The sequence below is a fragment of the Cicer arietinum genome, chromosome 4, assembly GCF_000331145.2.
Source record: "Cicer arietinum cultivar CDC Frontier isolate Library 1 chromosome 4, Cicar.CDCFrontier_v2.0, whole genome shotgun sequence".
NCBI classification, from domain to species: Eukaryota; Viridiplantae; Streptophyta; class Magnoliopsida; order Fabales; family Fabaceae; genus Cicer; species Cicer arietinum.
The window spans coordinates 3,536,036-3,608,124 of NC_021163.2; the positions used below are offsets into that span (position 1 = coordinate 3,536,036).

The 72,089-nt window shown below is 29.2% G+C and overlaps 5 protein-coding genes and 1 long non-coding RNA gene across 8 annotated transcripts; all 6 read left to right on the forward strand.

Moving 5' to 3' along the window:
* The first annotated feature begins 2,351 nt into the window (after positions 1-2,351).
* On the forward strand, positions 2,352-7,947 carry LOC101492967 (protein YLS7-like). The gene is made up of 4 exons (XM_004495366.4): positions 2,352-2,632; positions 2,865-3,732; positions 6,170-6,444; positions 6,749-7,947. Exons 2-4 carry the CDS (start codon positions 3,015-3,017, stop codon positions 7,550-7,552), a joined length of 1,797 nt encoding a protein of 598 aa, XP_004495423.1. The 5' UTR covers positions 2,352-2,632; positions 2,865-3,014; the 3' UTR covers positions 7,553-7,947.
* A 2,053-nt stretch (positions 7,948-10,000) lies between these two features.
* LOC101493506 (65-kDa microtubule-associated protein 3-like) lies at positions 10,001-15,373 on the forward strand. 3 transcript variants are annotated; one of them, XM_004495368.3, is made up of 13 exons: positions 10,001-10,207; positions 10,890-10,980; positions 11,105-11,311; positions 11,826-12,071; positions 12,193-12,402; positions 12,503-12,658; positions 12,742-12,901; positions 12,997-13,148; positions 13,244-13,331; positions 13,728-13,801; positions 13,942-14,016; positions 14,211-14,484; positions 14,580-15,373. In XM_004495368.3, the coding sequence occupies exons 2-13, from the start codon at positions 10,909-10,911 to the stop codon at positions 15,044-15,046; spliced, it is 2,181 nt and encodes a 726-aa protein (XP_004495425.1). In that variant the 5' UTR covers positions 10,001-10,207; positions 10,890-10,908; the 3' UTR covers positions 15,047-15,373. The 3 variants fall into 3 exon arrangements, with proteins under 3 accessions (XP_004495425.1, XP_012569851.1, XP_027188966.1); XM_012714397.2 differs by having other exon boundaries at positions 10,893-10,980; XM_027333165.1 differs by lacking the exon at positions 10,001-10,207 and having other exon boundaries at positions 10,874-10,980.
* A 2,066-nt stretch (positions 15,374-17,439) lies between these two features.
* LOC101493820 (AT-hook motif nuclear-localized protein 7-like) lies at positions 17,440-23,269 on the forward strand. The gene is made up of 5 exons (XM_004495369.4): positions 17,440-18,218; positions 20,894-20,967; positions 21,390-21,518; positions 21,880-22,041; positions 22,533-23,269. The coding sequence occupies exons 1-5, from the start codon at positions 17,873-17,875 to the stop codon at positions 22,878-22,880; spliced, it is 1,059 nt and encodes a 352-aa protein (XP_004495426.1). The 5' UTR covers positions 17,440-17,872; the 3' UTR covers positions 22,881-23,269.
* A 1,422-nt stretch (positions 23,270-24,691) lies between these two features.
* LOC101494363 (damage-control phosphatase At2g17340-like) lies at positions 24,692-29,389 on the forward strand. The gene is made up of 13 exons (XM_004495371.4): positions 24,692-25,006; positions 25,457-25,643; positions 25,763-25,828; positions 26,075-26,141; positions 26,276-26,344; positions 26,778-26,918; positions 27,260-27,388; positions 27,503-27,589; positions 28,012-28,086; positions 28,205-28,282; positions 28,430-28,507; positions 28,952-29,014; positions 29,113-29,389. Exons 1-13 carry the CDS (start codon positions 24,823-24,825, stop codon positions 29,185-29,187), a joined length of 1,299 nt encoding a protein of 432 aa, XP_004495428.1. The 5' UTR covers positions 24,692-24,822; the 3' UTR covers positions 29,188-29,389.
* A 4,458-nt stretch (positions 29,390-33,847) lies between these two features.
* Positions 33,848-37,967, forward strand: LOC101494672 (damage-control phosphatase At2g17340-like). The gene is made up of 12 exons (XM_004495372.4): positions 33,848-34,085; positions 34,185-34,250; positions 34,803-34,869; positions 34,987-35,055; positions 35,355-35,495; positions 35,875-36,003; positions 36,112-36,198; positions 36,703-36,777; positions 36,852-36,929; positions 37,078-37,155; positions 37,530-37,592; positions 37,687-37,967. Exons 1-12 carry the CDS (start codon positions 33,874-33,876, stop codon positions 37,759-37,761), a joined length of 1,140 nt encoding a protein of 379 aa, XP_004495429.2. The 5' UTR covers positions 33,848-33,873; the 3' UTR covers positions 37,762-37,967.
* A 1,160-nt stretch (positions 37,968-39,127) lies between these two features.
* Positions 39,128-48,726, forward strand: LOC113786321 (uncharacterized). The gene is made up of 2 exons (XR_012162774.1): positions 39,128-45,346; positions 45,638-48,726. It is a non-coding gene; the product is annotated as an uncharacterized lncRNA (long non-coding RNA).
* Positions 48,727-72,089: the final 23,363 nt, after the last annotated feature.

Sequence of the window (72,089 nt, forward strand, 5' to 3'; positions counted from 1 at the left end):
TTTCTTTTTACTATTTGAAACTAAAAGGAGTCATTTTTTTAATAAAGAGAAAAAATAACAACAAAAACTAAGGAATTAATCGAGGAAGAGTGATTCTTCTACAACCATCACCTAGTAACAATTTAATAGAAGGATGCTTAAGACTTTAACGATAAATTCGTGCTTTCTAGAAATAGAAGTTTATAGTCTTCTTTAATCTTACTATTGATACCGTTAATTTCAAAATACTAAAAAATAAATAAATAAATAAATAAATATATGTGTTTTAAAACTCAACTAACTCAACTCATGTTAGTTTTGATTTTGTTTTAGAAAAAAGACAAAAATAATGTTAATTTCATATTCTAAAATGCACCATCCACCATCTTTAGAAGTTCAATAATTAATAGTGCAATTAACATGTACAATTTTACTAAATTATCTTTATTTTTTTCTTTCAAATTTATTCTTTATTTAAACTATTTTATCTTTAATTATTTGACAATTTATTTTTTTACATATAATTGCTTATAACATTTCATTAATAATAATGTCTTTAATAAAGGAGGAATTTTAATAAAGATATGATGACTAGTTAACGATGTGGTCAGTCATATAAGAGTATAAGCTACTTTATTGATTTGTCTTCGAATAAACTCTACAATTGAATTTTGAAATAAAAAATCAAAAATAAAATGACAATAAGATAAAATAGCACCAAACTTTGAAAATCAACTTGAACTTGATTGAACTTATTACACATTTGGAGTCCAACTCGTAATAAAATGAATTTATCTGAAGACCTTGCACCGATTGCAAATTTACGAAAAAATCCATAAACTTTAGAAATGTCTAACTTAACAGCAACTTCTCCTATTCGACCATAAGTTTGTGTTTTCATGTGATGGACTAACTCAATTGCTGCCATATCATTATCTAAAATTGACCTAACAAGAACAAAAGCAAATTGATTGTCTTAAATGCATTTATGTTGGACTTTTTTCAATATGTTGGCAAGCAAATACCTTAGCCAAAATCTTGTACATGACATTACAAAGTGCTATAGGATGCCAATCCTTCATGAGCACCTGAACATCACCTTTGGGAATCAAAACTATATTTGTCTTATTGAAAGCAGAAGGAAAATACCCTAAACAGAGCCAATCACAACAACTTTGAAAAATTTCAATACCACATGGATTCCAAAAATGTTGAATTTTTTTTGGATTTAATCCATCAGGACCAACACTCTTATCAACCTTAATAGAGAACACAACTTCGGTAAATTCAACAATCTCAAAGGAAGCAGTCAACAAAGTATTACCAGCATAAGATATGATTGGAGGTAAACCATTGAAATAGGTTGTGAAAATAATGTGTTGCCACATGGTTTACCTTTCGTCTACAAGTACCTACATATATTACGTTTTTTTGGAAATACATATTTACATACAAAAGCATACCATATTTTGACATACTTTTTGTCATTGTTATCATTCATTTATACTTTTTTATTTATAATTTTATCTTTCCTTATTTATCAAATAACTTAACTTTTTTTGTCATTGTTAGAACAATTGTACAATTTTCTTCATCTATTTTTATTATCAGTTAATTAATAAAAACTATTAATGTAAAAAAAATTTATATTGTCGCTCAATTAAAAATATTAAATTATTAAAAATATTTAAGTTTTACTGTAATTACCTTGAAATTCACATTTATAAATAATTATTATTTATTGACAGTATAAATTTTTTAATTTGAAAGTGTACACAACAAATTAAACTCACAATTACATTAAAAAAAAAAATACACACAATTATCTCTCCATAGTGTTATTAATAATAACAAATATATTTAAAAAATAACAAAATTTAATAATTTGTATTTGAAGTTTATATTTAAGGAAAAAAAGTTATTAATTAGTATATGAGATAATCTTTTAAGAGACTTTTAAAAGAGTTTATACTCTACACTTGCAAATTAAAAAATTAATTGATCAATCATTGAATGACATGATTTTAACAAATCAGTGTGATTAAGTTATAGATTTAACACCAACAAAATTTTATATTTTAAATTTTTTTAATATGATATAATTAAAAAATTAAAAAATAATTTATATAATTATTTAAAACTAAAACTAATAAATAAATACACAAAAGTTTTAATATATAATATATAAATGCTGATATTAATGAAGATTTGATAGTACGTAAACTCTTTTCTTCTTCTTTAATACCGTAAAATTATATTCTTTTTAAATATTTGTCTAGGATAAGGGTGTAGTAGAACTCTAGAAGAAGTCACCTTCTTTAGAAAGAAGCATATTTACCGTTAAAAAAAAAAAAAACAAGAAGCATATTTTTCCACAAAACAAATGTTTTTATTTTTCTCAAGAAAATAAAAGATGTTCGTGAATTTGTGGTGAGCTTCTTCTTCACACATAAACACAATCTCTCTTTCTTCTCTCTCTCTATCTCTCTCTCTCTCATCACGCCACGCTTCATTCCTTGCAGAACCGACAAGCATCAGAAACAAACAGAAGCACAATTCATTTTCATTCCATCCAAATTCCGCGTCGCATTGGAACATACTATTGCCTACTTCACAAATTTTGATTCGTTCCCTCTTCAGTACGCTCACAAAGGTTTCTTCTTTTCATTCATTCCGTGATCCAAATCGCTTTTTCAATTAATTTCATTTTCTGGGTTTTTCAATTTTTCCTGATGGGTATCTGAATTTCGTAGTTTACGAATCTTCAAGTTATTCGGTCACCAAAAAAAGTGTTATTTTTATTTAACTTTAATTTTTGAAATTTTAACTCATAATAATTTGTTACATTGTATTGATTATTACTTTTATATTATTTAATGTAACAGGGTTGATCTCATCTCAGGCACCAGTTACTTGAATCTCCTACGTGGTTTTCATCACTGAAAGCTGTGTTTTATAATTGACATTTAGATGATTTCTATGTTATTTGAAAGCTTTGATGGTTCAGTGTTGAATGTAGAGGTTAATTGAATGACATGACTTGGGGTACACCAAAAGGTTCTCCCAAAATGTCTTACCATCCAAGGTCTCTTTCTTGGATTGTTGTTTTACTAGGAGCACTTGCAATTTTCTTAATTTATGCTTCTTGTGTTCTTGTGTCATCCCCAGTTGGTTCCACAGTTCATGGATATTTTTATGGTATAGATAGTTCAGAGAAGTTAGATATGTCTGATGCTTCTATTGATCCTCACTTGAGTAAAACTTTAGATCTTGCTGATGATAAATCTTCTTTTGATTCACAATCTTCCACTGGGATTAGTGATAGCACGGCAGAACAAACTGACACTAGTTCAACCCCACAAATAGACACCAGTAAGCCTTCTTCTGCGAAATTGCCAATGAGTGATGGTGTGAGTGAAGCTTCTGATGCAGAAGTTTCTAGGTCGCCTGAACTCGTGACTTCGTTTGGAAATAGCGTAGGTGCGGCCAATACTAGCTTGCCTGATCAAACAATTTCACAAGTTGATTCAACTTCAAGTGCAACTAATCCTGTAGAGTTAGGTGCCGATTCTTCCAATTTGACAGGTAGTGTTAGAACCGAACCCTCTTTTGCGGTTTCGATCGATCAGTCCAGTGCTGTAATTACAACATCGAATGAAAAGTCCATGATTTCTGATAATTCCGCATCAACAGTTGTTCCAGCATCAGTAGAGAAGCCAGACAACGCATCCTTTGCCGATTCGGTTAATTCAGGTTACAGTTGCAATCTTTTCACCTACACTAGCTTGTTTTAAATGCATCATGGTATTTAGTGTTTACCATTCTTGTTATATATAATCAAGAATAACATAAAATTGTTTGTTTTTCTATACTGCACTCTCTTTTGGAAGCACATTATGTGACATAAAATAGTCTCGTTTTATTAATTTTAACTCATTACTTGTTAGGAGCATAGAGAAACTGAAATGAATGGAAGATAGAAAAAATGTAGAGAATAGAAGTGTATTATTGAAAACTGAACTGGAATTGAAGAATACAATTGAACCCAAAAGTTTTCCCTTCACAAAGGATCTCTCTTTTCACTTGTAAGTGCAACTATCAAATTGACATTGCTGTCCCTCCATTCCAATCTTCTATCTTAAGTCTTAACATTACTATTTTGTCTAACTTACCAGTGATCTAGTTAAAACACACATTTAGCTATTTGTCTGCGTAATATTTTCGAAGGAAAAAAATCGAGGGAGAGATAGATTTAGTCTTTTAACACGTGCATACATAGGTAGATTCACACATTTGAAAGATTCGAGTTTAGAGAGAGAGATAATATTTTACAGTGGACAATAATATAGCAAAAGTGATGCTGTTGTCCATATATTTCTGAGAACAGGAATGAAGGCCTGGAATGAGATTCATTGCATCCAGCACTTTAGCTTGATGTTAGTACAATTGTCGAGTAATCCCTCTTTTACTTTGTTCTTCATTTAAATTCTCAATTGGATTAATTAAGTGGCTTGTGAAAATTGTTAGAATTTCTTTTGTATGTTATACGAAGCATAAATCTGTTGTGCTGTGAGTTGGAATAAATGTCGCTATGCCTCAATTCTCAAATCACTGAAGATAGTCTGTATCATTGTATTATGGACCCAACTGTCAATGATATTACTGTAGTATATGATATCACCACTAGAACATTGATTTTTTCAACACAAGGTGATCATGAGGGCTTGTGGTCAAGTGCATCAGATGCAAAACATTAGATTCAACATAACTCATGCAAGCCCACAGAGATTTGTCATTCAGTTTCATCCCCAATTTTTACTTTTTATGGTTACATTGTCATTGTTCTATTTTGGGTGGATTTTCACGTCATTCACTACTTTTCTCCATTTTGAATGGCCTGTTATATATTGATTTTGATGAAAACAAAGAAGGCCAAACACTGGTAGTGGTGAAGTTTTGTATCTAAAGTTTTCACTTGTTATGTGAAAAGGGTCACATTTGTAGCTTTCCTTTTGGTGTGCTGTTCATGGTTGCTTCAAAGGAGTTTCCATGAAAATGGCACTTGATGTTTCACTTTGTGAAGAAAACTACAATTCTCCTATTCCAAAATTGCCTTTGGTCCGTACAAGTCAAGAGATGAAAAAAATTCAACCTATGACTGTTTATGTTCGATTTCCCTTTGACCTTGAATACCTCTTGACCACTAATTCTTGCATAGCTTTCTGGGTTGGGCAAGTAATCTATTGTTACACATGTTTAATTAGCACCAACTTCTCCACAAAAATAGGACTTGCTAAAATATTTCATGAAAAATGAAAGTAAGATCAACTGGAATTTTAGTGTTGTTTGTTTGGTAGTGTGTATGTTTGTTAAGTTTATAAATGTTCGAAGAGTTTTTTTATCAAAACATTACTTCTGTTCCTGTCTTCTGGGATAGATTGTACTTTTGAGTCTGCCGATCCTGTAATCACCATGGCAGGAGTAATGACATGTTAATGTTTAGTTGTTCACTTGTTCACTGTTTCTCGTTTTTTATATCTTTTTTATTTATTTATTTCACTCTCCCTTTTCTGCAATATCTATTTCACATTATTAGAGTTTATTTCATTAATGTGAGCACTGACCACTGGCTATGATAAATTATACTCTATATCATAAAGTACACAAATGTTAACAAAAAAAAAAAATTGCTAAGAACATAATTGAGCTGTTACTAGCAACTAAATCTATGAATTTTAATTTTGTTTTCATACTTCTGAATGGTTTTTAAAGAATTGTACTGGAAATATCTTCATCATAGTAAATACAAAATGAATAAATTGAAATGTGAAACCAATTATTCAAATTTTAAACAAGTTGAATTTAGTAGTTTTAGCTATATGGTCTACTAATTACATATTTGATGTTTAATTAAAATTTATCTTTCTGAAACATACTACAATTTAAGCCCTCCACAATTGAATTTAGTTGGCAAATATGACACAGACGCGCGCACACTGACATGCTCACAAACATGTGTTGCTACATATGTTTGGAAAATTCTCCAAACATATTAAAATTATTAGTAGCTGTATCTTGTTACTAAAAAATTCTTACTGTAAAGAAGTGGCCTTTTTTTAATTATATTGCTTGAAATTACTCTGTATGTCTTACGAGTTTTTTAATTGGTATTTTCCATTCTGTTGTGTAGGCTGTGATCTGTACCATGGGAATTGGGTGCATGATCCATTGGGACCACTATACACAAACAATTCATGTCCTGTATTGACACAGATGCAGAATTGCCAGGGTAATGGAAGGCCTGACAAGGATTATGAGAATTGGCGATGGAAGCCATTTCAGTGTGACATCCCACGGTTTGATCCAAAGAAATTTTTGGAGCTGATGAGAGGGAAGACCTTGGCTTTCATTGGAGATTCAGTAGCTCGAAACCAGATGGAATCAATGCTGTGTATTCTGTGGCAGGTTAATTTTTTTGATTCCCTTATTGATATGTTTTGCATGGAAATTAAAACTATTTCAAGATTATAGAAATATTAACTGTTTTTCTGTAGTCATTGTTGCTGATTATGAACTCCCTAGAAATAGGGCTTGAATTTAAATATTTGAACTTTGAATTATACTAGCTAAGATGTATGAGATCGTCAATTAGGTTATCCACGACATGCATAAGGGTTTTCCATATGCATGTTTGTGTGTGCATGGTGCATGTGATTGAGCATCCATTTTGTCATTGCTAGAGGCTTAACTAAAAATATGGTATTTTCAGGTAGAGGTACCGAAGAATCGTGGAAATCGTAATATGCAACGATATTATTTTAGGTCCACATCTGTAATGATAGTCCGGATATGGTCCTCATGGCTTGTCAAAGTAACATCCGAGCCATTTGATTATGCTCCCACGGGCGTGGATAAGCTCCATCTTGATGCCCCTGATGAGAAGTTAATGGAACACATCCCAAATTTCGACGTGGTTGTCCTTTCTTCCGGTCATTGGTTCGCTAAGCAGTCTGTGTATATCATGAACAATGAGATAGTGGGAGGACAGTTATGGTGGCCAGACAAGTCTAAGCATATGAAGGTCAACAATATTCAAGCATATGGAATATCGGTTGAAACAATTCTTACTGCACTTGCTACACATCCAACTTACAAAGGTCTTACAATTGTGAGATCCTATTCACCTGATCATTATGAGGGCGGAGCCTGGAACACTGGTGGGTCATGCACGGGGAAGGTTAAGCCTGTTGCACTTGGCAAACTCGTAGAAAACGGGCACACAAACACAATGCACGGGCAACAGGTTACAGGTTTTAACCGTGCTGTGGAAAGGGCTACGAATAAATCAAAGTTGAAGTTAATGGACATTACTGAAGCCTTTCAATACCGTCACGATGGTCATCCTGGGCCTTACAGGAGTCCTGACCCAAATAAGATTACGAAACGTGGCCCAGATGGAAGGCCGCCACCACAGGATTGCTTGCACTGGTGCATGCCGGGTCCTGTTGATACCTGGAATGAACTTGTGTTGGAAATCATCAAGAGTGAATATGAAGGTGGAAATGCATCATGAGATTGTTCATTTCAGGAGAAATTACACCCACCTCAGATATGCTTGAATAGCACAAACATCTTTTCAATGACACACCATTTATTTTATTTTACATATTAGATAGAAGGTGTGCGTAATTAAGGGAAGTTGAATGTCTTTCTACAATATAGAGGTGATGAATATGTCATTTAAGCAAAGCATACTTTAGAGGAGGTGGGGGGTGTAATAGTAATATCCTCTTTATTTAATTTGTTTATTTGACAATTAAGCTGCATGTTGTGCTTTGGCCCTCGTGACTCGTGAGGTTGACTTTTGTAGAAATTTGACTTTATATAGAGAGAGATAAAAAAAATAGGGCCCGGTTGTATCTTTTTTTCACAGAATAATAATATATTATAGAGAAATTGATTAATTTATTTTTAAAGATTGGGATGGTAATCTGCTAGCTTATCTAATGCGTTCATGAACAAGTTCGGGTTTTAAACATCATCTTCTTACATTGTGAACTTATGTTTCTTGTTTTTTAGTTGTTACTTTGCTGGTTGTAGTGGTTCTTTGTCACTTGTCACCAAGTAATTTATCATTGGAAGTGTTTCTTTGTCACTAAGGAATATATTGATAAAATTGAAATTTAATGCTGGTATATATGATTTTATAACGGAAACTATCGGATTGATTTTGATTGTCAAGTGATTTTAGTAAAAGCATAGATATGTTAACACTGCAGGATAAAATAAAATGAGAGGATGTTTTGTGTAATATTGATAATAAAGATAAACAAAGTAATTTAAAAATAATTTATTATATATAAAAAGAGATAAAATACCCAGAAATTCTATTATTCTACAATGGTGAACACTTGTCTATATAGTAGTTGAAATTAAAAATTAAAATTATAGTTTTTTTTCTTCTCTAGGAATGATAACCTGATAATTATGTGTTATGTGGCATGTTATTTCAGCGTACCGCATCACATAATTTAGATGGTAAAACGAGAACGGTGACTAAAAGAATAAGAATTTTAAATTACAAAAATACAATTTAAAAATAGTTTTCAAATAACTAAAAACACAAATATTACCATATTGATGTAACTTCTTGTCCTTTTGCACAAATTAGTTGCTGATTTGGTTTTCGTTCTAATGAGTTTCAAAATGAATTTTATTTATGAGTTTCAAATGAGTTTTTTTTGTGCGTTTTATAAGGATATTGATATTGTGTTTGAATGTGTTTTTAGAGATCAAGTTTTTGTCGTTGTGGGAAATTACAAGATAGATGATATGAAGGGAAATAATATAAAAGAAGACTATGGAGAGCTGACTCTTATATATTTAAACAAATCATAACTTAAAAAGTTAACATTCAAACAAAATATCACTACATGTAAAAAAATTAAATGAGAAATGAGTCAAATTTAAAAAATCACAGTGAGTTTTATTTTTTGAGTTAGAAAATTCTTAATAAATTTTATTTTTTAATAAAAGTTAATTACAATAAATTGTTTTTTTATTTTTATAATTTATCATTTGAATATTATTATATGCACGTCAGTGTTGTAAATCATAACTTAAGGTTTACATTGGAAAATGAATTATAACTTAAACACTATTGTAAATAAAATATAATTTAAATGACTAAATCATAAAAATAAACTTAAAAAAATGAAGTTGAAACTCATAACTTAGAGCATCTCTAACGGGAGGATTTACTACAATTATTAAGTCTAAAAACTTAATTTTTTTAGTTTTTTTATCATTGGAGTTTGTCATGATAAAACATAAGTTGTTTATGTAACGACGGTTCATCAATTTTTATTTTTTTATTTTAAAAATCGACAATTTAATCGATTCATAAAATTTTTTAAATTAAAAAATTATAAATTAACATATTTTAAATAATGTAGCATATAATTGTATGATATAAAATAATCTAAATACATTAATTATTCATATCTCATTGATTAAATTATAAAAAGAAAAATCTTTCGAAGTTAAAAGTTAATTTTTTAGAAGAGTTTATTTATGTTAATCATTCTACGACGTCATATCACATATTACGTTATTTAAAATATATTATATATTTATTTTTTAAATAAAAAATAATAATAAATATCAAAATTATCAAATTTAAAAATAAAAATATTAATTTCGTATATTAATAAAAAGAAATGATTAAATTTGTAATTAAAATAAAAGTATAATGTGGGAGTTGGTCATAAAAGACGACACATCTATGTCATGTTTGTTTTTTGTTTTAATTTAAACTCTTCCGCTGCCACCTCAGCCAAACGACTTGTTAAAATTTGAAATTTGAACAATGCATTCCAATGTGTCTATCTCATCTCACTCCTATCTTTTACAAATCCAAAGCCCACCATAGGTCCGCCCGTACATTAATTTTTATTATTTATATTTTCAAAAATTCACAGAGTTGAAATAATGAATTAATAATATTAAATCGAAATCAAAATCGAAATCAAATGCACGTAGAGCGCTCTTGAACCCCAACGGTCACCTTTTTGGTTGAAACGGCTACACTCTCTCATCAATTCAAACTTCAAAACGACACTCTCATCTTCTTGCCAAAATCAACTCGTTCTTTTTCTTCCTAACCTTAACAACACAAACCAATTCTCCGATCTCTCTTTCTCTCTCTCTCTCTCTCTCTGTTTTTCAGGTTAGTACTTCACTTTTTTCAATCTTGCTCCGACAAATCCCTAACTTGGAAATTTCAAATCTCTTTCTAACACCTTCAATTTAATTTCTATTCTTTTTCTACCGACTTTCCAATTTCCTCTTCTCATTCATGTAGCTTCTACCAGCTAAGATCTATATGCCGTTTTTCAGTTCCGATTTAATTCAGGGTTCAATTTATTTATTTTCCTAAACAATGTTTTTTTTTTCTTCTTCATTTAAACATCTGAGAAAATGGCAATTTAGATAATTAATGTAGTATTTCTCTAAATAATCTTTTTTTCCCCAGATCTCATGCCCCCATCATTGTGATAAAGGTGTAGTTTTTTGCCTTTTAGGTTTCACCAGTGTTTGTTCAGTGAAGGAACCGAACAATAGTGACTTTGTATTTCGATATTTACTGTTTTTCTTTAACGAACTTTATCATTATACCACCGTTTCACTATTTGAGCCCTAAAATTACAGAAATGTTGGCCTTCATTTTTTCATTAGCTACGGATTTTACTTTTGGAACCCGATCAAAAGTAAAAAAGTTGCTACTTTTGAACAATTGTTAGTTTCTATGTCTATGATAAGTAAATTTTCCGATTGTAATAGAACGACAGTTTCTGTCATATAGGTTTAGCTTGTTTTATCATTCTGAATTTTGAAGATAATGTGTCCAGCAGATAACGGTACGACGAAATGTCTAGTCCTCAAAATGATCCCCTTTCTCAAGCAGAAACGACATGTGGGTCACTTCTCTATGAACTTCAGGTATCCATTAAGTTTTGCTGCAATTATCTTTTCTGCAATTCTCCATCCACCCACAGAAGGTGGATTGTAAGAGATTATGAAATGTCAGTGAATTTATCGTTGATTGCCTCAACTTATTTATTAGATAATTTGGGACGAAGTTGGGGAGGCTGAGCCTGACAGAGATAGAATGCTGCTTGAGCTTGAACAAGAGTGTCTTGCAGTGTACAGAAGGAAGGTAGATCAGGCAAATCGGTCTAGAGCTCAACTAAGACAGGCAATTGCTGATTGTGAAGCCGAACTTGCAGCTATCTGTTCCGCAATGGGAGAGCTGCCAGTGCACATTAGACAGGTTAGATATTTCAATAACAGCAACAATATGTTCATTTATTGTTTTAGTCTGTGTGTGTTTGCTACCTGAATACCGTGGTAGAAGAGCTTAATTTGAAGTGGTGAGATCAGCATTTATAAATAGCATCCTCAGTGGATTGCCAACTTATTCTAGATGGGGAACATCTTTGACAATCCCTGGAGAGATAACTCGCTAATAGATTGACGGATTTTTCATATGACTCATTCACATCCACATCATGAGTGTTTGGAATCTGTATTGTACAAGGAGACATTGCCCTTGCTAGTTCAAATTGAAAGTTGATATAAAATTGGTCTATTTCCGGCATTATATCCATAGACAGCACACTCATAGTAGTTATAAGCTCCATATCCACATCAAGATAACGGTTGATATAGACACCATCATCAATAGCATAATTTGCTATTTCTTCAGTCTTTTTGTGCCAAGAGAACTTGTTATCCAGTTAGACTATTAATAAGATTGGTACTCTGTCTTGTTCTCATTTTTCTAGTGTGATCAAAATGCTGGAAGCCTAAAGGAAGAGCATGCAAGAATTCTTCCACAGTTGGAAGAGATGAAAAACAAGAAGTTCGAGCGTAGAAATCAATTTATAGAAGTTCAAGAGCAGATTCAAAGCATCTCAATTGAGATTTATGGTCCCAAAGAGTATATTCCTGCCGTTGTAGATGAAACTGATTTATCCATGAGAAAACTTGAAGAATTGCACAGACAACTGAATGCACTGCAAAATGAGAAGGTCAATAATTTACTTCTACCCATATTTTTGTTGCTGTTTCATCAACTTAACAACATTTATTTTTGTGCTCTTTGTCACTATTACTACTTACTAATTATGGCCGTTTGTTCTTTTCATGCAGAGTGATCGCCTAAAGAAAATCCAGGAGCACCTGTATACTTTAAACTCTCTTTGTTTAGTGCTTGGTTTGGACTTTAAGCAGATAGTGCTTGGAATTCATCCCAGTTTAGGAGACTTAGAAGGACCTAAGAGTGTAAGTAATAATACCATCCAGCAACTGGCTGTTGCTATACAAGACCTGCGGGAAGTTAAATTACAAAGAATGCAGAAGGTAAACAATTTAAAAAAAATATATTTTACCACTTCATATTTTGAATTTTGTGTCCTTTCCTCTGGTTGATAGATGTAAATAATTTATTTATGTTTGGCAGCTCCAAGATCTTGCTACAACAATGTTGGAGCTCTGGAACTTGATGGACACTCCTATTGAAGAGCAACAGATGTTTCAAAATGTTACTTGTAATATAGCGGCCTCAGAACATGAAATAACTGAACCAAACACCTTGTCTGTGGACTTCATGAATTGTGTGAGTTACAAGTTACTTGAGGTGTACTATATTTTTTTTCTAATGCGGTTCATAGTTCATGGTGAAATACTAATGCCATGCAGGTGGAGGTGGAAGTATCTAGGTTAGAAGAGTTAAAATCCAGCAAAATGAAGGAGCTTGTACTAAAGAAGAGAACAGAGCTGGAGGAGATTTGTCGTAAGACTCATTTGGTCCCAGAAATAGATGGTGCAGTCGAATATGCAGTTGAAGCTATAGAATCTGGTAACTTTCTATCTATTTTGTTTGTTAGGTATATCAGGACATGATTGCAATTGTTTCTTTTGCACACTTCAAAGTCTGCCTGTTCCTTGATGCAGGAACTGTGGACCCTGCTTGTGTGCTAGAACAGATTGAGCGTCAGGTTGCACACGTTAAAGAGGAAGCTTTGAGCCGAAAAGAAATACTTGAAAAGGTTGAGAAATGGTTGGCTGCATGTGATGAAGAGTCTTGGCTTGAGGAATACAACAGGGTTAGTTGTTTGTATTCTCCTTTTGGCATTTGGGCGTCCATTTTTTCAATCATACTTGTAAAATCAGCTCCCAGTTCATTTTATTCATTTTCCAGGATGAAAATCGATACAATGCTGGGAGAGGCGCTCATCTTACACTCAAGCGCGCTGAGAAAGCTCGTGGCCTGGTTAACAAAATTCCAGGTATTCATAGATCTTAATTGTTACGCATGCATATGTCATGGCCCAATATACATACATCAAACTTAATCACGAATCTGCATGCACAATGTATCGTGTGTTTACATTATAGTGCAATGTGTGTCTGACTTAATTTTATATGGTGCTTCCGCAAAGGTGCCAATTTGTATGTGAAGTTATAATTCTTATATTAATATTCTGACTTTGCTTGTGAGTTCCAAGTATATGGAATAGTGAACAACAGTTTGGTTATTTCTATGAATGATATAATTTTTGTTCACTATAACTTCATTTCTATTTCTTTGCCAAGCTATCTGCTTGTGCTTCTTGCGCAAAACTTTCGTTTTTCTGTATCAATATTTGGTTGTGGTTGTAATATGTTTCCCTTTTTGTATATAGCAATGGTAGATGCCCTGACTTCGAAAACTGTAGCATGGGAAAAGGAAAATGGTGTTGGGTTCACATATGATGGTGTAAGTTCTCTCTCTACGAGGCCTTCTAAGTCTCGTAGTGAATGTTTGGACTTTTTTTTCTTATTAATTATTACTGTCTTTTAGTTGGTTGCTCAAGTAAATCTGCTTCAAAATGATTCGCCTGTTTTTTGGTATTTTAGATTCGTTTATTCTCAATGCTTGAAGAGTATACTATATTACGACAAGAGAAAGAGCAAGAACGCCGTAGGCAGCGGGTATGGTCTTCTTATTTCAATTTAATAGGCATTCCAAATGAATTCTGCTTACCAAACCCAAGTATTGTCTCTTACACTTTTTTTAAAAAAAAAAAAATCCAACCAACATTTTATTGATCTGTATATCCTTCAACAAATTGATGTTTTGTGCAATTTCTTCAAACGTGTTACACTGTTATTTTTCTGTTTTATAGGATCTGAAGAAGTTGCAAGGACAGATGATAGCAGAACAGGAGGCACTATATGGGTCAAAACCAAGCCCTTCAAAACCCCAAAGTGTAAAGAAGGGATCTAGGATGTCAACCGGAGGTGCAGCTAGTAGAAGAGTCTCTCTTGGTGGAGCAATGCTTCAGACTCCAAAACATGATTCAAAAGCTACTACTTCGCGTGCCATGAGAAAGACCGACAGAGTGCATCAAATTGATCAACTAAGTTACCTGGATGATGGTGTTTCCTGTTTATCATCAGGTATAACTCATACACACACATTCTCATATTCTCATGCACCATATGGATTTAGAACTCTAATGAGCGTTTTTTCTTCTTTTTTTCCCTATGTGCAGCTCGAAGAGGATTGGATATTGCTGGTATTCCTACAAAAAAACAATCATTTGGTGCTGCTAGTGCTCACGGCATAGAATCTCCTATGACAAGACAACCCTTTTCTCCCATCTCATCTAATGTATCATCAAAAGCAAATGTGGCAAATGGCGCAAATGAACTTGGTATACAGAGCGAGAAGTTGCAGAAAACAATGCCACTTACCAATGTGCCATTCACTTCTCCCTGCAAGGCAACAACTGTGGTTGATGAAGAGAATAGAACTCCCAAGGCAATGCCTATTCCTGTCCCTGCAACACCTTCAACCATATCAGTTCCAATGAATATGGTCTTGACTCCAGTTCCTTCATCAGTTTTGATGAATGTGAGCATGACTCCTGTTCCCTCTCCAGCTCCTTTTGGCCGCGACTTGGGCCAAGAGATTGAATATTCCTTTGAGGAAAGAAGACTCGCTTATATGTTAGCATGATTATGAAGTGTACCTGTGATGGATAATCATAAGTCAACTATAATTGGCTAAGAGATTATGTTTTTACCTGTGATGGATAATCATAAGTCAATTGTAATTGGCTTCCTGATTGTGTACATTACCAGAATTGAACTTAGATTAGGATGTGGAACAATCTTATTAATGAGATTTTGCGGTCTAATGCGATTTGTTTTTAATTTCTTTCCGATTACTTCATCTGGAAATGGTCCACTTTTTATGTATTGGATCCATCCATATGGATAATTATTGTTAGTATTTTGAATTTGAAATTTTTCATCAAGTATAAGCCTTTTATGATTGTAGTTATCCTCAAGTAACTTTTAAATCAACTCATCATTCTCTAGCTTTTTCTTTTTGTGCTGCCACTTTTCCGACATTATAATCCAAATTACTTATTGATTTCAAGGTTAAAATTACTCAAGTAATTTATGTTTGGTTAAAATTACTCTTACTTGTCATTAATTATAAGTGTGTATACTAGTAATATAACAAAAGCTATAACCACTAATTTTATGAAATTAGAGTTACTCTTCTTAATACCAAATATACACTCAACATGTATTGGAATTTATGATAACAAATAATTTCTTTAACCTAAGATATATTTATAGTGTGGAAGCTAGAGATAGCGATTTTTAATGAATGTGTAGGGTGTATTTTACTAAGGTGATATCAAATATTGTGATTCAGTTTCACTGATTTATTTTTTAAAATTTGATCCGATTTAACTAAATACGTCTTAGATTGGATCAATTTTTAATTAATCTAAATTACAATTTATTTTCTATTAAAAATACTCTTTTTATTTTCTATTAAAAAATATTATATTTATCTATTGTCTTATGTCTGTCTCCGTACCCTCTTTCTATTGTTTTATATCTGTCTCCCCTATCTCTCTGTTGTCTTGTGTCTCCTCTCTCTCTTATATCTCTCCCGTGTAGTCTCTTATGCCTCCCTCTCTCTTTTATTCTATATCCTCTCATCTCTCTCTCTATCTTGTCTCTCTGTTTCTCATCTCTTATGTGTATCTCTACTTTATCATGTTGTTTCTCATCTCTTATGTGTATCTCTACTTTATCATGTATATCTCCCTCTCACTCTCTTATCTTTCTATCTCCCTCTTATCTTTCTCTTTTCTCGTTACTACATATCTCGCTTTATATATATATATCTGAGATATTTTTGATAAACACAAAACTTAGTCATAACATTTAGACGTATTCACAAGAAAAAAAAAATAAATTATATATATTTTTAAATACTTTTTATTTGAGACCTTAAAAATACAAGTATTTCTCTCATTTTATCTACCATTTTTCATTTATCTATCTCTCGTATAAAATAAACAAAAACACACTAGTCACCTTACCACTTATTCCACCGTAAAGGTAGGGGTCCATTTCCGTCTAAATCCTTAGTAAAATGTCCAAATCCAATGGGCTCATTTTTTCTTGGTGTTTTTATCATTCATTTTTTCCAATTGGCTCAAACCTATTTTTTTTTCTCACCCAAATCAAACATGTTATCAGCAAAAAAAAAGCTTGGTAAGTGTCCATTGTGACATTATAAAGACACATAATAAAGCAAAGGTTTTGTGCATCATAATTAACTTGATGAATATAACAGGACTTGTTTGCTAAATTTCAACACAATTTTATGTGAACCATGATATCATCATCCTTTTTTTTCATGCGTTTTTATCATCCTGATTAATATTATTACATTTAAAAGTGTCTAGCTAAACAAAATTATTAAAAATTAAAAGGAAAAAAATAATATAAAAGTAAAATATCCAAAAAGTGGAGTTAGAAGAAAGCGAACAAAAAGAAAAACCACGCGTTTACATTAAAGTGGCATGTTCCGTAAATTCACGAAACCAAGAGGGCATATCTAATTTTAATATTTTTTCCTTAAAAATTAATCTATTTGAGTTTCTTGGTCAACTTTAATTTAATTTAACTGAAAAGACAAAGAAGTTGTCAGTAGTTGGGAAAATGTAATGGTTCCATTCTTAGCTAGCTTTACAGCTTTGAATATTTTTTTAAAAGAAAAACTTTAAATAAATAATAAATAAATGCCATTTATATTAAAATAATGCAATTTCTTTCCTTTTCAAAAATGCAACCTATTTTTTTAATGTATTCAAATTAAGTATCTGCATTCACAGTCATTTATTAAATCAACTTTATTAAATTTCCAAGACGGACGTGAACCATTTTCTTAACCAAAATTTATACTTTCAATTTTGGAATTAAAATAATAATTCATAATTAAAATCCGAATATTTAATTACTTTATTTTAATAATTATTTAATTTTCCAAATTTTTTTATCAACTTTATTTATTTACTCAACCTTTTCCAGCAAAACCCTAAATTCACAAATCATTTGTGAGATTTTCTGAACTAGTGTTTGTATTTTTTTTCTTTGTAATTGTAGAATTTTTGGAAAAATTCTGTGTTAATTTCAAAGTTTTCTGTGTTCTTAACAATGGTGCAGATTTGAGCTTACAGTACTGCGATTTTCTCGGGGAAGAAGCTAAACTGTTCCAAATTTTCAATTCCATTTCTGGGTCTTCATTTTTCTACAAATTCATACCCAAAAAATAGTGTTTTTTGAAGTTGACTCGTGATTTTAAAATTTTCTTCACCTAAATCTGTTTTTTGAAGTTAATTTTTACCCCTTTTGAAAAATTTCATATTTTTGGGCTGATTTAGTTGTGAAAACGTTTGAATCTTCAATGGGTAGGGTTTAAGAAAAATTAAAAGGTTTTGGGGTGTTTAAGTTTTCTTTGATTTGCATAAAAATGGAGGAAAGAGAGAATTTTGGTGGTGGGAATGCAGTGGTGGGTGGTGAGGTCCCAGTGAGCTTCCACGTGGCACCAAGGATTGAAAACAACTTGGATTTTTCCATGGCAACGGTTCCGGCATCGTCGCCGGCGATGAAGAAGAAGAGGGGTAGACCAAGGAAGTATGGACCGGATGGCAAGGCTGTTCCGGGGGCTGTGACGGCGCTTTCACCGATGCCGATTTCATCGTCGATTCCGTTGACCGGTGAATTCTCTGGTTGGAAAAGGGGTAGAGGGAGACCTGTTGAATCTATCAAGAAGTCATCATTGTTTAAGTATGATTTTGAAAGTCCAATAGGACCAGGTATTGTTATTTATAGTCCTCTTGATCTTTTGAATTTCAACTTTGAAATTGTTTTGAAGCCTTTAATTTTAGTTAGTAGTATTTGTGCTTCGTTTTTTAAAATTTGTTGTTTGACTGTTACTTATGTTGTTAGATTTTGTTTTTACTGTTACATTTGCAGTTTTTGAGAAATGAAAATAGCTCTTGTCATTTTGCTCTTAAAATAGAATTAGAGGAGTAGCATAATTGATTTTGTTTGGTTTTTTTTTTTCTTTTCATTTTTTCTTTCTTTGGGTTCTAATTGATATGGAGGTAGTTAATTTCTCTGATCTTTGTTTTTATTGTGTGGTTAAGTTTCTAGGATTGGATTTTTGCTTTTGTGAAAGAGTTTATATTTGTGGGGGTGGGGGAGTGGACCCTTTAGCTGAGATTCCTTTTCAGATCTGAATACAAATTGTGAGGTGTATGTGGATATTTTTTGTGGTTGAAAGTGAGGTTGTTTTTTTGTTAAAGTTTGTGCTCCTTATTTTCTTTTATGAGAAGAAGAAAAGGAGTACATTATCTGACTATGGAAATTGTTAGAGTAAATTAAGGGACCAGCTAGAATGAGTCTAATAGTTGTCAACTAGAACTGGTCTAAATCTAATCTAATAGTTAATTTTAACAACTTATAACTAATTGCCTTGTTGGCTGAATTGTATATTGGGTAGCAAAATAGGAACTTCAATATGAAACATTTCCTAAATTTTAACTTACCTATTTTTTATGGATGTTAAGAGTGTTCTCTTATTTTTTGGGTCAACTATTAAGCGTGTTCTCTTAGAATCAATATTTCAGTCAAATGCATTGAAATGTATTTTAAAGCTTGCATAGGAAATTTTTGGTCGGCTATATTATAGGGTATGTTTGGACGGAGCAAATTAGAAAAGGTTATTGATAGACCTTTCTTTGTGAGGGAGAGGAGCTAAAAAATGAGGGAAATTTAATGAGATTATTTAAAACTCTCCCTTATTTGTTTTTTTTGAACATTCACATGTTCTCCCAATTTTATGGCATAGTTATCAATCTGGGATATCAATGTAGAACGGGTGACTCCAAATATGCTAAGCGGTAAGACCGCTTTTCTGAATTTCTTAAATAAGTAATACGATATATATATACATATATATATATACAAAATCAATTAAATACTCATATTTTATGGTCTTAATCAAAATATAGGAGTAAATAACAAAAAATAGTCACAAGGCAAAAAAGGTTAAGCATCTAAAGGTTTAATGTAACTAAACATTAAAATTTGATGTTTATATCCCTATATTAGAAGAAAACCCTAAAATCTATTATGTACAGATTTACTTCATATGCAATATCGATGTATATATTTTTTACATTGTCAATCAATCATTATTATCAAATCATTTAAAACATTTGATTTTAATTATAACTACTTTTAAAGTTTTACGTATGATTGATTGTGGTGTGTTAATAGTGTAAAACTTTTTCTATTGATATTGTATTAAAATTAAATTTGAAATATATTCCGTCAAAAACCCTAAAATATCCCTAATATTAAGTTGTTTTCTGATGCATTTTGCTGCTGGTTCCACTGCCATTTTGGCCTCTAAAGCAGAACCAACAGTCAATACAGCAAACAACACCCTGCTACATACTTTCAATATCAGCCAGTGGCCGCTATACTGGTCTATTTGTTGTCTTTTAAAAATTTAAACAATTAAGCGAAGAGAAGGGACATAAAATAATTTTTTAATCATGCATTTTCTTCCCCTTTCATATGTTTGTTTGGTTTCCCATTTCTTTATGTTTCAACATCCAAGTAGTCCCTGAAGTGCAGGATACATTTCACATCATGAGTTGGACGATGTGAACATTGATGAATTGTGTGTTTTTTAACTCAGTAGACAACATTCATGTGCTACGTTTAGCTTGCAAGTGAACATGCCAACTTAGCAACTTCTATATCTGAAAAAGATTTGGGTTCTTGAATTGTTTAGCAGGATTAGCTCTATTTGTCTTTGAGGGTTATAATTGAAGGTCTAGAAAGCTATAAAGTATGGAAAACTAAATTATTTATGGACTTGATTATGTGGATTCTGGGTAGCTATAGTTATGATATCTTGTGCACTATGGCATATCATAGGGTTAGAACTTCATAAGCAACACACATAAGAGAAAACCATTCATTGTTTTAACTAATGACATTGTTTATCCAGGGTAATAAAGAATCTGAAATTAGGGCTATAATTGAGTGGCTAATTTTCTACTCCCTCTGTAGCAAAATATAAGAAAAAAAGTATATGTATTTAATCCATGTTGGGATGCGTGTGAATGTTCAGTGAGCTGTCTAATTAAATAAATTAATTGCGGTGGACGTAAGACATCAAATGTGGCTTAACAAATGAATCTTCATGCTAAAAATACTTTATACTTTATTTTTTGTTTCTATTAAGGAAGCCTCTTGGGAATATTTCATATTCCATCAAATCTACCTCATCCTTTAAAAGGTGGATCTGACTGAATGATTCATAAGCTTTTTTTTTTCTTTTTGATTTTAAGGATTGCTTTTATATAAAGAACTGCTTGTTGCTTTGTTTCTATTTTTGTGAAATTAAAAAGGAAGTTCCTCTCTGGACTTTCATTAATACATTGTTTCATTTTATGTCTATCTTTATATAAAGGTATAGGTGAAGGAATTGGTTACTCTGTAGGTGCAAATTTCACGGCTTATGTGCTAACAGTGAATTCTGGCGAGGTAATCTCTTCATTTTCTTTTAGGTCTATATCATGCAGTTTAATTAGAACAATACTATAGTCTACACCAATCAACTTATGTATGTTTGGATGAATGCCAAACACAGTGAATTTCTTGCATTTTTCATATGCTTAAAGTGAAAATTTGTAGAGATAACTCAAATATGTTTGAATTATGAATATAAACATTAACTTGTTACCTTTTTTATACTGATGAAGAAATAAACTTATTGCAATATGCAATAATGATGTGACATAGCACATATGTTATTTTACAGTTGTATGGATCTAGTGGCCAACTGGCGTGTATCTTGTCATATTATTATTGAAGTAAATTATTGATCATAGATTGTAGTTTTTGAATTTCATTTTTGGTTGTTCACGTGTTCATTTGTGTTTGTGATTTTCTATGTTCTGTCTCAGGATGTTACTATGAAAATCATGTCATCCCAACAAGGATCGCGTGCTATATGCATTCTCTCTGCAACTGGCACAATTTCAAATGTTACACTTCGTCAACCGTCTTCTTCAGGGGGTACTTTAACATATGAGGTGAGTTCAATCTTGTGTCATCTGCATAATAAAAAAAGAAATAGTTCAGTCATTTGTTTCTCTGAGATTGGAAAGTACGGATCGTAAATGCCCTTGGTTTATATGCATCCCCGTCTTTTTTGTATTCTATGTATTGATTCTAGATATTACCATTTATGTGCTGCATTTTTCTACTTTAGAAATGGATGCATGAACTGCAGATTATTCAAATTTCACCATAAGCATGACTATAATAACATTTATTATATGATTCAGCATCTGTTGCAAAATTTTCTGTAATGGTAGATGTTATTATTAGACAATTCATGTCCTTAGTGAATGGATTAAGTATGTTCATACTTCACGCCGTGTGCTTTTACAGGGACGATTTGAGATTCTTTCCTTGTCTGGGTCCTTTATGCCAACCGATAATGGAATTACAAGAAGCAGATCTGGTGGGATGAGTGTCTCTTTGGCAGGTCCAGATGGTCGAGTATTGGGTGGTGGACTTGCTGGTCTGCTTATAGCCTCTGGTCCTGTGCAGGTAAACCTCAGGAGTATGCTTGATAAAATTACTTGTGAAATAGCTAAACTTGGGTTTTCTAAACTTTGTATAAAGAAATCAGATAATATTATTGAAAATGCTGGTTGTTCAATTTGTTCCAATCATCATAAATCAAGTTTTAATATATTAAGGCTTTGTTTGAATAAAAAGTTCAACTAAGTGCTTATAGCATAAGAGCTTATATATAAGTGTTTATTTGTAAGCAATTTCTATAACAAAAAATAAAATAAACTATTTTTATATAAGCTTATAAAAATAAGCTATAAATTGTTTTCGTAAACTATTATGGAGAGCTTATAGGAATAAGTTGTTTCTATAAGCTCATCTAAACAGTCTCATAAATACTTATGCGAGTAGATAAACTCAAATAAGCCAATCTGAACAGACCATAAGTTTGTACATCAACACAGTCTTTAATAGAAATTATTATGAATTTTATTACGCATTTGGCTGACTATCTTGTCCATTAGGTTGTTGTGGGGAGTTTTCTTCCTGGTCACCATCTGGAACACAAGAACAAGAAGCAAAGGGTGGAGCATAATATATCAACTACAATCACTCATAACCCTACTACAATCACTCATAACCCTACTATAATCACTCATAACCCTACTACACATGTTAATCATCATATGCCAAATGAGGAAATAAAATTAAGTTTTGGTGGAGTGAAGCCTATTATGACACCTGTTGCCTTTCATGGAGAGAATATCGTTTCTTTCAACAACAACAATGTTCAAGACTCTAGAAACTCATCTGCTGATGACAGAGATCCTTTACCTGAAAAGGAATCTAACCAAAGCCAATCAACTGCTTGATGATGCAACATATTCACTGTGAATTATTTGGTGTTCTGCAGAATCAACCTCATTTAGGCACACTCATGCTGTCAAAATTTAACTTACCAAGGAGAGAGAGTGTCAAAAGTTGCAATCTTTAGTGGTAGGTGTTAGTTGGGAAATGTGTTTGTTAGTTATCCATGTGGTTGTTTTTTCCTCTGATGTATCTCTAGTGTTGTTTACTGATTATTGTAGTAATTAGATGATGTAGGATACATGTTGTGCTATTATTTTTGTCCTTGTTTACATTTTATATATGGATATGTTATAATTATTAAGTGTGAGTGGATGTGATGTGAACTGGAACTTCAAAAAATTTATTCTGTTGTGAAAGAAGAATTTGCATATCAGCTTCTTAGCTTTGCTTACCTTCTCTTGTTGGTTAAGGTCACTTTGTCTTATTTGTTGACTCAAGAAAAGGTCACTTTGCCTTGTTATAAATTGCTACTCCTTATAAACTCAAATATAAGAAGAAAAAAAGTTAGTCACAGTTGTTAAACTGAAATATAAGCAAAAATTAATTAATTTTATCTCATTTAGTGTTATTATTAGGAAAATATTCTTTAATGTAATAAGTTAACATATAAAAATAAAGGATAATTGAGAAAATATAATTTTTTTTACTACACCACAAAAATCAGTTAACTACTATTTTGAACTGTTTTCTTTTAACAAAAGCAGGATTAAGTCATTAGAGTCGAGAATATCAATGAAAAATCTAGGAATTCGTTAAACCTGTGGCCACACGAACTAAAGAATGAAAAACCCCACTTGTTAGACTCCAAATCAGTTCAAACATGAGACCTTGTGAAAGAGGAAAAAAAGCAGATGTCTACTCTTTGAAAATATAACATCGAAATTAGAGTGTAAAAAAAGAGGACATTGAAACTAGGAACATCAGTATAAGTAATATTGTGTTGTGTGTTTTATTTTTAAATTATTCTTATTTTCTTTGTATTTATGATAATGAGTAGTTTGGTAAAATAACCATTCTCTTTTATTCATTGAAATTGTCAACTGCAACATTATTTTGAGATAAATAAAATATAATTTATCATTCGTTTAAATGATTTCTTCTCCTATTCTCAATGCTCTCTGAATTGACCAATTTAGATGTAACTTTTTTTTTATTATCAAAATACATATTTAAATATGTTAATTGAAGCGTTTATAAGAACGAAAGGCCAAAGATGCCACACTAAAAGTCCAAGTCAAAGTGTATTAGCCATCCGAAATCCATTTTGAAGTTGCTAGTAATCCATATGCCCCTTCTATTGAGCAAGCACAAGGCAGCCTTATCATCATCCATAATAGAAATATCAATGCCAACATGATCGGTCTCTTGGAAAACAATGAATCAACAAGTTTGAAGGTTTCAAATGATAAAAAGTTTAATTTTTTATTTATTATCAGTGTAAAGTCAGTACATCAAAACTAATTTTTAGAAATAATTATAACAAAAATTAACAGCGTAAAAATTCTTAATTCGACGGCGTATAAAATTATGTTATATATATTATTGTATTGGTGAACTAGATACTCCTTTTTCACATTTAAAAATTAAACCTACTAGTTCTTTTTTTAAATTTATAATCATATTAATTTTAGAGGTCTGTATTATGAATTTCAATGAAAAAGAAGTAGATGCCTTAAACACACTCTGATATTTTCCAAGCGAACCACAACAGAAGCCTATGCCAACATGAGAAACATATAACATATTATTTGATTCCAGTCATGTGATAATCCTATCACAAAATATATGGCTTTCCAATGTAATCCTATCTCTAATTAATACACACCACCAGAAATTTGTTTTCAATTAATTAATTCAGCCAAATAGAAATTGATTCATATGACAAGTATTAAATATTTTTGAAATAAAACTTTTTTACCTTGCCTTATAGTGGATGTAGCTTCAATGGGGACAGTGAAACCATTTAAAATATCACCAACAACTCTCACTCATAGAGCTTTGTTCTCAATCTCATGTTGGAACATTCCTTCATCATTGTCCTTTTATTCATATGCTGTTTCTTTTACCCTCTCAACAACCTGCAGGGCTAAGTCTTGCATACAGGCCAACCACCTCTCCAAAACACTAGGTAATTAAAGTACTCCAAAATTCATTTATTCATGTTATCATGGTTACATTACATGCATATTAATATATGTATATATGTTACTATTCTTCATAGAAGCCATTCATGAGAGAAACATAGAAAAATATAATGTGGAAATTGTATTGATAATGAAAATGATTGATTCATGAAGAGTTACAATAAGACTAATATATTGTCAATGAGTTCAGCTAACAAGTGTAACTAACTTGTTTATCTAATAGTGTATGTCTGATGTATGACAAAATGTCACATTGAAAATTTTAAAGTAATAACTTGGTAATTTTTTATTTTATTTTTATAATTAACTTGGTAATATTACTTACGCCAATATGTTCCATTGCACTTAGCAGTCTTTTGTTATTACCCTTTCTTTATGAGTAAATTACATTGTAACTCAACTAACATATAGTGTATACACACACACACAAACAGAAGAAGAAGCAATGGAGAGTAGTACATCACACCTGATACGATTCCCTTTGTTGAAGATAGATACTGATACTACCGATTACAAAGCATGCACCATTCCTTGGAGATTACCTTCTGATGATCCAAGTATCCCCACTCCCACTGAGTTATCTTGGATTAATCTCCTATACAGTGGTATCCCCTCCTTCAAGTATGTTCTCTCTTCATTGTATTTTTATCTAAACAAAATTGGGGCATGTGGTTCAGCATTCTATTATTTATATCAATGTTTCTTCGTTTATATCAATTTTTAGCTTTGATTTGGTACAGGAAGCGTGCTGAGACTGATACTTCTGTTCCTGATGCTGCAAATAAAGCTGAAATTTTTGCTCAAAGGTTAGGTGCTCTCTTATTACTTCATTCTTCTTTTTTTGTTCACTTTGAGAGGTTTTTTTCATCAGAGACTTAAGATTTTTTTACCTTATTTTAGTTATTAACAGCTTCAGTATACTTTTTTAGAAATTATTAGGAAGACATATGTTTCTTATGAATATCAGGCTTGTACTTTCGTTATCCTAAGTATGTTCAAATTGTTGTTAATTGCAATATTGCATCTTCTGTTGGTTCATTTCCTTCAAAAAGGTATGCTAAAATACTTGAAGATTTGAAGAAAGATCCTGCAAGTCAAGGCTACCCTCTTGATATCCTTGTATGTTCTCTACCTAAAGTTATTATATATGCAAAGGAGAAGAATAATAAAACATAAAATGTTTTCGTAGATGCCTGATTTCCCCCTTCTGTGCATTTCTTCATTTCTCATTATTTTTGAGGTGCTGGTTCTAGCTTCTATGCAGACTTCGTGAGCAAGTCCTTAGAGAACTTGGATTCAGAGATATCTTCAAGAAAGTCAAGGTAAGTTTAAGCGAACAATCTGTGGTGCTATGTGTTAAATGCTAATACTATTAAGCTCAAATGTGGAAGAATAGCAAGTGTATATTATCTGATTATAAGGGTTGAAATAATCTAACATCTTACATCAAGAATATAGAGAAATTTTATCGCATTCTTTTCATTAATTTTGTTGGCCAAAGTTGAACAAATTTAACACTACTACTTTTAAATGTCATTCACAGTGCTGACAATCGTGGATCACTGAAAAAAGCGGTTTATTCAAATTCCGTTACGCAACAGTGCTGTAGCGTCGCTATAGCAGTTATTTGTTGTAACTCTGATATGCTATATTGCTATAGCCTGTATTTATATGAGGGAGGTGGAGGGTTATCATGACTGTCAATAAATCTCGTAGTCTTATTTTTTGTAATTCCTCTGTGATTGAATGCAACAGGATGAAGAAAATGCAAAGGCCATCACCCTATTTGAGAATGTTGTTCAGCTTAATGATGCCATCAAAGATGAAGGCAAGCGCCTTGAAAATTTAGTTAGAGGAATTTTTGCAGGGAACATATTTGATCTTGGTTCTCCCCAAGTAGGTTGATTTTTTACACCTAATTTTGGTTACTTCTGGCGTAATGATAACAATTGATTAACGAAATGATAGTCTAGTCAGCTTTAGTTCCATGCAGTATGGAAGTATTATGTCTAATTATCTTTAATATGTTGAGCCTTTGTTACCTTCAATAGGCAATTGGTATTACTCTTGGCTAGTTGCTTATTAGTTTTATTCACTTATTCTCATTGTCTTACCCCAAAATGCTTTAATTTGAATACTAGAATGCAGTTCTTTATTACAATCATATGCCAAAGGTTGAAGGGTTATAAGTAGTTTTAGTTGATGGGTTACTTTTTTCTTCCATTGATTTCTTGAAGCTTGCTGAAGCTTTCTCTAGGGATGGAATGTCGTTTTCGGTTACTTGTGAAAATATTCTCCCTCGACCTTGGATTATTGATGACCTTGACACTTTCAAAATGAGATGGAGCAAGAAGTCCTGGAAGAAGGCAAGTGTCATATAGCTAAAGAAATATACAGTTCTTATGAGTTATGATGCATTTTCTGTCTTATGGCCTATTTTGTCCGAGTGACTGTCATAATCAATTTCTTTGTCATGGCAGGTTGTCATATTTGTTGATAACTCTGGTGCAGATATTATTTTGGGTATTTTGCCACTTGCAAGGGAGCTCCTTCAGCGTGGGAGTCAGGTTTGCATGCTTTAATTTATTCTCTTTTAACAGTGTTTTCTGGTCTGGAAGTGTGAAACTTATTGCCATAACAAAGTTACATGTTCTTTTGTTGAAGTGTTTTATGTAGACATAGACAACAAGTGTCGAACCACATAAATTATGTGGTTTTTTTCCTCATATGATGTGTTTTACTTGTTTTGTGTGGGCAATTTTTGTGTTTTAGCAGTGGGAGAAGAAAATGAGGAGGATAATGGTAGCATTTAGAGGAACTATAGATTTTGTAAAGCTGTTTTAAGTACTTTAATATGATCCACTGAACTCTTATTTGTGGATGACATGATTCGTAGTCCATTTTAACCTTTGAAATAGAATTGCTTTTCTTGTGTAGTTCTTATGTTCTCCTCTTTCAACATATTTTACTAATGCTGTTTTGAATGCAGGTTGTTTTGGCTGCTAATGACTTACCTTCTATCAATGACGTGACTTACTCTGAGCTAATTGAAATTATATCAAAGGTAACACTGAATCATGTTAGTATTTGTTTTAAAACAAATGTCAAAGGTAACACAAATTAATTTCAACAAATGTTTGTTAACCATAGTTCTTTCCTAACTTTGTCATGTTGGTTGTCAGTTAAAGGACGAAGAAGGACGTCTCTTGGGTGTCAGTACTTCAAATCTTTTAATTGCCAACTCTGGAAATGATTTACCTGTAAGATCTAAATAAAAAATATTTTGTTTGTTATATTTGAAAAATTCTGGTTTTCTTTTTAGTTTATGGCCTTTATTGTGAAATCATTGACTTGCATGTTATTACATGATTGCGTGTTTCTTTGTTGTTTTGTAAAATGCGTTGAAGGTTATTGATCTTGCAAAGGTGTCACAAGAGCTTGCTTGCCTAGCCAGTGATGCGGATCTTGTCATTTTAGAAGGGATGGTATAAGTTCTTCCTTTAACAATGCATGATTCTCTTATATAGACAATGTAGGATCTCCTATATAGGCTCTGTTTGGATAAATAGCTTACTTAAGCGAGCTGATAGCATAAGAGTTTGTCATGTAAGTTTATGTATAAGCTATTTCTTTACAAAAGATAAAATAAAGTCAAATTGTTTTTATATAAGCTATAAGTTGTTTTTATAAACTACACTAGAGAGCTTATGATAATAAGTTGAAAACAACTTATGTCAGTAGATAAGCTCAAATAAATCAATCCAAACAGTCATAGTTCATTGATTGGACAAGTTGTAACTAAGCTCTATTGCTGAGTTCTCACTGTCTTCAGTTCTTCCTCCAATGAGGCCTATACAGTTACTCACTAAACCTTGTCACACATTGGAGTGCCTAGTAAACTTTAAACATTGACAAATTTCTTATGACAGGGTCGTGGTATAGAAACAAATCTCGATGCTCATTTTAAATGTGATTCTATCAAGATTGCAATGGTAATACTTTTTTTATCATTCTTTTAACTTGCTTCTTAAAATATGGGAAATTGAATACTGATGATGTTATTTTCTTTGTTGTTATTTTTCATCTACAGGTGAAACATCCTGAAGTTGCTGAATTTCTTGGGTCACGGATGTACGACTGTGTAATCAAATACAATGAAGTTTAGAGCTTATAGTTGAGACTGATTCCTTTAAAGATAGAATTTTCATTTAAGAGTTTGTTCTCCAATACTATTTGATCGTCTACAGAGTAATTTTTTAATTGGAAAGCTGAGAATTTCATGTGCCATTGAGAATTAAGAATTTAATATATGTTGTCTTAGGAACAAGAGGATTCTTGAATGAGTATGAGTTGTGTGTATTTCTTCATTCTTTTGATGAATTTGTTTGATTATCAAGGGATTGCCAAATTAATTTTAGCCAGAAGGATTATTTCAACAATTTACAAGACTCTAGTAACTCATCTGCCGACGATAGAGATTTTTAACCTGAAAAGGACTCTAACTTAAGCCAATCAAGCGCTTGAGTGCTACATGTTCACTTTGAATTAATTGGTATTCTGCAGACTCAAGCTCGTTTAGGAACACTCGTGCTTTATTTGTGCTCTCAAAAATTAACATACCAAGGAGAGAGTAGTGGTTTTCAGGTGTCAAAAGTTGCAATCTTTGGTGGTAGATATTAGTTGAGATATGTTTATGTTAGTTTTCCATGTATTTTTTCCTCCCCTGATGTATCTCTTGTATTGTTTAGTGATTTTTGTAGTAATTGGATGTAGAATACACGTGTTCTTGTTTTTGTCTGCCATAATTAAGTGTGAGTGGATCTGATGTGATATGTAACTTCAAACAATTTCTTGCACGTTTGAAATCACGGTAAATTTGATGATATCATGATGGTACCATGATTTTGTTGAAACTTTAAAGTGTAAATTTTGCAAAATCATAGTGAAAACCCACCAACCTCTTTGAGGGTTCTTTTAGCCAATGTTTATTTGTAGGTTAATGTAGCTGACATGTGGACTTAAAATAATGTTCGAGAAAACACTTATTCAGTTAAGAAAATTTATCTTGTTTTGGTGAGAGGTGTGGTTTAACCTTCTTTTCAAGCTCTTGCATGGAATCTATATGTATCACGGAAAGTTTCTTTATTTTCTTGAAAGCTATTTAATAATAGGTTAGTTGCAAAAGATAATTTGATTCGTTGAAGGATTATACAAATTGATTCAACAATAGTGTGGCGGGTTGTGGTGAAATTTATCTTGTTTTGGTGAGAGGTGTGGTTTAACCTTCTTTTCAAGCTCTTGCATGGAATCTATATGTATCACGGAAAGTTTCTTTATTTTCTTGAAAGCTATTTAATAATAGGTTAGTTGCAAAAGATAATTTGATTCGTTGAAGGATTATACAAATTGATTCAACAATAGTGTGGCGGGTTGTGGTGAAATAGAAACAATTTGTCATTTATTTTTTGAATGTCCTTGATTTGGATGTCTGTGGTGTGGTGTTTTAGACTAGTTAGGTTTATCTGGTGTTTTTTTAAATAATGCAAAGTTAATTAATTTAATAGTCTAATTTTGTGTGGTTAGGTGGAGCACCACAAAAATCATATGACCTCTGATTTCAAGTATAAGAGAAAGTGGATCAATAAAAATAGATATATTTGATTCAAAATTTAGACTAAATATATCAATTTTTGTTGACCATATTTTCTCTTATATTCAATATCAAGAAAGGAATAATTTAATTCTTAACAATTTAATTTATATAAAAATAAAAAAATAAGACCATTTTTCTTGGAATTATCCCAAATGTGAATTCCATTATTGAAAATGTTAAAAGCTTTTATCTGGGAGTGACTTAAGAATCATGTCCAAAGATTTAATTATTTGTACCACAAACCTTTGGTGTGCTTAGAACTTGTGTCCAATAAAACCGAGCTTTAAAGTGGTTTTCTTTTATAATTTTTTAATTTTTTTTAATTTTTATTTTATTTTATTTATTTTTATGTTGAGTTTTTGTATGAGTCTTTTTGTTGGAGATATTGTAACATAATAATGGTATTGTCTCTATTTAAGACATACATTGTGCTTCTAGATACACCTTGTGTTTGAATTAGTTTATTAAAAATAAATTTGTTTTGATTCGTGAAAAAAACAAGTTACTAAAATAGATTAGGTAAAAAGTTAAAAAAAAAAATAGTGTATATTTTAATTATTGTTATTTATTGATATATATATTTGTTTGACCAGATTTATTTATATTAAAATAAACAAAATTGAATTAGGCAAATATTTAGATGAACATGAACTTGAAAATTGCCATCTTTGGTATAACCTTACTATATGAGGCAAACTATTATATATAAATATCATATATGTTCTTTTACATAAAAGTTATAAATTTGTTGCATTTTATTTTAATTTTTAAAATTATTAAATTTTATTTGGCCATATTAATTTAGAGATTTTATAATAAGAAATTGTATATTTTTTTTCTAAAATAAGTTATTGTATTATTATTATTATTATTATTAATTAAGAGATTTCATAATAAGAAATTATATAATTTTTTTAAATAAATTATTATATTATTAGCGACATTTATACTAATAACTATTTTTCCGATGATCTCTTGATTTGAATTATATCATTTGAAGTTGCAATATACTCTTTAAGCTAATATAAAAAAATTGCTATTGAGCATGAATTTGGGGGCGTACGACTAAGTCACTTAAATTTTTTCTTAATTAGAATTACTTTACTTTATAATACTACATTTGTAATAAAATATAAGTAAAACTAGTTTATAATTTTTAAAATAAAATATATACAACAATTAATAATACGTCTTATATTTTATGATAATAAAAACTAATCTCATTTAATATAACTTTTTATATTATCAATAATTTAATTTAATTGAAAATAATTTAGACAATAGATTTAATTTTTTGTCGTAATTACATAAATTAAATGTTTTCCATTATGTAATTTGGTAATTTTTGCTTGCAATTTATGCTATATATTTATAATATTAGATGACAAGTTCATAGTACTTCAATGGGGACAGTGAAATCATTTACAAAATCATCACCAACTCACACTCATAGGGCTTTGCTCTCAATCTCACCCTCACGGTGTACTCGTTGGAACATTTCTTCATCATTGTCCTTCCATTTACATGCTGTTTCTTTTACCCTCTCAACAACCTGCAGGGTTAACTCTTGCATTCATCAATCTCCACAAACCAATCACCACTTCAAAACACTAGGTAACCCCTTCAATAATTTATGTTATCATGGTTACATTACATACATACATAATATACATTCATTTTTTTTATGCACGCACATATAGGATTTTTTATATTTATATCTTTTTTCATTTTTTCTTTTATATCCTAAAATACCACATTTTAAAAATATAATATAAAAGTACTCTACTTTTTTAACTTAGTTGTTGATCGTAGCATAGGAATAGAACGAAGTGAAGAGTTTTTTTTTTTATTGTTAATAGATGGTCGCATTCCGAGAATGCGACTTTGTATTGATAATTTTTTTTTGCCATTTAATAAATAATTATATTTATTATTATTTAATAAATTATAAATAATTAAAATATTTAAAAATTCAAAATATTATTAATAAATAAAATACATAAATAATAATAATAATAAATAAAATATATTAATGATAATTTTATTTTATTAATAATATTTCGAATTTTTAAATATTTTAATTATTTATAATTTATTAAATAATAAATATAATTAATAATAAACATAATTATTTATTAAATGACAAAAAAAAAACAATGTCAAGGTCACATCCTGCGGGATGCGACCATCTATTAACAATATAAAAAATATTATTTCACCTCGTCGCATCTCCAGATTGCAATCAACTAAGAAAAAAATATAGAACATTTTGTATTATTTTTTAAAAGTGTGCCATTTTTGAGATAGTATGTAATAGTGTCCACCCGGACACTTCTTTATTTATGTGTCCATTTTTTTTATTGAGTTGAGGTAGGTTAATAATGAGTAATTTTAATTTTAATTTTGTTTTTAAATAAAATGAATAAAATTAATTCAATATAATAAATAAATAAAAAAGCGTTAATACAGTGATGTTTAGGATTTTTTACCCATATATCCTACTTTTCAAAAAAGTTAACTAAAATGCCATACTTTCAAAAACTGTTATCAAAATGCCTTACTTTTTAGGGAAACAAGAAAAACTCTCCCTGGGGGAGCGACATCTCAAAGAGCAAAAAATTTTCCCCTAGTAGGAGGTCGCTGGCCGGGGATGCGACCTCCCAAAGGGTTTTTTAAAAAAAAATTAATTTATTTTTTTTAATTAATTGTTAATATTTTAATAAATATTTAAATTAATAAATAATTATATTAAATAATAAATTTATAATTAATAATAATACTACATAAATAAATATATTAAATTTAATATATTATTATAAATATATTAAATTTAATATATTATTATAAATATATTAAATAATAATATATTAAATAAAATATATTAAATTATGTAGTATTATTATTAATTATAAATTTATTATTTAATATAATTATTTATTAATTTAAATATTTATTAAAATATTAACAATTAATTAAAACAAAAAAACGAATTAAATTTTTTTTAAAACCCTTTGGGAGGTCGCATCCCCGACCAGCGACGACCTCAGGGGAAAAAATTTTGCTCTTTGAGATGTCGCTCCCTGGGAGAGTTTTACTGATTCTCCTAAAAAGTAGGAGATTTTAGTAAAAGTTTTTGAAAGTAGAGCATTTTGGTTAACTTTTTTAAAAAGTGGGATATATGGGTAAAAAAATCCGGTGATGTTTAAGCAGTTACATTTTTATTTTATTTTGACGGGATCTCTTGAAGAAGCAATGGAATCAAAACTGGTACCATTTCCTTTGTTATTGGATAGTACCAATTACGGAGCATGCACCATTCCATGGAGATTACCTTCTGATGATCCACGTGTCCTCACTCCCACTGAGCTATCTTGGATTAATCTCCTACACAGTTGTATCCCCTCCTATAAGTATGTTCTCTCTTCATTTTATTTTTCTTTAAACAAAAATTGGGGCATGTGGTTCAATGTTTCTCGTTTATATTAATTTTTATTTTTGATTTGGTACAGAAAGCGTGCTGAGACTGATACCTCTGTTCCTGATGCTGCAAATAAAGCTGAAATCTTTGCTCAAAGGTTAGGTGCTATCTTAGTACTTCATTCTTCCCTTTCTGAGAATTTTGAGTTTCTTCTTTAACATGAGACCATGGTTTCAAATTGGGGACTGCATCACGTGATTGCAACTGGAATATTGCGGTTGCAGCAGTGTCCACAACTGTATTATGCCACAATTGCAGTGTGAGATTGTAGATAATTGTAAGTGATGGAGACTTGATAATGAGATAGATATGAAAATTTAGACATAAGATATGAGATATTTGAAATATAATATAAGTAAAAAATGTAATATAAGTAATAAATTTATGCTGCAATGACCGATTGCGCAACAGCTGCACTATCGCGACCGCAGTGGCCACAACCACACCTGTAGCCTCAATTTAAAACAATGCAAGAAGCCTATGCCTATTTTTACCTTGTTAGTTAATAACATCAGCATACTTTTGAAATTCTTAGGAAGGGATAATGTGTCTTATGATCATTAGGCTTGTACTTTCTTTATCCTAATAATATTGAAATTTTTGTTAGTTGTAATATTGCATCTTATGTTGATTCATTTTCTTCAAAAAGGTATGCTAAAATACTTGAAGATTTGAAGAAAGATCCTGCAAGTCAAGGCGGTTCTTTTGATCTCCTTGTATGTTCTTGTTCTCTACCTGAAGTTTATTATATGCAAAAGAGAAAAATAACAAAACGTGAAATGTTTATCATATGGCTCATTAATTTCTTTTTCTTTTTGGTTTGTTGGTTCTAGCTTCTTTGCAGACTTCGTGAGCAAGTCCTTAAAGAATTGGGATTCAGAGATATCTTCAAGAAAGTCAAGGTAAGTTTAAGCGAATAATCTGCAATTCTGTGTGCTAAATGCTAATATTATTCTGCTAAAATATGGAAGAATAGTAAGTGTATATTATCTTATTGTTGTGGCTGAAGCAATGTAACATATTGGATTAAGAATATAGGGAGATTTAATTGCAATATTTTGTTTGTCAAAGTTGAAGAAATTTAACACCATTACTTTTCAATGTCAATAAGATAGGCGGTGGAGTGTTATCCTGCTATCAATAAATTATGTAGTTCTATTTTGGTTAAGATTTGTAATTCCTCTATGATTGAATGCAACAGGATGAAGAGAATGCAAAGGCCATCTCCCTATTTGAGAATGTTGTTCGTCTTAATGATGCTATTGAAGACGAAGGCAATCGACTCGAAAATTTAGTTAGAGGAATTTTCGCGGGGAATATATTTGATCTTGGTTCTCCAGAGGTAGGTTGATTTTTTATATGCAAATTTGGTCACTTCTGATGCACAATTAGCTAAAAATTGAATTGCTTAAAGATATGAACAAAATCATGGTGAAATAAACTTTCGTTGCAATAACATGATTACATAAGAATGCCATGTACTTCCATGTAAACTCCTGGATAGTTGTTTGCCAATTGTAAGTGTTATTTTTCACTTTTGTGATCTATCATCCAAGTATTCAACCATAGCTGACATATTGTTTGGGAATCTTACCTGAAAATGAATTTATTTGCATACTAGAAGACACATGTTTATTACAATCATATGCCAAAGGTTGGAGGGTTATTTCCAAGTAGTTATAGTTTATGTCTTACTTTTTTCTTCCCTCAATTTCTTGAAGCTTGCAGAGGTTTTCCCTAGGGATGGGGTGTCGTTTTCAACTACTTGTGAAAATCTTCTCCCTCGGCCTTGGATAATTGATGACCTTGATACTTTAAAATTAAAATGGAGCAACAAGTCCTGGAAGAAGGTAAGTGTCATATGGTTGAAGAAATATACAATTCTTTTGATTCAATTTATGCTTCTGACATATTTTGTCCAAGGGCAGTTTCATAATCAATTTTCTTTATCATTGCAGGTTATCATATTTGTTGATAACTCTGGTGGAGATATTATTTTGGGTATTTTGCCATTTGCAAGGGAGCTCCTTCGGCGTGGGAGTCAGGTTTCCACGCTTTTATTTCTCTTTCAACTGTGTTTTCTGGTCTGGAAATTTGAATCTGATTGCCATAACAAAGTTACATGTTCAGTGTTCACGACTTAACGTGGATATAGGGATATAGTATTAAAGCAAGTGTCGAACCACATAAATTTTGGGGCTTCTTTTTTTTCCTTGTAGCGTGTGTGTTTTACATGTTTCGCATGTACAATTTTGTGTTTTAGCAGTGGTGGTAGGATAAGAAGAATAGTGTTAGCATTTATATTATTGAACACAATAGATCAATGTCTTTAAATACCTGAAGTTCATTTTTCTTTACATGGAACTTAGAGGAACAACAAGTTTTGTAAATCTGTTTTAAGTACTTATATTAAATCCACTAAACTCTTAATTGTGGATGACATGATTCATAGTCCATTTTAAAGCATTTTGAAATTATAATTTCTTTGCTTGTGGTGTTCTTATGATCTCCTCTTTCAACATATTTTACTAATGCTGTTTTTAATGCAGGTTGTTTTGGCCGCTAATGACTCACCTTCTATCAATGATGTGACTTACCCTGAGCTAATTGAAATTATATCAAAGGTAACACAAATTAATTTCAACAAATTTTTGGTATAATCAAAGTTTTTTCCTAACTCTAACATGTTGGTTTCCAGTTAAAGGATGAAGAAGGAAATCTCTTGGGTGTCAGTACTTCAAATCTTTTTATTGCTAACTCCGGAAATGATTTACCTGTAAGATCTTAATTAGAAATAATTTGTTTGTTATATTAGGAAAATTATGGTTTCTTTTTAGTTTATGGGCCTATATTGCCAAATCATTGACTTGTACGATGATTACTTGATTGCATGTTTCTTTGTTGTTTTGTTCCATGGATTGAAGATTATTGATCTTACAAAGGTTTCACCAGAGCTTGCTTGCCATGCCAGTGATGCAGATCTTGTCATTTTAGAAGGGATGGTATAAGTTCTTCCTTTGACATTGCATGCTTTTTCTGTTGGGATTAGACAATGTAGCATTCTCCTATATAGGCCCTGGTTGGATAAATAGCTTAATTAAGCACGTATAGCATTAACGTTTATTAAATAAGTGATTGTGTATAAGTTGTTTCTATAATAAAAGATAAAATAAAAGTCAACTACTTTAGTATAAACTTTACATTGTTTTCATAAACTAACCTAGAGAATAATCAGAAATAAGCTAAAAACAACTTATGTAGCAGATAAGTTGATTGGGCAAGTTGTAACTAAGCTCTATTGTTTTCTATTGACTAAACGTTGTCACAAAATGGTGTGCCTAATGAATTTTAAACACTGACACATTTCTTATGATAGGGTCGAAGTATTGAAACAAATCTCTATGCTCAATTTAAATGTGATTCTATCAAGATTGCCATGGTAATTCTTTTTATCATTTCTTTTAACTTCTTAAAATATGAGAAATTGAATATTGATTCTTTATATTTTCTTTGTTGTTATTTTTTGTTTACAGGTGAAACATCCTGAGGTTGCAGAATATCTTGGGTCACGGTTGTATGACTGTGTAATCAAATACAATGAAGTTTAGAGTATATAGGTCAGACCGATTTTTTTACAAGACAAAATTTTCATTCAAGAGTTTGTTCTCTAATACCATTTGATCTTTTTCAGAGTAGTTTTTTAATTGAAAAGTTGAGAATTCCATTTGCCATTGAGAATTATGAATTTAAGATATTGTTGTCTTAGGAATTAGAGGATTTTTGAAATGATTGATAATTTTGATGATTGGAATTATCCTTTGAGTTATTAAATTAAAAGAAAGTTTCAACTTCTAGTGTGTAGCTAGAAGGACTAACTACTTATGAGGAATAAAATGCAATGATTTAGAAAGAGAATCAAGTGATGAATTAAGAAAATTCATACAATTCACACGCCACTATCCCTTCCCTAAATTTCCTTTTTTATAGAGGGTCTGTAACTCTATATAGGGCAAGGAAAGGAAAGGAAATCACTCATGGGTTTGGTAGAGGGCATGTAACTCGTTTCAAGTGGTACTTATTATTATTCCGTCTATGGACTAAAAGAAATAACACTATTTTATGTGTTAGTTTCGTGGCTAGTCTTTAAGAAAAAAAATTACTCTTTAACAAAAGTTGCACTTAAATGAGAATGCCAAATTTTTTATGTGGCTTTTTCTTTCCAATTTTATCATTTATTTAAACGGTTTTATTTACTATTTTATACTTCTTTATTTAATTAAATAATAATTAAATTTATATATATAAATGATATTCAGCTTTTCTATAATTTTTTATTCTAACTTTCCCATTTGTTTAAAGGGAAATTCTTGTACGGATCATGGCTCGGCATAGATTAGTATTTTAAATTTTTTTAAAATTTCAACTATTAGGGATACCTTTTAGAAGTAGATGTTTAGATTCATTTTCATTTATATAAGATTTGATAAAAAAAAAATAATATGTATTTTGTATTGAATCGACATTAATTAAAAATATTATAGAGTATCTTAAACTATTGTTAAGAGTACATTTATTTGTAAGTATTAAATAGTAGAACTAACCTTTGTTAAAAATTTTTATTTAAACTTTTTTATTTCATTAGATAGATTTTTAAATTTCATAAAAATAATCATACAGTACACAAAATACTATATAAACAAAAATAAATACAAAAGATATGTAAAAAAAATAAATATAAAAGATATTTCTAAAAATAAATAAATAGTATATAAAAGAAAATTATAAATTATAACACGATTCTTTTGTTCACAATTTTTTTTCCTTTGTGATTGCCAACAATAAAAATTACTTTGATATTTTACTCTATGCAATTAAATATTATAAATACTTTGTACCCAAAAAAAATTTATAAATTTTGTTGTTATAAAAAAACTGATGAAATGTAAAAAATTATTACAAAAAACAAAATTGTAAATACGAGTGGACGTTATTTGTTCAACAAAAATAATACATATTAAAAAAACAACTTAACGTTATAAAAGGATGCAAGTGTACACACTTGATAGGGTTTCAAGTTTGTCCTTACTTCACGGAGAGTAAAAAAGACGCAAACTTGACGAATCGGCAGAGAAAAAAAGGTGCGAAATTGACGAATAGGAAAAAGGAAGAGATTGGAGCTTCTTCATTGGATTTTCATTATTCTGAATTCTTTCTAGCTCGGCCACCGTTGATTCTGATTGTTCGTACGAAACCGGAAAAATAATAAAGAAAGAAAAGAAAGGTGTGTCCTCTCCATTTTCAATCTTCTGCACCTTGAATCGAATTCTTTATAATTGATTCGTTTGCAACGGTAACGGTAACATCCCGTTCTTGAAATTCAAACCCTAGAAATTTAATTTGAATTGGTACCGGAAAAATATAACCACAGAGTCACAAACATTGTTATTCGGATTTCAGTTTTTGGATTCTAGGATTTGAATAATCAACAATCATGGTTTGCTTCGATTTGAAAGAGAGAGATGTAGATATGAACAAAAAAAAAATATAAAAAGCTTCTTGATTCTACCTTCGATAAATCTGCTGTCCTTTCAAGTTTAGTTGTGTAGCTCGTCTGAATTTCGTTTCTTTAATCGTTGCTTCATCTCTCTCCCCCCATTTACAATCCATTCTTCTTTGGATTTCTGATTTATCGATTTTTTCTTTTTCTGTTCAGCAAACATGCTGACTCCAAAACCATGTATGGCATGAATGTTTTGGGCTAGGTTTTGGTTTGCATAATGATTATAGAATGTATGATCTTGATCATTCCTTATTTTTCATGCCTAAAAAGGCTAATAAAAATTGAGAAGTTGCTATATGTAACTTATGACAAATCGGTTGCTATGTTTGGATGACCCAAATTTTAATTATGAGATGGATTCTTGACCCTAAATGTTGTTTGGAATATGAATTTTTTATTCATATGAAATTGAGATAATATGAATGATGACCCTATATTTAATTTTGAGATGGATTCTTCTTGACCCAAAGTGTGGCTTGCATTATGAATTTTTATTCATATGAAATTGTGATGGTATGTTTGGATGACCGAAAATATAATCACGAGGTAGATGGATTCTTGACTCAAAATGTGTATTGCAATATGAGTATTTTGTTCATATGATGTTGAGATAATATGATTGGATGACCCTACATTTAATTACGAGAGGATTCTTGACCCTAAATGTTGTTTGGAATATGAATTTTTTATTCATATAAAATTGAGATAATATGAATGATGACCCTATATTTAATTTTGAGATGGATTCTTCTTGACCCAAAGCGTGGCTTGCATTATGAATTTTTATTCATATGAAATTGTGATGGTATGTTTGGATGACCGAAAATATAATCACGAGATGGATGGATTCTTGACTCAAAATGTATATTGCAATATGAATATTTTGTTCATATGAAGTTGAGATAATATGATTGGATGACCCTACATTTAATTACGAGATGGATTCTTGACCCTAAACGTTGTTTGGAATATGAATTTTTTTTTCATATGAAATTGAGATAATATGAATGGTGACCCTATATTTAATTTTGAGATGGATTCTTGACCCAAAGTGTGGCTTGCAATATGAATTTTTATTCATATGAAATTGTGATGGTATGTTTGGATGACCGAAAATATAATCACGAGATGGATGGATTCTTGACTCAAAATGTGTATTGCAATATGAGTATTTTGTTCATATGATGTTGAGATAATATGATTGGATGACCCGACATTTAATTATGAGATGGATTCTTGACCCTAAATGTTGGTTGGAATATGAATTTTTTATTCATATGAAATTGAGATAATATGAATGATGACCCTATATTTAATTTTGAGATGGATTCTTCTTGACCCAAAGTGTGGCTTGCAATATGAATTTTTATTCATATGAAATTGTGATGGTATGTTTGGATGACCGAAAATATAATCACGAGATGGATGGATTCTTGACTCAAAATGTGTATTGCAATATGAGTATTTTGTTCATATGATGTTGAGATAATATGATTAGATGACCCTACATTTAATTATGAGATGGATTCTTGACCCTAAATGTTGTTTGGAATATGAATTTTTTATTCATATAAAATTGAGATAATATGAATGATGACCCTATATTTAATTTTGAGATGGATTCTTCTTGACCCAAAGTGTGGCTTGCATTATGAATTTTTATTCATATGAAATTGTGATGGTATGTTTGGATGACCGAAAATATAATCACGAGATGGATGGATTCTTGACTCAAAATGTGTATTGCAATATGAGTATTTTGTTCATATGATGTTGAGATAATATGATTAGATGACCCTACATTTAATTATGAGATGGATTCTTGACCCTAAATGTTGTTTGGAATATGAATTTTTTATTCATATAAAATTGAGATAATATGAATGATGACCCTATATTTAATTTTGGGATGGATTCTTGACCCAAAGTGTGGCTTGCAATATGAATTTTTATTCATATGAAATTGTGATGGTATGTTTGGATGACCGAAAATATAATCACGAGATGGATGGATTCTTGACTCAAAATGTATATTGCAATATGAGCATTTTGTTCATATGATGTTGAGATAATATGATTGGATGACCCTACATTTAATTACGAGATGGATTCTTGACCCTAAATGTTGTTTGGAATATGAATTTTTTTTTTCATATGAAATTGAGATAATATGAATGGTGACCATATATTTAATTTTGAGATGGATTCTTGACCCAAAGTGTGGCTTGCAATATGAATTTTTATTCATATGAAATTGTGATGGTATGTTTGGATGACCGAAAATATAATCACGAGATGGATGGATTCTTGACTCAAAATGTATATTGCAATATGAGTATTTTGTTCATATGATGTTGAGATAATATGATTGGATGACCCTACATTTAATTACGAGATGAAATCTTGACCCTAAATGTTGTTTGGAATATGAATTTTTTATTCATATAAAATTGAGATAATATGAATGATGACCCTATATTTAATTTTGAGATGGATTCTTGACCTAAAGTGTGGCTTGCAATATGAATTTTTATTCATATGAAATTGTGATGGTATGTTTGGATGACCGAAAATATAATCACGTGATGGATGGATTCTTGACTCAAAATGTATATTGCAATATGAATATTTTGTTCATATGAAGTTGAGATAATATGATTGGATGACCCTACATTTAATTACGAGATGGATTCTTGACCCTAAATGTTGTTAGGAATATGAATTTTTTTTTCATATGAAATTGAGATAATATAATTGGATGACCTTAAATTTAAACACAAGAGGGATTCTTGACCCAACATGTGGCTGGCATTATGAATTTTTTATTCATGATAGTATGTTTGGATGATCCAAATTTGAATCATGAGATGGATTCCTGACCCAAAATGTGGCTTACGATATGAATTATTTGTTCATATGAAATTGAAATAATATGACTGGATGACCCCAAATTTATTCATGGGATGGATTCTTGACCCTAAATGTGGCTTGTAATATGAATTTTTATTCATATGAAATTGCAATGGTATGTTTTGGGTGACCCATAATTTAATTACGAGATGGATGGATTTTTGACGCAAAATGTGTTGTGCAATATGAATTTTTTGTTCATATGAAGTTGGGATAATATGATTGGATGACCCCAAAATTAAATTTTGACATGAATTCTTGACCCAAAATGATGTTTGCAATATGAATTTTTTGTTCATATGTAATTGGGATAGTATGTTTGGTTGATTTGAAATTTAATTATGAGATGGATTCCTGACCCTAAACGTGACTTGTAATATGAATTTTTTATTCATATGAAATTGAGATAAATGACCGGAAGATCCTAAATTTAATCAAGAGATGAATTCATGGTCCAAAATGTGGCTTGCAATATGAATTTGCTATTCAAATGAAATTGGGATAATATGTTTGGATGAATCTAAATTTTATCACGAGAGAGTTTCCTTGACCCAAAATATGGCTTGCAATGTGAATTTCTTATTCATAGGTAATTGGAATAGAACGTTTGGACGATCCCAAATTTAATTACGAGATGGATTATTGGCCCTAAGTGTGGCTTGCAATATGATTTTTTTTTGTTCATATAGAATTGGGATAATATGATTGTATGACAATTTAATCTCAAGATGGATTTTAGACCCAAAATGTGGCTTACAATATGAATTCTTTATTTATATAAAATTGGGATAATATGTTTAGATTACTTATAATTTATTTGCCGGATGGATTAATGAACCTAAATGTGACTTGCAATATGAATTTTTTATTCATATGAAATTTGTATAACATGATTCTAAATATAAATACAAGATTGATTTTACATGTCAAGATGACCCTTAATAGCAAGTTTGTTTCGGATGACAATATTGTGTCTCAAGGCGTCAAATTTGACATTTGAGTTTTTATGATCTAAATTCAATAAATGAGATGTCAATATTGTACATCAATGACCTTTGATGTGAAATTTAATATTTGAGCAACACTAATCTTGAATTCGATTAATTGAAATGATGGTTTTGTGTCTAGATGACCTTGGATATGAAATTTAGATGATGACATGTCCCCTCGATGAAATCGGATGCAAAATATTATATTTGAGCTTAGATAATCTTAAATTCAATAAATTTGGATGATGATATTGGATGCAAATTTTGATATTTGATAAATCGGGTTCATAGCTTTGTGCCTCGTCGACCATGGATGTCAAATATGATGTTTGAGCCTAGATGACCCTATTTTCGATAAATTAAGATGATGGTATGGTGCCTCGATGATCTTGGATGTGGAATTTGATATTTGATAATTGAGCCTTGATGATCCTTGGTGATATATGATAATTGAGCCTTGATGATCCTAAAGTATATAAATTGAGATGATACTATTGTGCCTTGACAACCTTGGATTCAAAATTAGATAACTGAGACAAGATGATTCCTAATTCGATAAATTGGGGTGATGATATTGTGTCGTAATATCTTTGGATGTGAAATTTGATATTTGAGCTTAGATGATCCTTAATTCGAATGGGATGATGGTGTTATGTCATAAAAACCTTGGATGCAATATCTGATTTTTGTCCCTAGATAATCCTAAATTCGATAAGTTCATATGACAATATTGTCTCCCAATGACCTTGGATGCAAAATGATACTTGGGCCTAGACAAACTAAAAATTCAATAAATTGAGACAATGATATTGTGTCTTGATGACTTTAGATGCGAGTTTTCATATTTGAGTGTAGTTGATTCTAAATTGAGATGATAGAACTGTGTCTCGATGTCCTTGCAAAATATAATATATGTGTCTAGATTATCTTGAATTTGATAAATTTGGATGATATTATCGTCCCTTGATGATCTTGGATGTGAAATTTGATATTTGAATCTAAATGATCCTAAATTCGATAAAATAGGATGAGGGTATTGTGCCTTGGACAACGTTGGATGCAAAATTTTATATTTGAGCCTCGATGATCCTAAATTTGATAAATTAAGATGTCATTGTGCCTCAAATGACTTTGGATGCAAAGTAGGCTCAAATTTGATAAATTGAGATGGTTGTATTGTGCCTCAATGATATTAGATTAGATGTGAAATTTGATATTTGAGTCTTAATGATTAATAATTCAATAACTTGGGAAGATGGTATTGTGTCTTGATGACCTTAGATGCAAAATTTAATATTTCGAAATTTATTGATAAATTGGGATGATAGTGTTGTGTTTCAACGACCTGGGATTCGAAGTTTGTATTTGAGTCTGATGATCCTTAAAACTATGTTAAAAATACTGTTAATGCAATGAATTACACATTATCTTGGATGCTTAATTACTGCAAAATAAAATGTTGGAGGGTGAACAGTAAACAACCCTTTCATCTTGGAGATTTTTGTCTTGGAGATACTAGTTCGACTCGAAGAAATGTGACATCATGATTTCATTGGCTCTTATAAAGGTTAATTTTTTTGTCTGCAAGTTTGAATTTTCTGTGTTAATTCTGAAGGTATGTTATTTGAAATTAACCTGAAATTCAGATGTTGGTGTGCAATAGAACATCAAATCAACAATACAGGTGTAAGTGGATTTGTGCGTTGTCCACATTTCAAAGCGCAAAGGTCTTCTGTAAGTGTTAGAGATGTGATATAAAACAATTCATGTTCATTATTTAGCAACTTTAGCTTTTGAGAGAAAACTTGTCCATCAGAAAGTTTGATCACAAATTTGGTTCTAGACTGCATGGAATTTATCTTGTGCACTTCTTTACAAGTACTTACTAATCCTATATATTCTACTAGTGTTAACTATTTTGATTTGGTGTGTGCCCTAGCCTCTAATGCTATATTTGTTTCTTCTATCCTTTTTCCCTGATCATTTATCTCTGAAAGGAACAATATTGTTTTTTTTTTCCAAAAGGGGAGCCCGTTTTAGAGGTAAGTGGCTATTTGAATGGCACGGTCCCAAGTTTGGAGAGGGGGAGAAGACTGAGATAGTAAAGAGAGACTAACTTCAATAATATGGCTATGTTTGTCCTCAAAAACACCATTCTAATAAAGAGTATGATGAAGGAATAAATCAATGCATTATCCCATTGTGCTAAAGTATTTCAGCTAAATGGATCAACAAAGGAAAGAATATCTTCTGAAAGATTTTAAAGGGGTTGGTCCCCACAAGTCAATCAACAACAATAGGTTTGAGAGGATAAACAATAAGCTTGCCTTTGCAGCTAACAACACAATTGTCTAAGATATTTTTATTTGCAATTTGAGCATTACAAATTTTGGATACACTTGAATCATAGAGGACAGAAGAAGACTGAATTTATTATTTCATAAAGTGTGTGATTTTGACTTGTATACATTTACAATAGAATTTAGAGTTATTACAAAAAAAATTATAGGAAATTTAGAATTTCAAGAATTGAAATGTGCTACATGACTACTAAGAGGAACAACTCTGAGCAGACAACAAATATGGAATTAAATAAAGTCCATCTTGACCCATCACCCTTCTAACAAAATTCAGTGGGTGTCCTGAGATTTAACAAAGCATTTAATATGACGGAATAAAAGAAGTGTTTGGCCTTTTAGTGATTGAAGGAAGTAGAGCCAGATTTTTGAGTGACAAACTAACATTGGTGTGAAAGGAATTGGAACCAACAGAAGTAATAGGAAAACCACAAATATCTGATCATGGATGTTAAATTCAAGGCATCTGTGTGATTAAGCAGTGCTAATATGACTGCATTGAAGAATCTGCAAGTTTCGCCACCGGAGGAGACTGAGGAAATTGATTGCATTTGAACAAACAATGCACTATTGTCTGCCAATGATAAAATCCATAGAACAATTTTTATTATTTTTCTATTTTCTAATTGAAGTCTTGTATGTGTCTATGCTCTTGATTAGTTGAAGTCAACTGAGTGAGTACTGCATTTTTGTTGCAATTTTCAGTGGTTGAATCATTTCATTCATTTTCAATATTGAATTTGAAAAATGATTTGAAGTTTCATTTCTTGAAAATCAGGTGTTTCCACCTTCCATTTTCATTTTCCATATCTATAAAATATTGTGGAAGAGATTATGGTTGTGCTACAAAACACTCAAGGGATATTTCAACATTTTTTATGTTAAAGGAAACCTGATTTGTGACTCTTAGTTGAGAGCTCTACCACTCCCTAACTTACATTTGGGGGCAAGTAAACTTCTATTTTGCTCCGAGTCAGGTTAAATCTTATTCTTCAATTGAATGCAAATATTTGGTTTTGCATGCATCCGTATATTATGATATTATGTTACATGTAGATGTGTTATGTTTCATCAAATTTGTCTTTTCCAGATATTTATAAAGGTACTGAAATCATTATTTAACTTCCATTAATTTGATTATGCAATGTAAATTCAAAGAACTGACAAGCTCTACATCTTTCATTTTCCAAGTACGCTTCTTACCGAAGTAAGTTTAATAAAACCTAGTATAGAATAGATGTTTTTAGGTGCGTCTGTGTGTGCATCTAATACACTTAATCTATTTTGTTGTGATTTTTTGCTTGTTGCTTGTTCTTTCCTTTCAGTTGTATTTTGTTTCCTACTTTTGATTATTTGTTGTTTGTGTTGCTTTTGAGAGGTTGGTGTTTTAGGTGGTGAGTTATTGAGAAAATAAGAAACTAGAAGATTTTAAACAAGAGAGATAAGGGCTAGTTTGTGATTGCATCTAAATGCTTGTTTTAAGGTTTTGATGAGATTTTTGTGGTTATTGATTGTGTTTTTATATATGGGCATGTGTTGTTTGATGCTTAAATAGCAGAAATGCTACCTCCCACTCAAATTGTTTTATCCACCTTACTTTCTATATATGCTCTGCATATAAACTTGTTGGTTTTCTAATATGATCATTACTGGAAAATAAAAAGATGATGATTCAATATTGTTAACATTAAGGTGTGGCCTAGAACTGCCAAATTCTAGAATGAATTATTGAGCTTAACAAAGCTATGGTCCAAATGAAACAAAGACTATATATATATATATATGTATATATATATATATGAATTCAAAGTTAAGAAAAGTAATAAATTAGGTGTGAATTAGAGATTAGAAGTCCATTCCAAATGATGTCTATATTTAGAGATGGCATTCTACTTAACTGGACAGTTTCAACATCAGATATATCATGCTGTGTACTTTCGTTTCTCTCATTTGTGTCTCCCCCAAAATTGTTCTCTCTATATCAAACCTCAGCTTCATTGTCATTTTTCATTTCTCAATTTACCATTCTGATAAATCCCAGCACAATGCTTATTATTGTTTGACCTTGCTGGTGAATCAGTTGACTTTCTATGAGAAGAAAAATCTTGTGATATTGCTTGTAGTTTTTACTTCAACAAGTGCAATTGTTGTTCCAACCAATGAATCACATGCTCTAGATCTGGAAAGTTTAACTGAGCACAATATTCTTAGTAAAAATGTTCATGTGTAATATGCAACTGCAATATCTTTAGATGTGTCAAAAGTCGCTTACCATACCCCTTGTTTTGTTTCTTGGTAAATCTAGTGTCAGTAACCCATTTCCCCAAATGTCCTTATACAACTTTCCTCTTCCACTATACTTCAAAGGTTCTTTGTGAACACTCGTCCAATTTTCATTGAAAGACTTGGACGTATATTTGTCATTCATTTTGTGTGAATCATTACAGGGTTGTCATATAAGCACCAGGTTCCAATATTGACCATTTTAAACATTAGGGGTGAATTGGCAGCATTATTGGTTAGTTTTTTACTTGGATGACTATTTTTTTATTGCTCCTCATAACTTGGTGTGTTGGTGTGTTGTCCATTTTTTTATGCTTCTCATAACTTGAAAATCTAGATATGGATGAGTATGTAATGTTAGGGCAGCTAGTGCTTGTGGCCTGCCATACGAGGCTTCTTGCATTAGAACAAGTAATGTTTCCAATGGTTGTTCCACTATGATTCCTAATCTTACAAGTTCTGCTTTAATTTCCATGTCATGTGTTTTGTGTTTAAAATTAGAATATGAATAAACCATAATTATTTGTGTTTGTTGTGTCATCACGGATCATTACATTAAGTTAGAGCAATCACTTACATCTTCAACAAAAAAATTAGGTTTTGTTTGAGAGTTTAGAGGGGAGGGCAAGGGAGAAGAAAATAGAGAAATAGAGAGAGAATTTTTTTATATTTTTTAAAAGTGTAATTTTGTAAAGAATAATAAGAGAATGCTTATAATTAATATATTTTTAATTTATAGAGTATTATAATAACATGAAAATGATATGAAGAATTTTTCTAAGTTCTCTTAAATCTCCCTCCAATAGAATATTTGAGTTCTCTAAAATAAGGAGATTTTGTATTATGAATAAAAATAAACCCCTCAAAACTTTTCATTCCTTCCATTGATTTCTGTTTTTCTAAGTCATCCTATCCCTTTCCTTGAAACTCGCAAACAAAGCTTTAAAATATATAGGTCCTCTCACTTATATGATATTCATTAGGGGTGGACAATGGATGGATAGGGCGGATTCGGGTCCAAAAACCCCAAATGCCTCAATCCACGGGTGAGTAACATAGGCCTATTTATGTCCTTTCAAGGATTCGGATAAAACGGGTTATGGTCCGTTTGGTCATTTTTTAGGCCATTTTAATGTTTTTGGCCCAACAACATTTTTTTTATCATTTTTTGAGAAATTTATTTTTATGATAGTAAATTATTTTTGAAAAATTGGGCCACTTTGAACCATTTTTCCATTAAAAGTAAGTCATGCATAGCTCTATTTTTCACAAGTTATAGATTGAAAATTAACTACAAACAAAATACATGGTTATAAAAATCTAAAAACTTGTTAAGTGTACTCTTAATATTATAAGTGAAACTATTTCAGATAACAAACAATATTTTTGTAGTGGTTTATAAGAACCTTATAGAAGGAAACAGCGCAACAATAATTCTAATTGAAACAGGTGAATATTTAAGGTAGATTAGGGTTCCTTCTCGAGAATTCTATCATGCATTTCTATAGTTGTATCTGCTACTCCTCTAAGATACATGAAAAAACAATTTTATCCTTTTAATTATTTATAAGTTTCAAAATTGATAGCTTTAGAAGTTTCAAATTTTCGAAATAAGAATTATATTTTGAAAATTTAGAAAGTTTTGAAAGCTTCCATATCTAGAATTTTTTGAAAGTTTCCAAATATAAAAAGTTTCAAAAATTTCCTATTTTGAAAGTTTTGAATTGTTTAAAAGTTTCAAAAATTCTGGAAACTTATATTTCGAAAGTTTCAAAAATTTTGAAAATTATTTCGAAATTTTCAAATATTGTAGAAATTTTATATTTCGGAACTTTGAATTTTTTTAGTGCCACTTACTTTTGATTTTGAAAGTTTTGAAGATTAAGGTAATCATTCTAAAGTTTGGAAAGAGATGGTGAAAAAGAAGTTAAAAAAATTGAAATTTTATAGATGGTTAAAAAGACGAAAATTGTATTTTTACGTTGATTGAGGTGGTGACAGGTTTATGTGTGGGAGTTCATGATAGAATCTTTTTTCTTGAGTATTCTATCTTGCACCTATAATTGAGCGTTTTTATGAGGCCCAAAATACCCATCTGCATCCATTCGATGGTAGCCATTTGAAATCGAAACTTTGACCTGTGAAACCCGTTTTGCCCGAAATAAACTGTCCACAAGCAATTGGGCTGCTCAGTTTTGGGCGGGCTGCAATATTTGTCCACCCCTAATATTTATTATCTATTTTTTCATCTAATATGAGTTTCTTATTCTCAATTGATATATTTAGATTGTTTTTAAAATTGTGATTCTTTTTAAAACTAAGATGTGTTTTGAGTCTATTGATGCTTGTTTTAGGTTTAGTACTACTGAGACACTTCAACGTGTTATTAATGCAACTTAAGTAACTAACTTATTTCGTATAAATATATAAGTGTTCTTTGTAGAAATTTTGTAGGGATTTAAATACAATTACATAGACTATTATTTAAAAACATTTATTCATATATGCTTTTATAAATTTCCGAGAATTTCATGTGCAGTTGAGAATTAACCATTTGAGATATGTTGTCGTCGGAATAAGAGAACTATTGGACGAGTATGAAATGATTGGAGTTATACTTATCTTATTGAATTAAAAGCAAGTTTCAATTTATAGTGTGTAGCTAGAAGAAGAAGAAAAAAAAAATCTTTTTAGCGTAAATTAGTTAATGGAGTCACAATCTTTAACATAAGATTTCATTAACCTCTTATAATATCTTAGACTCAGAAATCCTCTGAGTTGTTTGAGGTTGGATGGCTTAGGCCACCGTAAAACTATTTGAACTTTTATATTATATATTTGTGGACATTATAAGAGATATAATAAATAAATTATGATACTATATATTTGATGTTATAATAAATAAATTATCATATTATGTTTGAATTTAATATTTGATAAATTTAATATTATACGATAAATTAATTCAGAATTTTATTTTATTATATTTTTCTAGTTGAAATTTAAGTTGTATTTGTGAGTTAATTTTTGAAATATTTTGAAGATGAGGATTTTTTAGAGTTAGATTTATATTTTTATATTTTAATATATATTTAATAATTTAAAAAAAAATAAAGGACAATATGGTATATATTCATTTATCATATTATTCTTTTAATTTTGTAAATATTAAATCTATATTAAAATATAAACTTAGCTCTAAAAAATCTTCCCTCATAAATCCTCTAAAATCGAGCCTGCAAATAGACCTTAAAAGAATATTTAGACAATTTCACAAACAAAATATGTTGCTATATAGTTAGAATAGATTTAAGGTGTTGTAGGTGTCAATATATTTCTTTATAGTTGTGTTATTAGAATACAACTTTTTGACACAAACACTATATATATATATTGTAAAAAGAAAACTTTTTTTTAAAGATATTAAATTTCACACAACATCAAATTTGTATCATTAACCACTTGTTAAATATATATCACATTAACTACTTCAGAGTAGTTCTTTAACCCCTAAATCGCAATACTCTAATGTAGTTAATATTTTGTGCTTTAGTGATTAATGAAATATATGTTAAATATATTTTGTATTTTATATTTGTGTTATTAATTATTTTATAAATATAAATTACATTACTTTAATGTAATTAATATTTTTTTTATTTTAGTTTTAATGAGATATATATTAAATAAGTAATTAATAATTTATATTTTAATAGTTAATAAAATATTTAAAGTCATTAATGATATAAACTTATATATGTATCCAAAAGATGTCTTAATAATAAAAGTAATAAAAATAAACTTTTTATTAGAAAAAAATTATTTATCATATTAAACAATATAACCGTGTCAACTATTGTGTTCGTAATTTATGTTCAAATAATATTTTTCATTTTGTTATTATCCACTGAAAAATTTGCTTCATTAGGCTTTAAAAAGTTTAGGAGCATTAGTCAAACCAACATGCATAACTAACCACTTGTGTTACTTATGTGTAAAACCGAAAATTTGATTTCTAGTAGTCAATTGCATTATAAATATAATATTTAATCTATATTTTCTAAGTTTTAAACACAATGGAGTAGGATTTTTAAGTGCGTAGTCTATTTTTAAACTCCTATAAACGAGTCAAGCTTTTAATTATAATTAAGATTTTTCTCTTTTTTTATGGTCGACATAAAGGTAAGATCATCAAAACAATTATTTTAGATCTTTAAAAATAAATAAATTTTGTTTAATAAAATGGCCTCCAGAAAATGTTGTATTTAAGAAAATTCTTATATTCTAATATTTTTAAATTAAAATTAATATTGTCTTAATAAATATTAAATTAATTAATTTTTATTAAAAAATTAATAATTAAAATATTTTGGCGATGACCTTTTTCCTACCAAAAAATTAATAATTATAATATCATGTAATTTATTAAAATATTTTGAAATCTTTGTCTAAAGACAGGTATAGAAAATTTGGATGATAGATAAAAATATATACAATAAATATTTATACAAAATATATATATCAATATATAAGTTGATAAATAACTTCAAGCATGTTTGATTTTTCATTTGCAATTCCAAACATAATTTTATAAACGAAAAGTGGTTTTACATTATGTTTGAATTGTTTTTAAAATTTCTTTCAAATTTTCGGTTTTACACATAAGTAACACAAGCGGTACTTTTGCCTTTTTAATTTTCCATTTAAAAGTATAAAACTCTAGAGTTTCCATTTTGCCATTTAGACAAAATGGTAATTTTGTCTTCCTAACACAAGTAGTAATTTTTGCTATTTTTTCTCTCTCCAAGCTAATTTTGTTTGTTTTTCTTGTCTTTTTTGTTTTGCCAGAATTTTTCACATTTACTGCACTGTGTTGAGTATCCTAATAATCCAAACCCTATCCCATTTTTTTTGTTATTTAATTTGGAACGTATGTTTTAATTCATTGTTTTTACGAGGGCTTTCAATTTTGTAGTGTCGCAGCCTAAAATTTCGAGTTTTCATCGAATTCAATGGAGTCGCCACCAAAATTTATTTTAAAATAGGGAAAATATTGGGAAACCCTTAAAAATGTAAAAATGGTCTTTGAAACCAGATTTTGAGTTCGGGAGTCGATTATGCGTAGGGAAGGTATTAGCACCCTACGACATCCGTTAAAATACGGTTACCTTTAATTAATTGTGCAAAATTATATCAACTTAAATATATTTATTTTTCTTTATTATTAAATATGAATATAAATTGTTTTTTATAAATGTGATTTTTTGAGATAAAAGTGTGTTAAAAAAGAATGGAAAAAAAGAAAGTTTTTATTAGTGTGCTTGACAAGAGTGTGATCTTGCTCCTACGTATCTCCCGGTGCGATGGAGAAATCAAAGCTACGTAGTTCTTGGTAAAAAAATGTGAATGCGTTGATTGCTTTTAAATAAATTGTATTTTGTTACTTAAAAAAAATAATTTTGACGAACATAAAAAAACTTGTTTGATTTGAATAATTATCTTAAAATATGAATTTTAAGACGATCGAATTGTACAACTCGTGTCTCAAAATCCAAGGAGTAAAAAGATGTCACATCTAATTTAATCCTCTTAAGAATATTTTATTTTTTATTTTTAAATTGAATTTCAAAACAAACAAATAGTTTAATTTGTATCTTAACAACTTCAAAAATAATAGTAATAATAGTAATAATAATAATAATTAAATAAATTTTTTTTTAAAAGGATAAGTTTTAGAGTTATCAAAATATATAATTTGTATTATGTAACTCCGAGATTAAAAGATTTTAATTAACTTTAAATAATTTTTATGATTTATTTGTTTATGAATTTTTAGTTTATTAAATCATTTGTGATTATGAGATTTAGAACCATCAAATTGTCACAATTTGTGTTCTAATAACTCAAAGATTAAAAAGATGTCACATCTAATTAACCTTACAATATTCGATTATAGTTTTATCTTTACCCTTTTAAAATAATAATAATAATAATAATTGATGTTAAAAATTAAATAAATTTAAATAATTCTACGAAATAAGCTCAATAATAAACACACCTAAAAATAAAATAAACGGTAAAAAAAAAATATAGACTTGTATTGTTATTTATTAAATAAATAAAAAATAAAAATACCAGATTAATAAAATAAAAACTATATACAAATTGTGAACTCTTTCAAATACTTTTTAGTGAATCAAATGATGAAAGCATAACTCATTTAATATTAAATAGCATATTAATATCATTTATAAGTGAAATGAATTATGTTTATTACTAATTAGTCATTATTTATATTAAATCAAATTAAATTATGTTAAATGACCATCATTATTAAATTAAATAATTATTATTATTTAAGTTAAATGAAATAAAATAGTAATTTACAGCATTACATACACACATGTTACTTGATATTGCCTCACGTGATATTAGAGAAAAAGAAAGTATGGATGGCAGGTTGCTAGTGTCATTTCTTATGCGAATACCAACACACTAATAATAGAGTTAGCAGTAGGATAACAAATGCTGAGGCCAGTAGTGATAATATGGGGAAATATCTTCACAAAATAATAATAAATAAAAACCAAAGAAATCATCATAGCCTTATAAGCCAAACCAGAGAAACAATAAAACTAAGATTTCAAACAAAACACCCAATGTCAAATAAAACAAAGTTTCCAACAAATCAAGCTCTTCTTCCAAATCTTAGTTATTAACATAGTGATGTTTATATCTTCCAAATAACATAAAGCACAACAAACTTAAAGAGAGTAAAAAAAAAATACTTGCCTTTCTAAATATCGGCCACAGTGAAGATGGAGGCTACGGCGGCGCGACTGAACTGAAAGTAGTAACGATCCTCTTATCTATCTTATCTTTTAATAGATTTTTGTGGGTTGTGTTGTTAAAATGAGTTTGAGTTTTGGTTATGGTTATGAGTTGGTTTGAAGAAGGATTGTGGTGGACTTTTTCCAAAACGTTTCTTTATCTTCTCTGTTTTGGTTTTTTACAACATTTTCTCTCTTTTTTCTTGATTTATTTCAGAAGCAAAGAAAATAAATCTTCTATTTTCGAAATCTCACCTCCTCCCTTCAAATGAATTTTTATCTTCTTCTTATAGACTAAAATAGTGACATGTTGTATTCATAAAATAAAACAAAGTTCTGAGTTTTATTTATTTGACAGCAACATGTCCATAAAATAAAAGAAAGTTATGGGTTATCATTGTTTTGCAGCAAGATGTCCATAAAATAAAAGAAAGTTATGGGTTATCATTGTTTTGCAGCAAGATGTCCATAAAATAAAAGAAAGTTATGCAAGTTATGTGATTGAGTGTAGGAATGGTGAAGATATAATTGGGACATTAACAATGATTTTGTGATTGAGTGTAGGAATGGTGAAGATATAATTGGGACATTAACAATGATTTTGTGATTGAGTGTAGGAATGGTGAAGATATAATTGGGACATTAACAATGATTTTGTGATTGAGTGTAGGAATGGTGAAGATATAATTGGGACATTAACAATGATTTTGTGATTGAGTGTAGGAATGGTGAAGATATAATTGGGATAAAATAAAAAATTAAAATTCAAAGATTAAAATTAAAAATAAAGGACGAATACTGATTATGTTTTTTTTGTTTTGTTTTTATTATTATGAAAATAATTTTTAATTATTGGGACAAAATTGAGGTACTACAATAAAAACACAAGAGAACTCTCTAAGGCGTACGCTTTTTTAGTTGAGGTGGGATATGTTTGCACATGTGGAAGAAATACTATGAAGTGACATGAGAGTCTGTTTTAAATATATATAATAGATAGCAATATCAATTACAAAGAATGAAGTTTAAATTGTGATTATTTTTTAAAATGTTAAATTATGCTTCTAATTTAAATAATTCAAGATTGATGTTGGTTACAAATAAAAATTCAGAACGTTCTGGATAAGTTAAAAACGAATAAAACAAATTATTTCAAGGTGATATGTGATAGTGAGTGAGAAATAAATAAAGATATAGATAATAATATCACACAATGATGTATCTTGGTTAATCCAATGTGAGCTACATTCAGTTCTCACAATTTGTGAGTTTTTCACTAATGTGTTTGACACAAGAACGTTCTTGTTTTTTCACTATCTTTCTTGATCTCTTTTGATCAATTACATAATTCATCTTTCAACCTTGAAAGAGTTTTTACAGTTATATTGCAGCCCGTAAAGGATTTTTACAAAATACTCAAACTATCTTAAGAGATAAAATTGAGTTTCAAATGGTGTGTATGATAAAAGGTTTTAGGATCAGAATCTACTCAACACTTGTTTGAGATTGATTGTCAGCAATAACTAAATAAAGAAATCCTTGAGTATAGTAAGAGAAAGATGAAGTTTTATCGATTGAAGAGTTTTGTTTGTATGAGTATGATTGATTAAGTATTGGAATAATTGCACTGAAAACTCTTGTTGTTGTCTCCATCTTGATGTTCTTTTTATAGGAATAGAGAAAGTTAGTAAAGACTCATTATAGTCGTTACTAATCTTAGAGGAAAACGTTCATCCAAAGTTAGATCTAATATGCATGTGTGTTATCCAATCCAAAACGTTATTGGTTTTGTGTTGTATGGAAAACATGGATGAATGATTTAATAGTTGTCTAGTGTCAGTTCTTTGTCTTAGAGGCATGATGAGCTTTCTACAAAAATTGCAGCAAGAGTGTCATTTCGTCCTTGCTCACAATTCATTAATCTGGAGATCGATCTGATTATTGATATGATGACAAGTTTGTTTCTTTAGGCCTCCAGCTTGAATATTGAGATTGATTATAATTTTGAGTAGTCTTGATATTCTTTTATCTTGAAGTTTGAACTATGGGTAATGATATGTTTTAACTTTGTCCTTAAAACGAAATGACCAGAATGATCATTTAGTAAACCAGAATGATCTTGATAAACCATAATGATCATTTTGATAAATTATAATGATCTTGATAAACCAGAATGATGTGGTAATCAATTTTCAGCTCAATTAAGGTATGATGTTCTTTGATTTAATTCATGGTGAAACCGTTGATTGTTTTATGAATGTATTTGATCTTCTATCTTTTAGTAACTCATTTAAAAACACAAGTTAAATAGAAACATAATCATGATTAGAGATTCATAATTTTGCCTCAATACTACCTACATTTGGTAATCAATATATATATTAGATTAATAAAATTTGATGTATTTGATCCAAAATTTAAATCAAATACATCACTTTATATTCACCCAAAGTTGTTTATATTTAAAGTCGGCACTTCATAAAAAAATACTAAGTGGAGTTTAGTAATAAACTTACATTATTATTAAAATAAAGAAATATATTTCACTAACACATGTTCTATCTTTTATGATTATTATTATTTTTTTAACAGTGGAACCCAGTTGTCATATAAAAGAGATAAAGTAACTATTCAGATATCATGTCTAATAGACACTTTCTTTTGTTCTTTATCTAATAAGGGTTGCTAATAAATTAGGTCTATATTAGCTAAAATAATCCACGTTGAAGATGTTCTAAGTGCATATAAACATCAAAGGTTCTCGCAGAAACCAAAATATACAAAGCAGTGATATACAAACACCTCATATTTTTCAATATCATATATTAGCCCTTTATTTTCTCTTTATATCTATTTATATCATATTATTAACATATCACAAATATTACCTTACTCTCTTTATTTCATTCTCTTTCAAAATGTTATTTGGGTGTATTGATGTTCATGAAATAATTTCCCAACATTGAGGGGGAAAAACTTCACACTTTCAATTGTAAAAAAAAAAAAAATCATTAGTTTAAACATACATCTCACAAGAGACATTACTTTATGAGCTGAAAATCTGATGCGAATATATAGTTACAAAATCAGGAATTAATATTCAGGGGATCATGATCAAAATATCAATATTTATATAAGAGTAAATAATCATTTTAATTTCTTAATTTTGTGATGTGCAACTGCTATATTCTTGAATATATTGAAGTTAGACACACTATATAATTATTATTTTTAAGTAATTTTATAAATCAAATTAACTAGTAAAATATATATTTGATTACTAAATTAACTAATAAAAAATGTATTCAAATATTAAAATGACTAACAAAATACACATTTAGTTATATTTGTATGTATTACTTAATAATTTAGTTAATAAAATACCAAATAATAAATGATGATGTAGATCTCAAATGAATCTATGAAATTTGGTGGTAGCATGACACATAGGTACTAGAGTCAATTCAGACATCCTTCCGTTCATTCGATGATCTGTTTGGGTCAGGTCGTATAAAATATTTTGATGACAAATATACGCTTTCATAATTCACTGCTGACTCATATGCCCCCTCCAACGGCAATCCCCACAAGAATAATTCATTGCTGACTCAGACCGTCCTTTCATTTCCGCCACCTGCTACTTTTCTCAAGTTTCAATTACCTTCAATAATTTCTTTTTTGACAATAATTGCCTTCAATAATATGAGTGTAGTATTTTTTTTTTTGTATTATAAGCTTTTCTATATTATAAAATAATAATTTTATTAAATTAATCCAAGTTAATATTGATGTATTTTTATACTAAATAAATAATTTTTATTTATTTAAGTTGATATAAATTATATTAATTGAAAATATTATAATTTAAAGTTGCTCAAACGACAAATGATGAATTTATGAATAAACTCACAACATTCGAGTTAATAGCACAAAATGATAAAATATTTATAAATGCGACAAAATTTACAAATATATTAAAATTGAACGGTCTAAAATAGTGATGCGTTTAAAGTTGTAATGTTTACAATAGTAAATTATTGATTGAATTTGCATTTGATTAAAATATATTTATCAATCTAAACCAAATAACACCACAATCAAACTTAAAACTAAAGCGTCATACTAAGACAATAAAAAAAATACAGAATCGCACAAAAACGACAACAAAATATGTGTGAAAATAATTTATTTATATGAAAGAGAATAAAAATAATTTAGAGTGATAAATTCAGATAAAAAATTAACTATAAATCACTACTATTTGGTGAAAAACCAGTACCATTAGAAAAGAGGAGACGAGAACAATCATATGACCTAATTTAGCTTTATAATCAACAATAATACCATACAGTACAACACAAGATTAAAATGTCAAGTTAGAAAACTAACTATGTATTTAAAGTAGTGGATTGAAATAATCATATCAATTAAAAAACGAGACATGTGACTTTTTTTTTCCTTTCGTTATTATTTCTCATCAAACATTTATTATTTTTCTATCATTACCTTTAAAATTGAGTGTAGTGTTTAAAATGTTGTAAGTTAATTCACTTAAAATAATATTGATATATTTATTATCACTCTTAAGCGTAAAGTAAAGGATAATAATTTATATAATGTTAATTAAATTATACAATTAAAAAAATAATATTATATTAAAAATTAAATGTAACACTCATCCTAAAAAATATTATTTTTTTTAAATAAAACATTTATAATGAGAAAAATGAAATAGTCAATAATAAGGATGGTAGATAAAGTTAAAATTATATTTATTATAATTAATATAATATTAATTAGATTATACAATTAAAAATACTATTAATTTACAAGTAGATAAATTCGTCGACAAATACTAAACAATTATCAATATTTCAAATCCCGATTCCGTCTCCAATTTTGAATTTCAAAAAATTATGGAATCCATACGTGCTTTTGTTGAAAGCAATTTTGTTGCTGTCAAAGTTAAGACGAGTTAGAGTGGATAATTGTACTTACGAGTTCTAACTTATATTGGCAATTTGACATGCCTAGTCACTAATTCAATCTCCAATGCCAACACACATGGCCGGCTTTTTGTATTTTTATTTATCAAAATATTATGCATCACAAGTTTATTACACTATTACCTCAATTTAATTTACATAAGACATGGTCCAAAATTTTCTATTTTTATGTGGCTGGTTTAAGTTCCACCCCACCGCTCCCTCCAATAATTAATGTTTTATATTAATTATTGAAAACCAAACAAAACAAATGAAACAGAAAGACCTGATCCAGTTCATTACGCTTTGTTTCTCTTGACACATATTTCGTCAAGAATATGATATGATGTTGCCCCTTACCTATCTTAACATAATGCATGTTTCCACATGCATCTCCGAGTGGTCTTAACAAGTTCCACATGCCCCCTTATGATATACGACAATCCTATATCATTATTTCATCAATAAATTTTTACATACATCTCTCCTTTTTTTATCCGAGCTAGCTAATCATAGCAATTTTATTAGCACATTACTTGTCACAACCTGATTTATTCATTATCCAGTAAGGAATGCTGTCCACAAAGGGACACTAGTGACCAATTGTTCATGCGAATTACGAAGCCAGCCAACTAACCAATATCAAACTGCAAAGATTCGAGTAGTATTTAATCAACAAATAATATATAACAATACTATGATCGCATCTAAAAAAATTAAAAAAAGTGATGGTACTAAAAACCAAGTCAATATTTTTTAAATTAAACTTGATGCACCGTCTTTAGAATTAAATTTAACGCATACATTCAAATAATTCTTAGAGTGAAATGACGATAATGATAGTTTAATTTTCAACCATTAATTATCAGATTTTAGTGCCTTTATTCTGAAATGCAAAGAGCTATCTTTATTAAGAATTATGGTTGAGCTTAAGAAAGAGAAAAATAATTAAAGAGAAAAATAAACTTAAAATGATTATTTGATGAATTGTTGTTACAATTAGAGTATGATGCACTTTTATATAGTGCAATTAATGTAACTAACCTAACAACTTACACATAACCATAAGTAATTTTAACTACCTCTAATAATGTCTATGATAATGTTACACATATCCAATTAATGAAAAATTTATGAGATTAATTTTTATATATTTACAGTGTATTTTTTTTTACACATATCCAATTAAAATATGTCAAATAAGTATTTATAGAGATATTTAATGAATTAATCTACAATGGTGACATTATAGAGAAATTTGGTTGAATAAATGTGTAAAAAAGTTACATTGTTAATGTAAACAAACTAAATTCAAAAATTATCATGCCGAATTAAACTATGTATTAAATGTATATTTCTAAACTAAGGCGACCACATTTCATGATGCAATTAATTTTTTTTATTGAAATTTAGTATCAACAGTATCTCGTACAAAATTATCTCTAGTCAAGAAACTTGTGCCAAATAAAAGAGAGACTTTTATTGATAACCAAGTATATGTTCAAGCCCATATTATTAATAGTATGCAGTAATTTTTTTTTATTATAAAAAAATCATATATAAATACATCATAAATAAGAAATTTTGAACTAGAATCTATAATTCATTATTGAGGCTCTGTAGAACTTTAGTTATCAAGAAATGTCTAAAGTTTTGAATTCCAACTATTAATGAATTTTATATAAGATCAAATTAATCGAAAATACCAAATTTGGTATTTGGTTGAACCAATCACTACAAGTTTCATTTACATCTAGATTATCCACAAACTTTGAATGGTGGGACGAGATAAATATGAGCCTACTTGATATTAGTCACACCATTTATAATTTTCAACTTGATTAATTCATAAAGTAAGTGTCATATGAGTTTTTTTTTTGGAGAACTTAATTTGACAATGTCAAAAAAAAAAATTATAAGCTATAAATTCCTTTTAATAACAATCATTTATAAACTTATAGTTTATAGTGTTTTTTGATAGGTTTAATTACATTTTTTGTTCCCCTATTTTATTGAATCACAAAAATAGTCTTTTCATTTTATTTGTCTCAAGTTTTGACCCCGCAAACACAATCTTGATCCAAAACTTGATGAAATGTTATTTTTTAATAATGTGTCAAAAAAAAGATGACGTGAAAGATTTAATGTGGATTAATTATATTTTATTATTATTCCAAAGTTATAAAATACATTTTCTATTTTTAAAAACAAATTTTCTAATTTATATTACATCATTTAATTAAAAAAACTTAAAAAAAAAACACATTCTTATTCGTATTCTAATCTCTAATTTCATTTCATTCCATCTTTTATCTTCTTCCCCTTCCCCTTCCTCTTCCTCTTCTTCTTCTCATCCTCAGTCGTCATCATCAATGAGCACCTTGAAGCTAAAGATGGTGTCAATAACGAACCCTAGCGATACCGCGAAGAAGGCTGAGATGGTGGATCTCAAAAACAGAAGTGACTTCATATTCATTCAAAGGTTAATACCTTCGGAGCAGTCATGAAAATCTTTGCTCTAGATCATTTTTTCTTCATCTCAATCCTCCCTGAATTCAGAACTTCCTAAAAAATCTCATATTTCTCTCCAATACTCTTAACTATTAATCTCAATCTGTAATTTATTTATTTTGTGATAATTATAATAAAATATCTTGGTTTTGTTTTACATATATCAAGTTAGTTAACCATGTGCATATTCATGGGATGATTATCCAAGACATCTTGGATGCTTTAAGGATAATTTTTAATCAACATTGGCTCTTGGCTAATGAATTTTTTTACTTGATTTTGTTTTTGTTGACGACGGAGAAGAAGAAGATGGAATGAAAAAAAGTAGAGATTATAATATGAATGTGTTTATTTTTTTATTATTATTATTATATTTTTGTAGTTAAATGATGTAATAAAATAGAGAATGTGTTTTTAAAAATAGAAAATGTGTTTTACAAATTTGGAATAATAATAAAATATAATTAATTCACATGAAATATTCCACATATTTTTTTTTTGACACATCATTAAAAAAGTCATACTTCATGATTAATAAAATAGGAGGACCAAGATTGTATTTAGAGAACAAAATTTGGGATAAATAAAATGGAGAGACTATTTTCATGATTAAACTAAAATAGGAAGACCAAAAGAGCAATTAAATATTTTTTATAAGTTAATTTAAGTAGTTTATGAATTTGTAATTTATCATTTTTTCTTTCAATTTACCTTTACTAATGTAACTAAAATCATTTTTTACTCTTTATAATTTATTTTTTACAATATAAAATAATAATTAATTTATAAAATTTAAAATAATTTTAATAAAAAATAGTTTATTTATTATAATTTTAAATTATTTATGAATAATTTAAATATTAAAATAATGAATATTTTAAAATGAATAATTTATTTAATTATTTAAATTAAAAATAAATAATAAGATAAATAAATAATATATCAGATCGATAAAATTTAAATTAATAAAATTTAAATAACTACTTTAAAAATATTTTAAACATCAATTGATAAAATTTATTTTTAATTCATAATGTCTTTTTATGTCATTTTGCATATGTCATTTTATATTTTATATTTTATATTTTAAGCTATTGGAGCCTCTAACATTTTCAAAGACTTCAATTAATATAACAGCATTCAAAACTAATCATAATCTAATAATTCAATAATTCAACCCGATGTCACTAAGATTTTTATGAGGATTTGAACGTTTCAAACTAGTTTTAACGCCCGCGCATTGCACGGGAAGGAATTTACTGAGTATTTTATTTAAAAATAATAAGAATCATAAAAACTAAATTAAATAATTCAAGTTTTGAAGAGATAAAATCACATAACAAAAATAATTAAACATCAAATGATAAAATGAAATTTGTTTGAGTCCTTTGTACATCGACAAAACAACAAGCGAAGACATAAAAATTTCCCTCACTAACTTGAAATTTGTAGTTAACTGTTTTTTTAACTGAAGCATAGATCATTCCTCCCTAATTTTTATTTTAGAATAAACATCAAGTTTGTAAACTAAAACTAACACAAAGAAACAAACCTAGCACATAATATTAAAAAAAATTCATTACGTAATACTAACATAAAACATTTAACATAATAAACATAAAGATTCAGAAACAAACTTAAGTCATATAAAAGTTGATAAAAAATATTAAGGAAAAAAATTAAGATAATGTCTATAATAAGTTGAATAAAAGATACAAATAACTTAAGCTAACACAAATAAATGTTTTAACTTTAACTTAAAAAACCAAATAAATTGAAGCAAAAACTTATACAGCAACATTAAACCATAATAGCTCCCGTGAAGTTTGAAAGGTATAGTAAAAAATAAAACCATAATAGCTCTGATGCAAAGAGGACCGTTTTGATAAGAGTGGGACTGAGAGATATGTTTCAAATTGTATTTTCACCAATTTGGGGTGTTTTGAGAAAAAGATGAAAAAACTCTAATCTTGAACAAATGAACATGGTACAAGGCGTGGTAAAGTTGTGGGTGTGGTTTATTAATGCAAGGAAGACAAAACCCTAAAATTGCAAGAGTAAGGCATTGCTAAAAAGAGGATGCAAATACTGAGTTTGTAATCTAACTATTAGGGTAGGGGTGTTCAAAAAAACCAACAACTGAACCAAACTGCATAACTGAATTGAACCAAACTGTTTTTAAACTGAAACGACTTATAAAAATTGAGAACCAAACTGTTTTTTTAAAAACAGTTTATTAACCTAACTAATTTTTAAAAACTAGAACCGAACCATTTTTCAGTTCAATAAAAGTAGAACAAAACCTATTTTTTTAGAAGTAATTAGGCTAATTATGTAAAATTTGGCCTATAGGAACAAAAAAAACTTATAGAAATAAAATAGTTTAGTTCAATTTAATTCAAAAGCAGTTCGGTTCGGTATCATTTGTATTATAACAATTCAATTTAATTCGAACAAATAAAATTAAACTAAACTAAAATCAGTTTGATTCGATTCAAAGCAATAAACTAATTCACCGATTTATAAAACAAGTTCGGTTCGATTCAATTTTTTTGAACTGAAAATCTATTTGATTCATGTTTCAAGTAGTTCTAGTTTATAACTGAACTTTGCCTGCTCTTATATAAGAGGAGGCAAAATTAGGGTGGGGGGAAAGTGGGCCGTGCAGGGTGTATGTTGTGTAATCCGGCCCATTCAAAAAATTATGTTTGGCCCATTGTGTAAGCATGGCTCATGGCTGTTGCGTTAATTTTTTTATTAATTTATTTATTCTTTAAAGGGTAAAAGGTACAATAGCACGTTAACACTTGTTATATGTAGCTGGCTTAAAAATTGGACACTTGAAAAGTTTTGCCATTTGAATGCACTCAAGGTGTCTAATATTAAAGGTGATTTATAATAGGGTGGTCAACTACTAGGTGTGTTTTAAAATAATTGAGTCATTTGATCATTTTATACATATTAAGAAAAATGTATAAATGAAAGAAAAAATATTATTTTTAATAAATTATTTTTGTTAGATATTGATGAATTATCAATGTTTTGAATGTACAATAGAATATATTGCATTGAACATGATACAAGTAATATTAATTAAAAAGTAGATGAAAAAAAATTATTGAAAACTAAAAGGTGATTCATTTTGCGACAATTTGTCTTTTGTGAATGGATCAATTATTATGGGAGAAGGGAAGTACAATAAATTATACAGAGAAATATGACTAATTTAAATGAGATTTATCCCTCTTAATGGCAAAAGTGATATTCTCAGATCTCTATATTAGTGTAAGACGACTAAAAAAACGAAACTCTTGTACAAAAGTTTTGCTACTCAATAGCCCTATATGATTGGATCAATTTTCGCAGTTTGAAACAATTAATTTATATATAACCAAATGTGAGTCATGCTAACAAATCTCTTTAGACATTTGTTAAAAAAAATGAAAATAAAATAAAAAATAACTTTTGAATGAGAAATATGAATTTTTTCAATTTTAAAATATGAACTATACAAATTGTAAAATTTATTTTCTATATTTAGATGTCCAAAGATATTTGTTAGTGTTAACAATGAAAAGAGGAAGAAAGAGGAAGAAGAGAAACAATCGCTCTAAGTTTCATAACATAGAATGAACCAAACTTCAATTAATAGGGTTACAATGAGTATATATATAAAAAAAACATAAATGTCTAAAATACCCTTACTACTAATATATAATAACATTATCTAACATCTTCCCTCAAACTCACAATGCATTAATATGGAGCATCGAGAGTTTGTCAACTAAAAAACGAAAACGTTTAATGGAATGCATCTTTGTGAACAAATCAGCAATCTGTAAAAAAGAAGAGACAAACAGTAGAGTAAGGGTTCCATGCTGAAGATGATGACGAGTTTTGATCTTGTATACCCAACGAGACCCAATAGCACGTTTTTCAAGAGGAAGAGGTACTAATTCCCAAGTATTGGTTTTAGGCAATGCAGATAGTTCTTCTGCCATAGCCTGCTGCCAAAGAGGATCAAGAACAACCTCTTTATTGGAAGAGGGCTCAGACAAAGTTCGGGGTAACGAGGAGGATCAACAATCGCAGGAGGTGGTTGGACAACCGGGGGGACAAGAGAGATGTCACCAAAGAAGAAACGACAATCAAAGAGAAGAACCAACAAAGAGAGAAACAACGAAAGAAGAAGCAGAAGCCAAAGAGAGGATCATTAGCTATACCAAACAATCACAATAAAGAGAGAAACCAAACCAACAAGAAAAGCAAATATAGAAAAAAAGTTAGAAAATTATGCACAATTAAATTTTAGGCTTGACTCTCGAAATTTCCCCAGTGGAGTCGCCAGCTGTCGCAGCCTAAAATTTCGAGTTTTTCATCGAATTCAATGGAGTCGCCACCAAAATTTATTTTAAAATAGGGAAAATATTGGGAAACCCTTAAAAATGTAAAAATGGTCTTTGAAACCAGATTTTGAGTTCGGGAGTCGATTATGCGTAGGGAAGGTATTAGCACCCTACGACATCCGTTAAAATACGGTTACCTTTAATTAATTGTGCAAAATTATATCAACTTAAATATATTTATTTTTCTTTATTATTAAATATGAATATAAATTGTTTTTTATAAATGTGATTTTTTGAGATAAAAGTGTGTTAAAAAAGAATGGAAAAAAAGAAAGTTTTTATTAGTGTGCTTGACAAGAGTGTGATCTTGCTCCTACGTATCTCCCGGTGCGATGGAGAAATCAAAGCTACGTAGTTCTTGGTAAAAAAATGTGAATGCGTTGATTGCTTTTAAATAAATTGTATTTTGTTACTTAAAAAAAATAATTTTGACGAACATAAAAAAACTTGTTTGATTTGAATAATTATCTTAAAATATGAATTTTAAGACGATCGAATTGTACAACTCGTGTCTCAAAATCCAAGGAGTAAAAAGATGTCACATCTAATTTAATCCTCTTAAGAATATTTTATTTTTTATTTTTAAATTGAATTTCAAAACAAACAAATAGTTTAATTTGTATCTTAACAACTTCAAAAATAATAGTAATAATAGTAATAATAATAATAATTAAATAAATTTTTTTTTAAAAGGATAAGTTTTAGAGTTATCAAAATATATAATTTGTATTATGTAACTCCGAGATTAAAAGATTTTAATTAACTTTAAATAATTTTTATGATTTATTTGTTTATGAATTTTTAGTTTATTAAATCATTTGTGATTATGAGATTTAGAACCATCAAATTGTCACAATTTGTGTTCTAATAACTCAAAGATTAAAAAGATGTCACATCTAATTAACCTTACAATATTCGATTATAGTTTTATCTTTACCCTTTTAAAATAATAATAATAATAATAATTGATGTTAAAAATTAAATAAATTTAAATAATTCTACGAAATAAGCTCAATAATAAACACACCTAAAAATAAAATAAACGGTAAAAAAAATATAGACTTGTATTGTTATTTATTAAATAAATAAAAAATAAAAATACCAGATTAATAAAATAAAAACTATATACAAATTGTGAACTCTTTCAAATACTTTTTAGTGAATCAAATGATGAAAGCATAACTCATTTAATATTAAATAGCATATTAATATCATTTATAAGTGAAATGAATTATGTTTATTACTAATTAGTCATTATTTATATTAAATCAAATTAAATTATGTTAAATGACCATCATTATTAAATTAAATAATTATTATTATTTAAGTTAAATGAAATAAAATAGTAATTTACAGCATTACATACACACATGTTACTTGATATTGCCTCACGTGATATTAGAGAAAAAGAAAGTATGGATGGCAGGTTGCTAGTGTCATTTCTTATGCGAATACCAACACACTAATAATAGAGTTAGCAGTAGGATAACAAATGCTGAGGCCAGTAGTGATAATATGGGGAAATATCTTCACAAAATAATAATAAATAAAAACCAAAGAAATCATCATAGCCTTATAAGCCAAACCAGAGAAACAATAAAACTAAGATTTCAAACAAAACACCCAATGTCAAATAAAACAAAGTTTCCAACAAATCAAGCTCTTCTTCCAAATCTTAGTTATTAACATAGTGATGTTTATATCTTCCAAATAACATAAAGCACAACAAACTTAAAGAGAGTAAAAAAAAAAATACTTGCCTTTCTAAATATCGGCCACAGTGAAGATGGAGGCTACGGCGGCGCGACTGAACTGAAAGGGAGTAAAGATCCTCTTATCTATCTTATCTTTTAATAGATTTTTGTGGGTTGTGTTGTTAAAATGAGTTTGAGTTTTGGTTATGGTTATGAGTTGGTTTGAAGAAGGATTGTGGTGGACTTTTTCCAAAACGTTTCTTTATCTTCTCTGTTTTGGTTTTTTACAACATTTTCTCTCTTTTTTCTTGATTTATTTCAGAAGCAAAGAAAATAAATCTTCTATTTTCGAAATCTCACCTCCTCCCTTCAAATGAATTTTTATCTTCTTCTTATAGACTAAAATAGTGACCTGTTGTATCCATAAAATAAAACAAAGTTCTGAGTTTTATTTATTTGACAGCAACATGTCCATAAAATAAAAGAAAGTTATGGGTTATCATTGTTTTGCAGCAAGATGTCCATAAAATAAAAGAAAGTTATGCAAGTTATGTGATTGAGTGTAGGAATGGTGAAGATATAATTGGGACATTAACAATGATTTTGTGATTGAGTGTAGGAATGGTGAAGATATAATTGGGATAAAATAAAAAATTAAAATTCAAAGATTAAAATTAAAAATAAAGGACGAATACTGATTATGTTTTTTTGTTTTGTTTTTATTATTATGAAAATAATTTTTAATTATTGGGACAAAATTGAGGTACTACATGTAGTAGTTATTATTATTAGTATAAACATATAATTCACATTATACTATGATAAAATTTATATTTTTTTAATAAATACATATTTAAAAGTACTTTTAATTATATAACTCAAAAAAAATTAATTTTTAAAATGATGTTCGAAGAAAAATAATCAAACATAAATTAAATTAGAGAAAATTTAATTTTTACTAAATGTATATTTGCAAAAATTAAGTTTACTCAAAAATACATTTACAATTAATCCAAACACATACTTCATGATTATTATTAAAAAAAATTGGTGATTACAATAATTATACTATTGTATTTTCAAAAAATGGAAATACATTATTTTTTAAGAATCGTACTTATAATTTAGGACTAGTTAAATATTTACACATTATCCTTAAATCTTAGTTTAATTGATAAATATTGATATTGTTAGATTTAATATCATATCACTAATTTAAATATGAGACTATAGTTGTGTGTATAAATTTTTTGGAGTATTTATTATTTTGTCTGAAGACAAAAAAATTTATATGCATGCATTCGAAAAGGTTAGATGAGGTGGATGAAATAAAGAATGATAAATAAAATTTCTAACATTTTTCAGGCATTACAAAATAATCAAACAATTACGCAAAATACATCAAGTTGTTTAAACATTACATACAACAGGACATGAAATAAACATAAACATGTCCAACCTTACATGAAACAATGTTTAGATGTTTTACGAAACAATGAAGTAAGAGAAAAAATATGGACATGAAATAAACATAAACATGTCCAACCTTACATGAAACAATGTTTAGATGTTTTACGAAACAATGAAGTAAGAGAAAAAATATCTATATACAGTTAGTTAGTGTAAATTAATTTTACATTTACGTCTAATAAAAATAGATTAGGTAATAGTTTTTTAAAGGTATAATTGTTCATATGATCCCTTAATTTAATTTCAGATAATACTTCAGTCTTTTATTTGTTTTCTTGATTTGGTCCTTTATTTAATTTTAAGTAAACAATTTGATCTTTTATGTTTTAAAATATTAACAATGTTATCATTTTTTACAAAAATTCATCAAAATTTTCAAACAAAACTCATAAAATTAATTATCATCTTCAATATAATGCAAATTTTATCAAATTTATAACTCAAATCTTTAAATAAATTCATATTTTCACTCTTTATATTTTAGAATTTTTTTTAATAAAATTAAATAAATGACCAAATCAAAAGAAAAAAAAAAAGATAAAGAATTAAAATGCTATATAAAATTAAGTTAAAGGATCAAATGAACAATTGTGTCTTTTTTTATGACAAGATGATTGATTTGTGGGGTGGATGATTTTATATCCTCAGTATATAACTCAAAGTAATAAATCAACAAATGCTAAAAATTCATCTTAGCAACAATAGCCATACTCTCTCCAATGTTGTGAAATGCAACCATCAATTTGTCTCGAGCTCAAATATAATTTTGATGTATTCATATTTTTTATGTTCATATATTTGAGCTAACCTTTGATAGCGAGATCCAAGTCTATATAATAAAATGTTAAAATCAAATTAAGGATGATAATGTGAGTATTGATGTTATATTGGAGTGTCACCCTTTTGGGAGTGAGATAAATTCCATTTAACAAAAATATAACTTGTAGAACCCAAAAAGAAACATCTAACTTAATCTTTAGTAAAATAAAAATAAAAAAATAAAAAAAGTTGTCACTTAACCTACATTTTCAACATTTTTCTAATGCCCAAATGTCTCTTTCGGCAAAACAATGTCAATTTACAAGTTCATTCTTTCTTGCCTGCTACCCATAATGTCTCAAAAATGAAGGCTCTAGAGATACATGCATCCATAAGTACACGACAATGGTACCATACTTACCTTATAAATGAGGCATACTGACCCATACAAAACATGTTCCCTTCATGGATACACCCAAAAACAATTGAAACCATAATCTATAGGCCCATAACTTGTTTATACTTTAGTAATTATATAATTCTACATACATTGTAGATAAATGTTGAATTGATTCACCTTCATTATTTTTGTCACATTCTCATATTTACTCTTTTTATTTATTTATTTAATCTTAATTATTAGATTCTTTGAATTCAATTTAGGAACAAACCAGGAAAGAGGAAATGAGATTTGGATTGTGTATATGGAAAAACAAAGGAAGTTTATATTAAACACTTCAAATAATTTGCATCATCATGGATGTAAAGAAAGAGAGAGACAAGTGGACAGAAAACAACTCATGAGGTTTAGCAATGTTGTTGGTAGAGGGAGCAACACATGTGTGTGATGTAGATCTTTGTTTGCTTTCCCTTGTGCACAAACAACCAAATAATTCTTAAATTATCATTGCCAACTATTTATAACTTTGTCTCTGTTGTTTACATGTGCATTTTTTTTTTCGTTTCTTTAATATAATAAATCTGTAGATTTTGCTACTTCTCTGACTTCAATTTCCTCATAAGAGTGACAAACATAAATGATTTAAATTTTTTATTTTACTAGATATTGGATTAAAAAGTACATTAAATTTATAATTCGTTATTGATCAATTCATATTATTTGGTGAAGAAAACTAATTCTTAACAAAGAATTGCATTCTTTCATGAAATGGAGATCGTATG

Bases quoted from the DNA above. Each gene is read 5' to 3' on its own strand.
- LOC101493820 (XM_004495369.4), top strand. From the start codon at position 17,873: ATGGAGGAAAGAGAGAATTTTGGTGGTGGGAATGCAGTGGTGGGTGGT. The intron at 18,219-20,893 runs GTATTGTTATTT...CTTTATATAAAG, and splicing joins TGAAAGTCCAATAGGACCAG to GTATAGGTGAAGGAATTGGT. The intron at 20,968-21,389 runs GTAATCTCTTCA...GTTCTGTCTCAG, and splicing joins TAACAGTGAATTCTGGCGAG to GATGTTACTATGAAAATCAT.
- LOC101492967 (XM_004495366.4), top strand. From the start codon at position 3,015: ATGACTTGGGGTACACCAAAAGGTTCTCCCAAAATGTCTTACCATCCA. The intron at 3,733-6,169 runs GTTACAGTTGCA...TCTGTTGTGTAG, and splicing joins TGCCGATTCGGTTAATTCAG to GCTGTGATCTGTACCATGGG. The intron at 6,445-6,748 runs GTTAATTTTTTT...TGGTATTTTCAG, and splicing joins TGCTGTGTATTCTGTGGCAG to GTAGAGGTACCGAAGAATCG.
- LOC101493506 (XM_004495368.3), top strand. From the start codon at position 10,909: ATGTCTAGTCCTCAAAATGATCCCCTTTCTCAAGCAGAAACGACATGT. The intron at 12,659-12,741 runs GTGAGTTACAAG...AATGCCATGCAG, and splicing joins CTGTGGACTTCATGAATTGT to GTGGAGGTGGAAGTATCTAG. The intron at 14,017-14,210 runs GTATGGTCTTCT...TCTGTTTTATAG, and splicing joins AAGAACGCCGTAGGCAGCGG to GATCTGAAGAAGTTGCAAGG.
- LOC101494672 (XM_004495372.4), top strand. From the start codon at position 33,874: ATGTTTAAGCAGTTACATTTTTATTTTATTTTGACGGGATCTCTTGAA. The intron at 34,086-34,184 runs GTATGTTCTCTC...GATTTGGTACAG, and splicing joins AGTTGTATCCCCTCCTATAA to AAAGCGTGCTGAGACTGATA. The intron at 36,199-36,702 runs GTTTCCACGCTT...TTTTTAATGCAG, and splicing joins TCCTTCGGCGTGGGAGTCAG to GTTGTTTTGGCCGCTAATGA.
- LOC101494363 (XM_004495371.4), top strand. From the start codon at position 24,823: ATGGGGACAGTGAAACCATTTAAAATATCACCAACAACTCTCACTCAT. The intron at 26,142-26,275 runs GTATGTTCTCTA...TGCTGGTTCTAG, and splicing joins GCTACCCTCTTGATATCCTT to CTTCTATGCAGACTTCGTGA. The intron at 28,087-28,204 runs GTAACACTGAAT...GTTGGTTGTCAG, and splicing joins TAATTGAAATTATATCAAAG to TTAAAGGACGAAGAAGGACG.